This window comes from Temnothorax americanus, unplaced genomic scaffold (genome assembly GCF_048541705.1).
Source record: "Temnothorax americanus isolate GAGA-0224 unplaced genomic scaffold, ASM4854170v1 Scaffold126, whole genome shotgun sequence".
NCBI classification, from domain to species: Eukaryota; Metazoa; Arthropoda; class Insecta; order Hymenoptera; family Formicidae; genus Temnothorax; species Temnothorax americanus.
Window position 1 is genome coordinate 96,244 of NW_027509260.1, and position 72,089 is coordinate 168,332.

General features: G+C 36.5%; 6 protein-coding genes across 27 annotated transcripts in view; 2 read left to right on the forward strand and 4 right to left on the reverse strand.

Annotated features, from left to right (window-relative positions):
• Positions 1–2,787: 2,787 nt before the first annotated feature.
• Positions 2,788–43,584, reverse strand: Nfi (Nuclear factor I). Of its 12 annotated transcripts, none has more exons than XM_077399376.1 (13): positions 41,577–41,594; positions 39,293–39,777; positions 37,789–37,944; positions 30,048–30,239; positions 29,681–29,864; positions 27,660–27,713; positions 27,352–27,450; positions 26,238–26,378; positions 23,563–23,706; positions 8,673–8,860; positions 7,893–8,255; positions 7,473–7,707; positions 2,788–7,378 (listed from the first exon to the last, which is right to left on the reverse strand). In XM_077399376.1, the coding sequence occupies exons 2-13, from the start codon at positions 39,293–39,295 to the stop codon at positions 7,143–7,145; spliced, it is 1,995 nt and encodes a 664-aa protein (XP_077255502.1). In that variant the 5' UTR covers positions 39,296–39,777; positions 41,577–41,594; the 3' UTR covers positions 2,788–7,142. The 12 variants fall into 12 exon arrangements, with proteins under 12 accessions (XP_077255502.1, XP_077255501.1, XP_077255500.1 ...); XM_077399375.1 differs by lacking the exon at positions 41,577–41,594 and adding an exon at positions 40,741–40,807; XM_077399374.1 differs by lacking the exon at positions 41,577–41,594 and adding an exon at positions 39,962–40,600 and having other exon boundaries at positions 39,293–39,885.
• Positions 43,585–48,000: 4,416 nt separating this feature from the next.
• Arpc4 (Actin-related protein 2/3 complex, subunit 4) lies at positions 48,001–50,114 on the reverse strand. The gene is made up of 4 exons (XM_077399385.1): positions 49,656–50,114; positions 48,784–49,110; positions 48,531–48,701; positions 48,001–48,449 (listed from the first exon to the last, which is right to left on the reverse strand). The coding sequence occupies exons 1-4, from the start codon at positions 49,656–49,658 to the stop codon at positions 48,444–48,446; spliced, it is 507 nt and encodes a 168-aa protein (XP_077255511.1). The 5' UTR covers positions 49,659–50,114; the 3' UTR covers positions 48,001–48,443.
• Positions 50,115–52,969: 2,855 nt separating this feature from the next.
• LOC143893723 (dnaJ homolog subfamily B member 6) lies at positions 52,970–61,868 on the forward strand. Of its 7 annotated transcripts, none has more exons than XM_077399421.1 (8): positions 52,970–53,182; positions 56,878–56,984; positions 57,157–57,266; positions 58,847–58,957; positions 59,745–59,921; positions 60,025–60,289; positions 60,404–60,493; positions 60,852–61,868. In XM_077399421.1, the coding sequence occupies exons 2-8, from the start codon at positions 56,920–56,922 to the stop codon at positions 61,018–61,020; spliced, it is 987 nt and encodes a 328-aa protein (XP_077255547.1). In that variant the 5' UTR covers positions 52,970–53,182; positions 56,878–56,919; the 3' UTR covers positions 61,021–61,868. The 7 variants fall into 7 exon arrangements, with proteins under 7 accessions (XP_077255547.1, XP_077255554.1, XP_077255553.1 ...); XM_077399427.1 differs by lacking the exon at positions 52,970–53,182 and adding an exon at positions 53,388–53,524; XM_077399425.1 differs by lacking the exon at positions 52,970–53,182 and adding an exon at positions 55,160–55,288.
• Positions 61,869–61,970: 102 nt separating this feature from the next.
• On the reverse strand, positions 61,971–65,247 carry Acbp1 (Acyl-CoA binding protein 1). The gene is made up of 3 exons (XM_077399442.1): positions 65,088–65,247; positions 62,442–62,556; positions 61,971–62,347 (listed from the first exon to the last, which is right to left on the reverse strand). Exons 1-3 carry the CDS (start codon positions 65,100–65,102, stop codon positions 62,208–62,210), a joined length of 270 nt encoding a protein of 89 aa, XP_077255568.1. The 5' UTR covers positions 65,103–65,247; the 3' UTR covers positions 61,971–62,207.
• A 1,575-nt stretch (positions 65,248–66,822) lies between these two features.
• Positions 66,823–67,980, forward strand: LOC143893729 (uncharacterized). The gene is made up of 3 exons (XM_077399440.1): positions 66,823–66,969; positions 67,196–67,282; positions 67,432–67,980. Exons 2-3 carry the CDS (start codon positions 67,217–67,219, stop codon positions 67,684–67,686), a joined length of 321 nt encoding a protein of 106 aa, XP_077255566.1. The 5' UTR covers positions 66,823–66,969; positions 67,196–67,216; the 3' UTR covers positions 67,687–67,980.
• Positions 67,931–72,089, reverse strand: part of LOC143893716 (uncharacterized) — a 4,834-nt gene continuing 675 nt past the window's right edge. For 4 of the 5 annotated variants that reach the window (XM_077399412.1, XM_077399413.1, XM_077399414.1 and 1 more), the window contains 5 exons: positions 72,020–72,089; positions 71,680–71,934; positions 71,229–71,486; positions 70,985–71,143; positions 67,931–70,899 (listed from right to left, as the gene is read on the reverse strand). The exon at positions 72,020–72,089 is cut by the window's right edge. In XM_077399412.1, coding sequence (XP_077255538.1) covers positions 68,590–70,899; positions 70,985–71,143; positions 71,229–71,486; positions 71,680–71,934; positions 72,020–72,089 — 3,052 coding nt within the window. In that variant the 3' untranslated portion in view covers positions 67,931–68,589. The remainder of the gene's footprint in view (positions 70,900–70,984; positions 71,144–71,228; positions 71,487–71,679; positions 71,935–72,019) is intronic. The other variant, XM_077399415.1, reaches the window with a different exon arrangement.

Sequence of the window (72,089 nt, forward strand, 5' to 3'; positions counted from 1 at the left end):
AGCGACGTACTAATATCGTGATAATTGTATCATACGTATCACAACAACTTTTAACAAATTGTTAAATGATGTTACAATATAAAAAGTATCTAAGAAAATCAAAAGCGCTTTTGAAAATTATAACGCGATAAACTATTGCGAGAAATACAAGAGAAGAAAGAATTGACATTAGAATTAAATTGCATTTAGTTCTGATAAATCGACTGTTGAACCATTACAAATTTTTATCATAAATTGATTATAAAGGATAACATTGTATCCACTTATATAAATAATCCCAAGTTATTGTTTATATTGTTATTTTTTAATCAATTACACATATGCATTATCAATCACTTGATGTAAGGAACATTATTCAACATGAACGTACTCCTTTTTTTCTTTCTGCTTTCTCATGCATATCGGAAAAAACAAATGTTTTGCGATGCACATATCCCGAACCACTCTGTTTTTTTTAATTTATGTATATATTTTTTTAAGACATGTATATGACATCTTCAAGTTTTTAAACTTATTTATTATTAATTAATTTTGTATTAGCATGGTTAAAAATGGACAGCAATTTATCAACGCTGTTATCTTCTCACTTACACATGCATACTTTGTATCGTCACGTACACATTTGTAATTTACTTTAGCTTAAAAAACTTTTAATAATATATTTTTTCCGCAATTAATATATTATCCAAATATCTTAACAAATAATAATTAATACTGACACTGCGACTTTGATGATAATTGCACGAAAAGCAGTAGTTACGCAATTGATAAAGAAATAATAATTAATATAAATTATAGCAACAATGTAATATCAATAACAACAATATTAAAGACTCGGTGGTAATAGTGATGATTCATACAATAATAATTGTAGTAATCACTCTGTTATTAGTAATACTAGATGTAGTAGAAATAATATTATAATTAATAGCTATAGTAATTGTAACAATGGTATTAATAGCGGTGGTAATAGTGTGAGATGGTGATAGGAGTACGTAATAATAGTAGTAATAGTAATAGCTGTAACAACAGTACTAATAATAGAAATATGAAGATAATAATAGCATAAATATTACTATAATAATAGTAAAATAAAATAATTAATAATAAAACCATTAATAGCAGTGGTAATAATAACTGCATAAGGCAGTAGTAGTAACAGTAGAGTCATAGTCGTATCAATGACAATTGTTATCGTAACAGTAGCAGCAGCGATAGTAATAATAAAATTCTTGTAGTACTTGTAGTAATAGAAATATAGTGGCAGTAAGAATAATAACAGGAACATTATTAATAATAATAATGGTAATAATAGTGATAATAATAATAGTAGTAGCAACATTAGCAATAGTAATGGTAGTGGTGGTGATAGTAATAGTAGTAGTGACAGTAGTAGTAGTAGTAGTAGTAGTAGTAGTAGTAGTAGTAGTAGTAGTAGTAGTAGAAGTAGTAGAAGTAGTAGTACAAATAGCAGTAGTAATAGTACTAGTACTGATAATAGTATTAATAGTAGTAATAGTAACAGTAGTAGTAATAGTACTAGTACTAATAATAGTATTAATAGTAGTAATAGTAACAGTAATAGTAGTAGTAGTAGTAGTAGTAGTAGTAGTAGTAGTAGTAGTAGTAGTAGCAGTAGCAGTAGTAGTAGTAGTAGTAATAGTAGTAGTAGTAGTAGTAGTAGTAGTAGTAGTAGTAGTAGTAGTAGTAGTAGTAGTAGTAGCAGTAGTAGTAGTAGTAGTAGTTAGTAGTTAGTAGTTAGTAGTAGCAGTAGTAGTAGTAATAGTAGTAGTAGTAATAGTAATGTGATAAATATTAGTAATGAAGGTGATATTACGATGGTAATAGTAGCAGCAGCAGTAGTCGGTGTTGTAGTGGTAATGTTAGTAGCAATAATATTAGTAGTAGCAATAGCAGTAGTAGTAATAATATTAGTAGTAATGTTAGTAGTAGTAACAATAGTAATAATATTAGTAACAATAATAGTAGTGGTAGTAGCAGTAGTAATAGTAGTAGTCAAGAATAGTAGTATATATAGTAGTAATAATAGTAATAGTATCAGGAGTAGTAGTAGTGGAGATAGTAGTGGTAGTGTTGATGGTGTGAGAAGTAAAGGTACTTGTGATGATAATAGAAGCAGCATTGAGCGTTGTAATAGTGATATCATTAAAAGTAGTAATAGTAATAATAGTAGTAGTAGAGTAGTAGTAGTAGTAGTAGTAGTAGTATCAAGAATAATAATAGCAGTAGCAGCAGTAGCAGTAATAATAGTAGTAGTATCAAGAGTAGTAGTAGTAGTAGAAGTAGTAGTAGTAGTAGTAGTAGTAGTAATAGTAGTAGTATCAGGAGTAACAGAAATAGTAGTAGTATCAGGAGGAACAGGAATAGTAGTAGTGGTAACAGAAGCAGCATCAGAAACAGTGTTAGTGGTGATGGTGCTGGTGGTGGTATTGAGTGGTAGTACTAATGGTAGTCCTGATGTTGATGGTACTAATAGTAGCAATGGTAGTATTAGTAGTAGTATAGTAGTAGTCGTAGTATTAGTATAGTAGTAGTCGTAGTATTAATAGTAGTAGTCGTAGTATTAGAAGTAGTAGTATCAGAAGTAGTAGTAGTAGTAATAGTAGTAGCAGTAGCAATAACAATAGTGATAATAGTAGTAGTAATTATAGTGTTAATATTATAATAAAAATGGTAGAAATGTCAATATTAATAATGATGGCAGCAGCAGTAAACATTGTATAAACATAGCAGTAACAGTGTACTAGTACAAGACAAGAGTAATAATAGAATTAGTAAAATAATTTATTTAATAGCAAAATATTAATAACAATAAATTAGTAATAGTGCACTACTCGTAGCACTAGTAATAACAGTTGTTGTTGCAGCAGTTTAATAATAAGCCTAGTTGTGATGTTAATAATAATATCGAACAATTTTATCATGATTATAATCTTCAATATAATTAGTAATTGTAAAAATAATATTATTTCATATATTGCATATAACTGCACCAAAAACATTCAATAATTTAATTTTATTACGAACTTATTAGTCCATTTTTATTATTGTTACCTAATCAGGTAATAGTATTTTTGTTTTTATCAATAAAACTTGAACTGCTTTTCTTCTTTTTTTGTAAATTTACTTATTATTTCGTTATACATGTAGCATTCTGTGTAGAGTTATATATATATGTACCTTTCAAAATGTTAAACACTTTTTTATCTTGAAAAATGGTATAATTCATTACAGAGAGTAAGTTTCTGTTTTTAAGAAAATCCTGTTCTTCTTTTTAATAAACATATATTCATATGCAGGATATTTATTATTAATATAGGAGATACGCGTTGAAATTTGAACAATATTGTACGTTTTGAGAATGCTTGTAAAATGTTTATAAAATACTATTGATTAATTTAAGCAGAATTTTTACAAGGAACAAAGAATCGATGATTAGTGACTTTTAGATCAAATTAATGATAATTTTCAAATCCTACATTAAGAAAATGTATCATAGAAAAGTCACAAGACTCATCATTGATGAGACCATATATGGTAGAATTCATACACACCACAATCAATATATCTTTATAAAATCAGCAAGCTAAGTTAACCCTTGACATAGTGCTTGAGTAGAATTCCCGTATTTCTTAAATTTCTTTTATAGCTTTTGTTCGTACTGTAAATCAATAAATTGTTAGATTATTAATTTCGACGCAATTGTTTTTGTTCTTACTTTCTGTATTCTTAGGTATCTTATGTGATAATAAAGATAATGCAAATATAATTTCAAACGTAATGAGCAAGTAACCAACGTAACATCTAAATATTATCAATAAAAATGTAAAATAGAGGTAAAAGGATTTTATAATGGATTCCTCATCATCAATTTCATTATTTTTCCAACACTTTTAGTCACTACAAAAATTGTAATGATAACATGTTTTAATTAAGGATCAACATTAGTTTTAATTTAGTAAAAGAGGGAAAAACCAAGGAAATAAAACATTTTGCCGATCTGTGATCTTATTTTCATGATTCAAATAATAAAATATTTTACTTCTTCTAATACAGTGCTCCCCTCCTCCTTTTTTTTCACATCTTCTCATCTTCTATCGCTGGGTTTATTTCGATTTTTCCACTTTAAACATGCGTCCACACACTCGCACTTTTTTCGCGCATTTTTTCTCGCGAGGAAACTTTATAACATATGTTATTTATGACTGTAAATTTAAAGTTGATACTTCATATCTCAACTCTCATCAAATAAAATTGACTTATTTGGAATAGACAAGTAGAATTATCTCTCCATTTTTAGCAACCGAGATTGAATATTCAATCAAATAATCCATGTTTTCTAATGATGGATAAATAATTATAAAGATAAAGATAAACAATTATATGTGCCGCTAGCACATGGAAAGTTATTTGTTCAACTACATTCGCAAACGTTTGGCTTATAATCTTGCCTTATGATCTATCCACCATATTTACGTTTTTTTTTTTTTTTTTTTTTTTTTAAAAAACCGTGCTATAAATATAAAATGTATTAATTAAAATATATTACAAAATAAGTTTCAAGAGATATTATGATTATGGTGAGATTTAATGCGATTTATATCGTGTTAAACTTTAGAAAAGAGAATATTTGTACTATTGGATTAAATATTCACTCGATTGAAAATAATTTTTAAAATATGGTTCTTCTCTTCCTACCGTGAATCTCCTCAATAAATCTTCATCGAATTTTTAAACGTTAATAAAACTAAAAAAAGGAACACATTAAAGAAAAAACGCAAAAACGTACGGTTGTTTGTTTCAACAAATAATCTAAATAATATAATATTAATATATAACTGATTTTTTTTGTTATATGGATATAATGCACATAAAATTGATAACATCTCGCTCACGTAAATAAAATGCTTTCATTATTTCATTTACATTCGTTTGTTTACGGATGATAACGAAAACGAGTTTGAATATTCTTTGTCACTTGTATGTAAAAAAGAAGAAAATTATTTTATAAATTAAGAATATTAATTCTGAAATATTTGATCAATTTACGAATATATACCAAAAACGTTTTGCTTGTCATAATTATAAAATAAATAACAAACATTTTTTAGTTATTATTGAATTAATCAAGTATCATCTTTTATATACAATATAGTAAACCTGTAGCAGTAATTTCATATTTTATGCATTTCTTTTTTCGATGTATTTTGTTGCCACAAAATTCATTATTGCCGAAAACAAAATTTATACAAAATTCGAATTTTATTCGCAATAACTGTTATATTGAATGCGATACTGCTATGTTTCCTTCTTTCGATATATGTATATCGATATCGCCGATAACATATTTAAATAATTAAGCGTCTAAAATCCGCTACTAAACGATACATATCCATCTTGTCTCTAATTAGCAGCCTTGATGACTAGTTATCATTAGCTCTCTTCTTCCTTAATATTAGTACTAGCCTGAGCATTATGCGACGATGCTATATTTACTATCGAATATCACGCGTTCGTAAATCAGCAAATCTGCACGGATTTAACGGATCTCTAAAGTAGAACCGTTTATCTCCACCAACATTTTTCTCGCGTTAATCCGTTATTAATTTAATAATATTGTTATTCAAAGAGAGAATAGTGCGCACGCGTGCTGTATCATTGGCACGGAAAACTTTTATACATGGTTCGATTATTCGACGGATGAACCATGTGTGTTACCAATTCGTTTCTCATGAATTATTCATACATACCTTGATACGCGATACACGAGATAACCAATTTTATTTGTTCAAGCTACATCCGTATTTACTCCGATACTTTTAATACGCAATACACAATAAACTCTATAAAAGAGAAATACACGGAAATTCGTGTATGTATTTGTGCTCCAAAATTGTGGCGCAAGTTCTGAAATAAACGTAAAAGAATAATTTTTCGAAAGAGAGATAAAACTTTGGCACAGACATACAAAGAGTAAGCATATTGCTTTTTATTGCACTGTTAAACGAATATCAAAATATGCAGATGGGAATATTTCGAAAAGTTTTCGACAAAGAGGAGTATTCTGCGCTTGCGGGAGCCGAATAAACGCTTTTACCGTTTTTGTATATGATAAAAAAATTTCCCGACTTCCACACCTCCATTCAGTATCATTATCGAAAACAAAGTAGTATTATAATTTTATACTTATTAGAAAGAACGTGTTTGCGGGTATATCACAATAATTTTACTATAAAAATAACGATTTTTTTTATTATAATACAGCACTAGAAGATTACCGTATTGCAATGCGATACAATTGCGATCGCGATCTTCTAAAAAAGGACTGCTTAAATAGCGTGAATAAGGGAACTCAGTTACTCTCATTTGTATATCTCGAACCATAAAAAAACTATAGAAAAGAGAAAGAGAAAAAGAGAGAGGGTGAGGAGACAAAGAAATGAAAAGAAATGAAAACGATTTAGACCATTATTTGTAACTCATGGACCGTGTATCGATTGATACAAGTGCAGTTTATGTAGTTGACTACAGATCAAAACAATACTCCACACTATCATGTAGTATCGTGTCCAACCGTTTGTGTGTACCAACTTTTGAAACTTTAAATTTGTCATTTTATCTAAATACGTTACATTATAGCTTGAACAATATTTCTTTGTAAGACACTGTACGTAGACAAGTTTCTGTTCTCGAGCAGGATAAGGCATGCACGGCGACGTTAACTTATGGCTATTCTAAGCGTCGCGAATTCTACCGCATGATAAACTATACTATAAAATACTTGGTTAGGTTGTCACAATATGAAACTTTGTATAGTACTAATCCATTCTGATAAATATGAATCAACGAACCTCTTCTTTTCTCAATTGCATTCCTCGAAAAGAGCATTCTTATTCTCTCACTTTGTAATATATAGATTAAGATCGAACTCTTAAGCATTCTATTCTCCGCAAGTTTAAATCACGTAATTGAATACGAGGCATAGCTTCCTGACAATTACTCTCGAACTCGGCTTCAGCTGTGACTTCGGCATAATTATTATATGCAACGCTAAGTACCGATCCTGACAAACACGACGGGTTTGTGAGTCTTTCGAGACTTTCCGTTCTCAGACTCCACTGTCACGGAGGAGACTTGGGTCCGTTGGATTTATCTGCCATTACTTGCTGCTGCTGCTGTTGCGAAGATGATTGCTGTTGCTGTACTTGTTGTTGTTGTTGCTGCTGCTGATGCTGTTGCTGCTGTTGGTGATGATGCGACGCAGGATCTGTATTTACTCCGAGTTCGTTGCCTATTAAATTACCACTGCCATTTTTATCCACTACGCCACTCGTATGCACAGGATGAAAATACCGTTCTAAAACAATATATTTTTGTTTTAAGCAAGAAAAGAAATATACCTTACTAATATCGTTATTCAATGTTGGTAAAGACATTGAATTTAGCTTCACCTTCGTCCATGGCGGCAGGTGGCTCGCTGTTCGTCCCAGCGATGATCGGAGCGATCATGTTGTAATCGTCTTCCAAATTGATAAATGGCGCGGTATTCCAACGCGGTGGGACATTAGAGACTGACCTTTGAGTGGCTACCGGTCTCGTTACCGACACAGGAGACGAGAATAGAGACAAGTTAGTCGGTGAAATTACTCCAGACATCGAGCTAATGGTCGGATACGTGAAGATTTGCTACAAAAAGTAGAAGATTTGCTACAAAAACGAAAGTAGATCACAACAATGATACATATACTTTCAAACAATACTTAGACTAGAATCAAAGAATGAAATGCGAGCGACTGTAATACAATAAAGATGAAATTGAATTCTCGACAAGACGAGAAAGGAATCGTATAAGAAGGCTCATTTTCACTAACCTGTCCGGGTTGTGAGTGAAAATGAGCAAATGTATATTCCCTGCTGGTGGTATGCGGCGTAACGAGAATTCTGGCGGGACTCTTTCGTCCAGCGGATTCGACAGAATTCTGGCAAGCGGAACCGACGAGACCGACCGCTGCCGCGGCGGTCATCTGTTCCTGGTTAGGCCCTAGCTCGGCTGGATCCGTGGGTGACGTGGACGATGTTGGTGGCGAGTTAGCGGTCGTCGCTGCTAGCTCACCCGTCGATCTTATTATCGCCACTGGTCTGGCCATAGGAGCAGGTGGCGGCGGCGGTAACATCGAACTCGGATAATACTGCGGGAACTTTTGTATACCGGTGCGTGATCCGGTTAGCTGCGCCTGAAAGTAATCAGTTACGCATAGCATCCTATTCTCTGTGTATTACTCTAAACTCTTTAACAATACGTTCCTCAAGTTAGAGACGAATTAAACCATCTCCTTTGTTAATTATTACTGGCGAAGAAAAAGATTTTACTACAGGTTTAAAGTTTAATATTGTACAAGAGATTCATTTGTACAAGAGATTTGTACGATATGCTAAAGATTAGAAAGCTGCGATATATATTGATATTCCTCGATACTTTTGCTACGAAAAATGTCGAATCAAGGACTCTGCTGTTAAAAAATAAAACGCGAAAAGTAGAAGACGCTGTGGAATTTTTGTCATTGCAGAAACGATAGAGATATTTCATATAATCCATAAAACGTTTGCGAAACATCGCGTATAATTCTAAATGTTCGCTATATTAAGGGTACCTGGGAAAGTTGCTGGGTATTTTCGGCTTCTTGACAGACAAATGTCACAAAGTCTGAAAGAGTGTCATGTCCGTTCTCAGGATACTTTACTACCCCTGTAGATCCAGGATGTTCCGGCTGATAGTAAGCGAGTCCAGGCATACTTTGACCGGAGCCACCGGTTAGTCCTTCGTGAGGCGAATGCAATCCTGAAACACATTTCCCAATGGTCATCTGGTCTGATTAACGACATCGATGTCATGATAAACCACCCCCTTAACTTAACGCTTGTTCTTTCCTTACCTTCGCGAGCAAAAAAGATTATTTTACTTAACCTTTGTCTTTCTCTCTTTTTTGTCTCTCTTTTTGATCGAAATTGGATGATACATTATATCGCGACCTATTTACAAAAATCCTATCTTAAAATCACATACAAAAAATGTTTCGATCTCTTTTGCGATACGCAAAAACGGCATTTTTCTTCCGAATTACAAGTCGTTAACGAGTCTTCACCTATTGCCGAAAGACAAAATTATTTTGTCCAATTTATTTGACGGCTCCGTGCAAATTTATTTTATCTAAGATTATTGCGTTTATTGTTTTTTTACATCATTTTAATTATCATCAATAGTAACGTGTAATTGAACAATTGCATGGTAATAATGTTTGTTGTACAAATTAGTTGTGTTTACAACACCTAGCTTCGCTTAATATAGGAATATTAATTTTTTTTATTATGATAATAAATCGCATTCAATTACGCTCACATATATGTACGCGTGTTTATACCAAATCACGAAATTGAGATAAGTTAAAATTGAGATAAGTTACACACATGGAGATAGAGAGAATCGTATATAAAGGTAAAACGTATTAAGCTAATGAAAGTAAAATATTCGATTAAATCTCTCCCCGTATATACCGTTTCTTCTTTCGACGGCATTGTAGCTTAGCCCAGTTTCGTAACTAACACACGCATAAATATACAGATAGATAAATACATGGATAGTTAGATAAGGGCAGAAAAGTCGTTGTTACCATGAGCTTGTTAGGGGGTGGTTTTAGTGACGCATACAGAGCCGATCAAATTCTGATCGGCTTATATCGTCAGTACAGATTATATTCCAAAACTATCGCAGCTTCTTTCAATCACAAATTCTTCAATAAATTTCGAATACTACTTTTAGTTCTAAATATTTCTGGTCATTTGGCCATTAAAATAGAAAAAATACAATTTCTCTTAAATTCCTACAATTCTCATTGGTCGGTTTAACAATCGAATATACCATCAAATTGTCAATGGAGCTTAGAAACATCGATCTCGGTGATTTAGTCGAAGAATTTATAGATGAAGAAAGTACGATAATCCTGGAACACTGTACATAAATATATATATATATACATATATGACGTACATACATACACATATACGTATGCATTGGATGATGCATTCCAAGCGTGAGACCGAATGGATGAAATGTACATTTATAAAATACTGCATTTTTAATATAATATGAGTTAAAATATATAGCGTGTTACAATAGTCACAGTTAATTAGTTATGGCTTTGTAATCCATCGCGTTGCTTTGTATCGAAATGTAATAATATTTTGTTAAAATAATATATATATATATATATATATATATATATATATATATACACACACAAGTAAATCTTGCTGAAAGAAACTAAAATTAGGTTGTAGATCATCAATTAGATCTCTCAATCGCGTTACAACAATCATGTGCTATTAATACTATCAATGCTATTAATTTAGTTTATACGATAACAGATAAGGTGTATTTTTTAATATGTGATATTTAAATAATTTATATATATATAAATATCTGTGTGATTAGATATAGTATGAATATGGTATAAACTTTTTAATGGCGCTTTAAGTAATTTATTTAGTGCACGGCATAGATAATACGTGTATGCATAATACGTGATAAGAGATATATACATATACGTATGTAAGTGTGTGTACGTGGACACACCAAGTGCAACAATATAGTGCAAACATCAAACAAACAGCAAGATAACAACGACTAAACAACACATCAAAAACATCAAATTAACAACAACATCAACATCAATACAATGATTAGAGTATATATATATATATATATATATATATATATATATATATATTAAACAACAACACCAACATCGAAACGATAATAGTGTAGGTAGTACCGTACGGAAAGGGCATAAACGTTTAATCAATATATTCCACGCGAATCGAATGTTGATCAATTAAGTAAGTCAATTAATCCATCCAGCATACGACATACTCAGAACATTGGCCGTGTGACAGTGAGTAATATGGAAACAATATCGAGTGTGTGAGATGAAACTAAATCATATAGTGCACGCTTAGACGGCAGCCTTGATCGTGGCTCGACCGATCGATCGTTACATCTATTTTCGGCTGAGAGACGTAATTAATAACCATCAAATAGGTCGCTCCTTGAATGTCATTCATCAAAGGCGATTGAATGAAATTTGTATCTAAATGGCAGTCTTCGCTATTAAAAGTATTAACGCAAAAATATGTCTCTTTCAGAGAACTTTTGAATTTTGCTTTTTATCTTTCGTTTGTTCATTTGTATAAAAATGAATATATTGAAGATATTAATTCCGACGCACATTCTGTTTTTTTTTTTGTATTCTTTAGATACAACCAATGTAAAACACCATTTTAAAAAAATATATGAAGGAAGCAAGAGATCCCGATCATTAACTTTTCATCGCCAACCATGTTATTTGCTTCCACATTATCAATTAAAGTTTACGATATATTATATATGTCATTTTAGTAGCCTAGAATGAAATCTATTCTGATTAATTAATGAATATTAATTCCGATATTAAATAATGTTAATTCTGAAAATTATAAAGATTTGCTTTGGATCGCTGAGCCGCGTCGAGACTGTATCGTCGGTTATTACGTGGAGGTTGTTAAATAAAGACAAAAAGAACAGATTAACAAAACAGATCGCCAAACATACAGACAGACAGACAGATAGATAGATATTTAGATAGATAGATAGACAGACAGACAGACAGACAGCAACAACTAGCTTGCTAGGTAGACCGTACTACGCATTTTAGCAAGAAAAGCCGTCCGTCTGTTTATCCACCCGGTTCTAACCACTATATCTGCCTTTACTATGTAATACGGACGATGCTTCCAAATGTGATAGAAAAAAGTTTTAGGAAATAATTACTTTTAATTTTGTTAAGTAGCATATTTATTAAGTTGAATAAGGCAGCCGTTAACAGGCAGATGAATCAGACGGACAGGCAAAGAACTTTATAAAAAAAATATACATATAATATATATGACGTTACATATACATAGATAATAAAAATATACTAAATATAGAGAACGTAAAATCTATCATTATTTTTTAACTGTTATTTTTCTTTTTTAAGATTGCAATATCTTTTTTGTAAAAAAAAAGGTCAGAAAACTAGTATTTTATAGTATATTTATTTTATTCTGTAATCCATTTGTTTACCTCATATAAATATTACTACCATTTTAATTGCAATTACGTTAATTATATTAAAAAGAGAGAAGAAATAAGTCGACTGTATAATAAAAGTTAAAGTAAAAAAAAAAAGATTACACGATTCTCAACTCGATATTTAATGCAAGCGTTGTTCCGACTAGTCGGGCTAATCTCGATCATACTACTGAATCGTTCCAGTTCAGCAAGTAAAACATTCGTCGCACAAATCGTGCGTGATAACGACAAGCAACACCTAATCTGATAATCGCCAGTCCATAATCTGATAGTGATAATTATTATATCCAAAAGACGTATCGTAAATTCGGGATGATTTATTATTGTAGTTCGGGCATTTAATTTATATCAATAAGAGTCACAATACGTGTGAGTATATGTGAGAAGAATGAGGCTCTGTGTGTGTGTGTGTGTGTGTGTGTGTGTGTGTGTGTGTGTGTGTGTGTGTGTGTGTGTGTGTGTGTGTGGGTGTGGGTGTGGGTGTGGGTGTGGGTGTGGGTGTGGGTGTGGGTGTGGGTGTGGGTGTGGGTGTGGGTGTGGGTGTGGGTGTGGGTGTGGGTGTGGGTGTGGGTGTGGGTGTGGGTGTGGGTGTGGGTGTGGGGGTGGGTGTGGGTGTGGGTGTGGGTGTGGGTGTGGGTGTGGGTGTGGGTGTGGGTGTGGGTGTGGGTGTGGGTGTGGGGGTGGGGGTGGGGGTGGGGGTGTGGGTGTGGGTGTGGGTGTGGGTGTGGGTGTGGGTGGGGGTGTGGGTGTGGGTGTGGGTGTGGGTGTGGGTGTGGGTGTGGGTGTGGGTGTGTGGGTGTGTGGGTGGGGGTGTGGGTGTGGGTGTGGGTGTGGGTGTGGGTGTGGGTGTGGGTGTGGGTGTGGGTGTGGGTGTGGGTGGGGGTGTGGGTGTGGGTGTGGGTGTGGGTGTGGGTGTGGGTGTGGGTGTGGGTGTGTGTGTGGGTGTGGGTGTGGGTGTGGGTGTGGGTGTGGGTGTGGGTGTGGGTGTGGGTGTGGGTGTGGGTGTGGGTGTGGGTGTGGGTGTGGGTGTGGGTGTGGGTGTGGGTGTGGGTGTGGGTGTGGGTGTGGGTGTGGGTGTGTGTGTGTGTGTGTGTGTGTGTGTGTGTGTGTGTGTGTGTGTGTGTGTGTGTGTGTGTGTGTGTGTGTGTGTGTAAAACACATACACATGTATCTTAATATTGATAAATTGATTTTCTTTAATATATTTATGTTTATGTATATGTACATTTGGTATGTATATGCGATGAAATAAGCTGAATAAAAAAACACTCACAATGAATGGATTATTACTCAACTTATGACACGTGTGCAATAGAATCGAATGGAAAATATCGTTTCGTTTTGTTACCAGCAACACTATCAAAAGAAAGTAAGTAGATGATAGGACGATCAGTTTTCGGCTCGACAGTCAATGATATTACAGTACCGCATTAACGATGTTCGTGCACATAGCTGCAGGCGGATATATATGTATGTGTATAGATAAGAAACACAATATGCAACATCGATCTAACACATATATATATTGTCGTTAGTGCTAAAACATAACATTCTTGCGACCAGGAGCGCAAGCGTTTTACCATGTCGCAATCAGATGTCAGGCGGATTTCTCGCTCTAAGGAGGATTTGCCTGATAAACAGAGGATCTTAAATTAATCGATTTTTTTCGGTTTAAATTATTCGATTCCCGTTTAACAGGAATCAATAACAGGATGTTTTTTTTTAGTGCTGCTTAAATACTAAAGATATTTGAAGAACAAAGTCGTGAAGTAAAAATTTATTTATTTCATATTATATGTGATGGCTTTTCAAGCCATGCTTTTTTTCACATTCTTTATTTTATTCTTACTAATATTATATTGGCATATATGTATATACCGTATATATACATATATGTATATTACATACAATATTACATACAAAAAGCATGGCATGAAAAGCCATCACATATAATATGAAATAAATAAATTTTTACTTCACGACTTTGTTCTTCAAATATCTTTAGTATTTAAGCAGCACTAAAAAAACGATATATATATATATATATATATATATATATATATATATATATATAAAAACTGTATATATGTATATTAATAACGGGATTTGTTTTTCATATATGTATACATATACAAGGTGTTCTAAGTAAGTACAAAAAATTAAAGGGGATATTTCGTGACTTATTTTAGAAAGAAAAGGTCCTATAAACACATGCCCTAAACTGCTTCGTTTTCAAAATACAGGGTGTCAAAGACGCTCCTAATAGATCAGGGAATGTTTCATCGGTGCTGGAAAATGGTTCTTAATATCACATGTACGCATACTAAATTTGATTAAAATATCTTTAAACGTTTTCTGTAAACCTGTATTTTGAAAACGAAACAGTTTAGAACATATGTTTATAGGACCTTTTCTAAAACAAGCCACAGAATATCCCCTTCAATTTTTTGTACTTACTTAGGAAACATCCTGTAGTATATCATCAGAAGTGCGTTTCTCATATATCTTGTTCTTACATACGGTCTCGGATTTCAATCTGGACATGTCTCGATGACACAAGTTGGGAGAATTACGGGCTGACATTATTGTAAATAAAAGATGATCAAGATCATGTTTCCGCGCTTACTTTATTTACGTAATAATCTGACGTCCGCGACGATACAACAGAAAATACTGCTACTACTATGGCGGACGTACGGATGCTTATACATAAAGAAATATAAAGCGCGCTTATCAAAAATATTTCAGTAAGTTAATTCTATAATCAAACATAAGATTTTTATATAATATATTTAAATAATATATTCACTGATAATATATATTCACTGATTTAAATAATATATTCCATCTCTATTGCATCTCGCATCATTTTCAACTTTAAAAAAAATTTTGGTCTTACATTTTAGATAGAAATATATTTTAAACTCGTCACGTCTATAAATTATTTCAATTATCTCATCAAAAATCTAAGTAATTAGTCGTGCGACAGAAAAAAAAGATAGAACAAAGCAAAATAACGGAAATTAACATGAGTGAAATAAAAACATAATTGTATTTATTAGAAAACGAAAAATGTGAAGTGATGTGCCGAATATGTGGAATTTGATGATATCGAGTGGGATTAAGTTCCATAGAAAAACCTTTGGAATTAGTAGGCACTAGGCCAGCCTCCAATATTACTTTTTGGATATTACGTCGGAACAAACATTTAAATAAAGCAATTTCACATACTTTGTACATTGAATTCCGTGTAGTCGTTTCAATAATTTGACTATTGACGAAATGCGTCAATAATCAGACATTCCAATTACGCGAAACTCAAAGAGAGTCCAATTGTATAAAATTAATTTTTTTATTTATTTTCAAGTTCAGCGCGATAACGCTTTACAAGAAGTGGACGAGAAATGGAAAGATTATAGGATATAGATATATGTATAGCTAAATGAATGGATGTAGAATATATGTGTAGATGAATAAAGATTAAATAGAGAAAAGAATATGTAAATAAAAATATAATTAAAAACAAAAAAGAGAAAGAAAAAAAAATAAAATATAAATTTATGGTGGTAATTTACTACGCTCTTTAATGTACCTTCCCTAAACACTTAATTAAAAATATACAACAATTATCGTGAACAATAATAACATAAAATAGTTGCATAGTAATTCTAGAAAGAGAGAAGAAGAGGATGGAAAAAGAAGATGGAAGGGGAGGGATAAAGAAAAAAGAAGAAAGAGGAGAGGAATAAAAAAGGCAAACAGGCATACAGGGATAAAAAAGAGAAATACGAAAATTGCTAAACGTTATGACACAAAGGTACTCAAGTTCGTAAGATGTGATAAGCTTTCCTATTCGCGCCAATATTCCAGATACACATGTACATGAAGGCAGATAAACTGTCCTGACGACATCGATAGCAGAGCAGGAGAAAAAAATGTCATTCGTGTTAGATGATGACATCGCGCGCGAAAGTAAGAGCACGTACGCAGGAAAAACCTCGACGCGTTTCGATTCCGCCTTTCTAAAAAGTCTCACCGACACCCCATCTCTCTCTTCCGCATCTCGATAAGGACTACAAAATAGTATCATAAAGCGTATGACTCTCGTAATACGAGCGTACCAGAACATTTATTCACGAGTCCATGCGCATACAAAGTTATGAGTTTTTACCGAACTAAACCACGACATCCAGGAAGTATTTGCAAAAATCAGCCAAATTGTACATACAGCAAAATTGTACGGAGTTTGCCCCTTCATGAAAATATTGGAGAATACGACGGAGAGAGGTTCGGCACATATATAACAATTCGTGAAGTAGCGAATTCCGCGTGACGCAAATATTTGGATACACTTTGAATGCACGGAATGACATTTACAATTTTTACGACTATACGATACAGACACCTACCAATCCAGAACAAATTTTCAATTTGGTTACGAATACTTCGTAAAAAATAAATACTAGTTTTAAAATACTCTATTTTCATCGAGAGTTGACACGTCCCATATGAACGAATTCAATATAGCTTTTCCAGATACACAAGTATTTCGTTGACATATCTCGATCTATATACATGTACATTCACGTGATGGAAAGCATATTTGTTATTAAAGTAATAAATAAAATGGTAATTGAAAATGATTAATAAGTTTGACATTGATTATGTAAGATACTTTAATAATCATATCAGTTTTATATCTATTGCAAAATGTAAACGATATGGTGCTAGATACGCAAGCGTAGAATCTAAGAATATGCAGAGACTTACAAATCTCCCATTGTCTTGCAATTAACACATAATTATCCCGTATGTGTATGCGCGTACAATAAAACAGTCACGTGCGTAAAAATGTTTGTGTGTATGTGTGTGTATACATACATATACATGTAGAAAGAAAGAGAGAGAGAAAGAGAGAGAGAGAAATAGAGAGAGGAAAAGACAACAGTCAATAACCAGTCACAAAGTACCTTTTAGTCGAGTTAGCGAGCTTCTCTCTACGCTCAGGGTCAGACTGAAACAGACATCATGACGCGTCATTTTTAACGCGTTTCATTAAGATAGTCGTTGATTGGTAGACAAGTCAGATAACTTGATAGGTTAATAGATGGAAAACGTTTTTCAAGACACAGACAAGACATATAAATTGGCAACTCGATAAATCTGCTTCGTCAATGTGACGAAAGATCAACGCGAAAATTATTTGTGATCGATTACACGTATAGGATTTACTCTACGATCGTTACATGTTAACCGTCGTGACGGAGCGAACTCGTTCTCTACTTTCTATATAGTATATAATTATGCAAGATATACAAAATGTCCCACAATTTGCGATCGTAATTTTAATGACATATTTCTGAGCAAAAAATGAGACAAAAATGTCGAGGCTGTAATAGGTACTTTTCAAATAGGAAGCATTTACAAAAGATAAACCAGATAATCTAAAATTCATACGTTTGGGGACGTGCACAGTGATAAAGATGTTCTTGCACTCTTATCGACTCTTTATGAGAGTAAAGTTATTACATATACAACAATGTTGAAGTCATTAATTGAGTCATATTTAAACATAGAAAATAAGTACATTGTACATGCTGGTAATCGTAATCACGTAAAAATATTTTTTATAGGATATTAAAAATAATATATATAACAAATTATCAATATTCATAAAATGTCACAGACAACTTCAAGAGCAAAAGCATCTTTCATCACTACGATGTACCGTCCATGAGTGCCTAAAATTTAGACTACTTGATTCGTCTACTGTATAAATGTTTCCCATTTAAAAAGTATTACAGTCTTGATATTATTGCCTTACGATTTTTGTCTTATTTTTTGCTCAGAAATATGTTTTATTCATTAAAATTACGAGTAGCGAGTTGTGAGACACTCAGTATATGATGCGTAATATATCAAAATATATATGAATATAATTGTGTGGGAGAGAATGTGCGAAAATTATTTATTTAATAATACTGTAACAGCATTTCTTTTCTTCTATAATCCCAAGACATATCTTATTGTTAGCAAGAACGTTACAGTCATTATAGTAATATAATTTTTTTAAATTTTCTTGACATAAGTGCTGCTCAATGGTATAACAAAAAAGATCTTGTTAATTATTTGTACTTTTAAAGATTAATCGAATAAATTTTCTTAATATTTTCATTATTTATATTTAAAAAACCAACAAATAATTGTTAATAATGGAATAATGAGAGAACAAATATAATTTCTTTTTATATCTAAGAAGATTTAATATATGTGTAATAGATTAGCTATCTATGTGTAAGTATACAGATACAGGATGTTTGATAATAGGTGTAACACCGCTCGTGGGTAGATAGAGCAGGTTAAACTGAATAGAAAAGTCTTTTTTTCGTTTTGCGAGTTTCTCAATAATTAATAAGAAATTGATTAATAAAGAATCGCAACTGAATGTGCATCCGCGCAATTCAGCGACGAGTTCAATAGTGCTGATTTTCGCAGATCTTTATTAATTAATTTCTCACTAATTTCATTAATTATTAAGAAACTCACAAAATAATAGAGGATTTTTCTATTTAGTTTATCACGTTCTACCTACCCACAAAACAGTGTTACGCCTATATCAGACACCCTATCCAGATAACACAGGTAATCGTTATGAACTCAAAAAGGATTTACTTTTCCAAATTTTTTACAAATTTGCGTAATTTGTTCGAAATAAACTTAAAAAGAATTCCTTGCTCTCGTCTTGATGCACTTGGCAGATAACACATATCATTTATATTTATATATAAAAACAACATTGCTGCAATAATTAAAATCTTCTTCCCTATAATTCAATTAATCATTTGCGAAAATGTAATACACACACGCATCACATCTTTGTTTTGATATTTCTCTGAAATCTATTAGATATTCAATTATAGATAATAATTTTTAATTCACATTCCCTATACCAGGACCGATTTTCAGTAACTTTTCATTCAGGTCACGTTGATGACATCTCAAGTTGCCGAGACTAATAATTTTGCTTATAACATATATTACATATATGATGTATATAATATTTATAAAACTATAAATTCATTATTATTAAGAAAAAGGTGTAATGTTTCGACGATAATAACTGTATTATACATATTTTAAGCATCGATATGTAATTTTATGAATTTATTTTATGGCAGTGTTATATTATATATGTATAGTAGCAAAAGTATCAAACGAAACGGAAAGAATTAACAAGCCTGAATTAAAAGTTCAGAACGTAGGACGCATATGCCCTATGCGGCAGGGGACGGGCATATTAAGATCGCAGATTTTGCTGCGTAAGGAATTGATCAAAACCGATCGACTACTCTAAGGAACGAATGATTCTTCTCAAAGAGACGAAACATTATAATATAATATGATAATAAGGGAAGTTTCGATCTTCTTCAACTATCAATTACTTCGTATTTTTTATATTCAATCATCTCTAAACATTTACTCTATTTTGAACAAGCGTCTAATTAACGACGCACATTTGATTAGGTAACAGAAATAAATATATCGAATGTTGTGTCGGAAATAATCACAAATAAAGATTTGCACGAAGATTCTCATAGGTTTTAGTTCTTTTATATTTGACTTTTTAATTTTCAGTATATATTTCCCAGCGATCTCTGATGTATATCAACGACATTGCTTGTATAGATTCTGTCTTACGACACATTTAAACAAGCGGTCACATTCTTTTGAATGTCATTGACGTTCTCAAAACGCCTTCCTTTGACGATTTTCAATTTGAGGAACAACATAAAGTCCGCAGGAACCAAATCCGGAGAGTAGGGAGAACGTTCCAACACTGATACCTCGCCAAAAATGTCTTCACAATGATACTCGATTGCGCGGGTGTGTGTCGTGCGGAAGATACCAACTGCCGCGTTCAGCAAAATTCGACTGCACACATCGAATTCTGAGCAGTAGCCCTTGCGGACTTCATATTGTTTTCTAAATTGAAAACCACCCTGAAAGAAGACGTTTCTAGGATGTCAGTGACATTTAAAGGAACGTGACCATCAAACTCAACAGCCTCTCTTGTCACACATTTAAACAAGCATTCCAAGATCTATACAAGATGTCATCGATGTATAGAGATCGCTGAGGAATATATTTAAAACTAAAAAGCGTTTATTTTATTCTACGTTACGTATTGTGATTTTTATTTCATCAGTCCCGGAACTTTTTGGTTAGACCTTGTATCATTGAGAAATTTACATTGTCAGAATTGTGTGTATTTGAGTAATTGTTATACGCGAAGACAATACCGCGTGTCACATCATAATCAGTCTGAGAAATTTCGAATATTACCGCATACACACACATAATTTTTTATATTTAATAATTCATATTTACTATATATATATTATTAAACAATATTTCTTTTTTAAAGTTTAAGCAATTTTCTTAAAATTAATTAGCTCTATACGACCTAAACCGCTTCATATTTACCAGAGATATAATTGTTTTAAACATACATGACTCACTCGATATGAGTCAAAGAGTAACGTAAACTTTAATCAATAATTTTAAATTGGCAATAAAAACAAAAGCGATCAAATACTATCTCCAAGATTCTTCATCAAATATCTATATATGTCGATTTGATATATCAGTAAATTTAATTTAGACTTATCGCATAATAAATGCTAAAAATGTGTGAAACAATTTCAATCAAAATTTGAAGAAGGGTATGTAAGTATAATATAAAAATATACGCTGCATATTAATGGCAGATTATTTAAAATATATGGCTCGTTGATTATTAAATAAAGATTAAATATAGATTGTTACAGAGAAGAAAGAAAAAAGAAAGATAAACTGATCTTTCTAATTTAGCATATTTCCAACTTATCACGCAAGATTAAAAAAAAAAAATTATTCAGATTAATTATGTAAGTAAAATTTAAATTCTTTTTATTATCGTTATTAACTTGCATAAATAGGTAGACTATGCTTTCCATTCAAATTTACATTTTAATATATTTAGAAAAGGATTAATGACACAAACTTTAACAGATTAAATCAACTTAACAATAAGTTCACCAAAAAAGTACAAACGGAAGAAAATATTTATCAAACCGTAAGCCATTCCGTAAGCCAAATATATAGGATGTATCATAAATGTGGACCGTCACTTCAGGAGCATATTCTACTCATCAAAAAAAAAAAAAAAATGAGCAAAATAGTTTATATAAATATATGTACAAAAATGTGTTTGTGAAAGGGTGAGTAGACGCTAAGAAGACGGGCGGAGCAGTGTATTTTGGCTGGGAGCGGTTACATTTGTGCTTTAAGATTTGTTTTTATTTCACTTTTATTTCTACTGTTTTGTATTGTCGGAAATAAAATAATACGCTTTGTAATTATTAAGTTTTAACTCAAACATGACTGTAACGTGAAGACTCCCTATATATATATATATATATATATATATATATATATATATATATATATAAATATAAAGAGAGAGAGAGAGAGAGAGAGAGAGAGATAAAAATATAATATATTATTAATCGCTATATATAACTTTCAGTTTGATTTCACTAACCTATATAATTTATAGTATTCTTTTGTGAATTTCGATATGTATAATATGTACATGTACACATAGAATTATTAATGCCAATTAATTTCCAATAATGCCTCAATAAACACTTAAATTAACGTGTTAAGGCATTAATGGTACGGTGCGTACATACATTATTATAGTCTTTTATAAAACAAGATCATGAATGTCGTTAAAAAAATAATTTTTGCGAGTTCCAAACAGTGAGATTTAACTATTTGAATAGGTATAATTTTTCATTCGAATATCAGAAGTGACAAATTCGAGGAAAACAATACATATAACTGCTAACAAATAACAAATTGGCACACAACCCACCGCTTATCGCTTCTCAACAATATCGTTTCTCTATGATCGAGATGCATGCGATAATTAATGATCGACAAGATACATTAATTTGATTCTCTGCACTCAATGTGAAGCGCACTGATCGCTCTGAAAGCATGATCGGTGATAAGTTCTGTTAGATACGTATTAGTTAAATAGTTAAAAAGTTATTGATCACCAAACATGCGCACGCGAAAGAGAGAGAAGGAAGAAAAAACAGAGAGACAAGGTCGAGGAAAAGGAGGAGGCAGGAATAACGAGAGGACTCTAAAGTCGTGTCGTGTCGTGTCTTACAGAATAATAGCGTACCTCGATAAAAGACATCGCGATTCGATGGTGCGAAGATCGTCAATGTTTCACTTCGATGATCACTCGTTTCAAATCGTAGTTGAAATTCTACAAATCTCCCAGTGTTTATCGAGAAACACTTCCACGGAAATATTTACTAATGCGACGTACACGTTTTTCGTTATGTATTACGTATTCTAATTTCGATTCTGCTATCGATAAGAAATCAGTAACTCCTTTTCCCTTGTTAATACAATCTTCATTTATGTAAATCGAAGATTCCTAGATTCTAGCAGTTTCCATAAACTGTGGCTGCTTAAAAACAATGCAAGAATCTCATTCGTCATCAACCGCAATATTTAAGTTAGCTATCTTATAAATTATCACGTGCGGAGAATACACGGAAAAGTAACTAAATCTACATAAATCTCTAACTTCTTCTCGCGTCAATGAAACCTTAGCTTGTAAGCTCGATAAAGCAGGCTTACAAATATATCGTAAATTCTTCAAACAACATTCCAGAATATTTTCAAAGTTCTCGTTTGTTTTAAGTACCGCTGGGTGTTATATAAAATCTATTTATATAACATATATAGCCCATTTTTCGTAACTTGACAAGCTTGATTCAACAAATTGAAACGGTTTTATTAAATACGAATTGCAATATTTTCTCATTTCTAACGAGCGTAAGATTTCGAGATGCTGATATATCGCCGATATTTAAAATTTACATTAAAAAATCGTAAAAAAAACCCCTGATTTTTTTATAAAGAATTTGCATCGTTGGAAAAAGCATATCGCCCAACATTCTGCAGCAATTTTAGTAAATTATTCAATCCTCATATTAGAATATACATTTGCAGATGTCTCGTCCATCCTTCCCTCTTCATGCGAATCATTAGATGACAGCTAGATTCGAATAATTCGCAACGTTGCCGAGAGCGAGAGATAAAGAGAAAGAGAGAGAGAGAGAGAGAGAGAGAGAGAGAGAGAGAGAGAGAGAGAGAGAGAGAGAGAGAGAGAGAGAGAGAGAGAGAGAGAGAGAGAGAGAGAGAGAGAGAGAGAGAGAGAGAGAGAGAGAGAGAGAGAGAGAGAGAGAGAGAGAGAGAGAGAATTCGTAGGTTCGATAACCGGCGAAAACTGAAAAACGAGTACATACCCGTTTGCGAATGCGGGGATTCTATTCCTCGATGTCCATCTTCCGGCCTGAGAACCGACGAAAATGTCGGTGCACTCGAAACCGTTACTGTAGGCGGCTTCTCAGTCTTATCGTTCCTTATTAATTGATGAACCGGTGGTGGACCTACGCACGAAAGAATACATGGATCAACATAGATCGACATTTTCAAACGACAAAGTGAAGATCTGAGATATTCTGCGAAATAATCGTAAGGCAAAACACGATGTGATAGAGGAAGTGGAATAATTTGAAACACCTGGGCAAGTTGAGCTATCACAATGTCTAGATTATTAAGTGTTACAACCTAGCGGCCAGTAGTAGAATTATTAGTTGCTGGTCCCCCAATCTAACGCGTACAAAGCGGCAGCGTGGAACAACGTGTCATAAAGTTAAAAATTAAAACTGAAGATTTGATGCATATATCGCTTACGGCGTAAAGTTAGTACATGAACTTTTATTTTGCAGTCAATCTACTTCACAGATTCTTAGTCGCTTTTTGTTGCATAAAACTAAGATAGAATTTTAATGTAGTCTATATTTATTTAGCAAGTGTCATATGATACACATTTCTATTGTGTACGATAAAAAGGTAAAAATAGCGATACCGGATAGTTTTGAGATAGTTTGCACAAAATCAAAGTTTTTAATATAAAAATTAGATTATAATAAATATATAATATAATAATTATTACAGACTATTTTTTTTCATTATTAATATGCATTAAAATACGATAAAAATTTCCTTTTGCAAAATTAATTAATAGTGGAGGCAAATTAGACCAAAAAAGTGCGTTATCTCGGAACCGGTTACAACTACTCGGATTTGAACGTTTTTTTTTAAATGTAGGTAATTAAAAACACTACAATGTTTATGGGTTAAAAATTGACGCTTTAATTTATTAAGTAATTATTAAATAAAAATTTATTAAATAAACAATTAGCGTCAATTTTTAACCCATAAACATTGTAGTGTTTTTAATTACCTACATTAAAAAAAAAAACGTTCAAATCCAAGTAGTTTTAACCGGTTCCGAGATAAAAACCTAATTTGCCTCCACTATAAATGTTTCAACTTGCCCAATATGATCCAAAATACCCTACAAAATATTTCAAAAAATTCTATAAATAAACGAAATTTGTTAGGAACGCGTTGTAACGAACATTTGGCATTACAAATCAGCGAAAAGAAAGTTCAGTTATCTTTAATAGTTTTCAAATTATCTTGAAAAGGCTTAAGCCCCTTGCACAATAGGCGATAGCGATAGCGATAGCGACAGCGACAAGATTGCCGACAAAGCTATACCTTTGTTGGCAATTTTGTCGCTGTCGCTATCGCTATATCGCCTATTGTGCAAGGGGCTTTAGAGTGGTCCAAATTACCCCAACTTCCTCCATATAAAGTTAACTGTGTTGTTCTTTCCAAACGCGACCGCACGGTACATCGCACGTGCCTTTTTTAGATACGTTTTTCATCGTTATCAAGTTATGAATAATATACGGTCGATCGCATGCTCCACGCGCTATTATAATATAAAGGGGAACGTATGTACGTACAATAAAAAGAAAATAAAGAAATATATCATGGAGATGCAGTTGGCAACAATTCACGTATGCTTATCGCTAAAATTTTTCTGTGCGTATAATAAACATGCTCGATAAAGTGGTTTTATTTTTTTTCGACTATAAATTTCGTCTATCTGTTTGGCAATTGGCACCGTCTCCTATTTTGCTAGGTAGGATTAACGCTTCTTACAACGAGGCTCATCCCTGAGTATCATCTCGTGTATTATCCTTTAATTATATTATCCCTCTTTATGTCATCCCCTCTAAATCCTTACTTGTCCATTCTCGTTCTCGCTTCCCTTTATCCCTAACATCTCCTTCATCGTTTCATATTAGCCGAAAAAAGCAAATCTGTTCAATTACGCAAGTAAAATAGCTCGCTAGTTCAAAATATACGCTTGAGATATACTTTCGCTGGCGCGTTCTTCATCTCGTTGTACGTTTCATCTTAATGAGTACAAAACTGAAAAAAATAACGTCCGCGAAAGACTAAGAAATATATCGACAAACGACGTACAATCGATTATGACGCAAAACAGTTTAAGACACGCAGGTAATTTCATATTTTCTCTTCTTTCGCTTTCGATTTCGCCTACAATCTGACATTTATATCAGGAATGCATTATACATCTGTATATGCTGAAGAAGAATATGGAGATAAAATAAAAGGTATCTTTAAGAGGAGACACATCAAAACAATTCAAAGACACAAAAATTAACAGCCATCGCGATAATAATAGTATTAGCGCAACATATAGCTTTTACGATTCACAGACATTTGCGATTAAAAAAAAAGAAAAAAAACAAGTAAGACCAGGTAAAGCGAGATTTCCCATCATTTCGACGACAGAATCAACACAAAAAAGCAACATTTACGTGCGAGCGAATAATTTCCGCCCTCCTCTCCCCCCTCGCCCTCCCCCCCCCCGGACTCCTCCGGATCCCGGTTCCGAGTTCTTTCCGCTTATACGACGTGAACTAGTTTAGCGAGCCTAACGGACACGGACGAAAGCGTGTTACGCCGCGGCTATACCGCTCGACCCCGACTCTGTCTACTAAAAATAAGGGCAAAGGCAGATTTTGAAACTCACTGAAGCTAGCCGCCGGCTGAACGTGATCCGCGGTCGTGGCTGCGGATGGTGGGGTGTAGCTGCTGCAGTAGTACGGCGGGTGCTCTATTTTGATCGCGTTTATTTGAGGCTGCATGTCGCTGAGGTCATGCAGTATGGACGCTGAAACCAGACGCACATTAGCAGCTACGGTTCTTAGCACGCTCGTACGTGTGTCATTCGTTTTCCTTGCACTCCGCGAGCACGATCGCGAAAGCGGTGCTGCCGCGCAAAAAACAAATGAAAAAACGAAATAGAGAGAGAGGGGAAGGGGGAGGGAGAGAAGCCAAGGGGAGAAAAGAGGAAGAGAGGGAGGAAAAAAATCAAATTATTTCTAATACTTTTAATAAGCGTAAAAAGAATTATTCGCTAAAGCGGTTGTATTTCTCTCTCATTGTCCGTTATCGAGCTACGCACACAACGTACACGTAATATACGTAATAAATGCACGAGGCACTAAAAATTCCGGTACATGAAAATAAAGACGTGGCAATCACATACAATATATGTACATAATTGAGAAATAATATTCTTTATCTAACACGCTCGCTTCTGAAAGAAGATATTGGACGTAAAATTCGAAGCTCGACAGTTTTTATTCGAATCATCTCCGATTTTCAACGAATGGCGTATTGCCATTCAGAACCGTTTGTTATTATTGAGATTGCCAATGATGAATCCACGCCGAGAACTCGCGTATAACCTTTCCAAAGGGGTAACGACCCGTCGCAGCGTTCAAAGCTTTTCATTGCAGACTTACCTCGAGATACTATATCGTATCCCTCTTACAGAAATATGACAAGATGCATTTTTTTTTTTAGCGGAAAAGTATCAACGTTTGTTTAACTATCAGGATGCTTTCAAAAGGTCTTTCGCATTGAGCTGTTCGTCACCTTTCGAAAGCATCCACAGAGGAATCATCGCGCATATGAAATATCTTGAGACAAATGTTAATCTGGTAGTGCAAAATCGATCCGAATGCGAAATTTATTGAACGTACAAACGCGGGTAAGCCGTGGTGAGGCTGCCAAAGTCAAGTTGCGTGCGATTAACAGGAGAAGTCAAGTTCGAATCTATGAGAAATGTAGCGTCGTACCTTTTGAAAGCATCCAGAGCTCTTTGGAGCTGAAGACACCTGTCGCAAGGATCGTATCATTGCAGACGACACCATTATATAGTTCATGGTATCCTGTACCTGGGAACAAAACCCAGCGAACAATATTTAATATCCGTTCAGATTCGCTAAGGCCCGATATATGTGAGTTTGGAAATGTGTCGGATGTACGTGTAAAAAATTTTATAGGAAACGATCAACCAAAAGCGCGTACGTGAATGCTTCTCTCGAAACGAGTGAATATAACGGATATAATTGCACAAATGTGAACTGCGAAATTGTGCGGGTACCTTTTTGACGCCTGTCCTCCTCCTTGCTAGCGTTGCAGATCCCGTTAAGTACCTCTATAACAGAAAAAAATGACAAACGCGCTCGATTAATGAAAAGTAATTAATTTACTTGCGACGATAAGTAATAGCGCGCTTCTTTCTTTTCCGCATCATTTTTCAGATATCGAATAGTTATCGTGGAATTTTCGACGACTTTACAACATCGAAATATTCAAATAAAGAAAATTACGTAAAACTTCTGTTTTGGCGAAAAGCGCATAACGTTTTCCACCGCACGACGTTTAGGACCATCGCGTTTTACGCAAATCTCATTACGCAACATATCACCGAAATACTCGAGGGTCCGGAATGTACAGCGATTTCTCGAGTGGATCGAGAGGGGTAAAGAGGGATGCGCCGATAGAAACTCGAGTCTTATTGTAAATCCTACGAGCGTAAGAAGAAACTACACAATTAATTATAATTGCATATTGTCGTACATTTGAAAAGTATTTTTCTCACTCTATATATAACACACAAGTCGTATATTACAAAAGTCATATCCTAAAAAATCATTTTAAAAATCCAATCAAGTTGGAAGCATTTATGAAAATATACGATAAATGATGCAAGACAATTTTTTCAAATCTCGTTAAAGTTGTCTGTCGTAAAAAAGCGAAGCTTCGTATCTCATAGATGGCAAACTGTTGAAAATCATGGATCATCGATTATTTTATTTCTTAAATAAATAGAGATTACGATATCTATTCGTATAAAATCCAACCTTTACTTGAAATTCATATCATTTCATCGTACTTCTTTTGAAACGCTACGTGGGGGTATCGCTTCGACATTTGAGAATCAATTGGAATGGCACACGACGAATCCTCACACAAGTGCAAAAATATTCAGGTATTTTCAGTGGTATGAGAGAAAATCAACGTATAAGCGAAGCTGTGTGAGCTCTCGCTAAAGATGTCCGTTGCCTATTTATTTATAGAGCGAGCATACACAGCGGCAAGCATGGTCACGCGCTTGCGTGCACATTTTCTCTATATACATGTTCATTCGGCACACTGCTCGCGTCGATGCGCAGACATATATACGGAGACGCGAAAGACACGCATACAAACACGCAATAATATATATGGGAACATGCATAGACCCTGGTTCGTACACGGATATTATACGACGTTGATACAAATATTTGGTGTGTCCGATAGAGACCAGGAGAAAGGTCCTTTTTCGCGACTTTCGCGAGGGAAATCGCACTATTTCTTTTCCACATTTTACGTACTTTACGTACCTTCTTGCTCGTAACATTTGTTCACTCAGTAAATTATATTCGGATAATAATTATGTCAGCCATAAATGTTAAAAAGAAAAAATTATGAAAAAGATATTGGCGACGAGATTACTTTTACATTAGCAATATTACCGATATTATGTATACTTTCTTTTTTATATTTTGCATTGGAAGTTGACGAAAATTCAGTCGAATCTATAACTAGGTATTGTATTTTGAGTTAATTACACAGTAGACTGAAAATGTATTATCATTTTCTGTGAGTGCTAGAGGGAGAAGAAAGGAAAGAGAGAAAGAGAAAGCAACGTCAATGTATGTTTGTCGCTTCCGCGTTCGCCATTCGATTCGTTTCGCTTCAGTCTTATTGGAACTGTTTGAAAAATTCAAGTGAGAAAGATCACGTCACGTCGTCACCTTGATAATTTGATTGCGCGACTTGTCTCCGCATTGTCCAAAGTATGGATTCTCGCTAGCTGCGCTACGCTATGCTTAGCTTCGCTCTGCTTTAACAGCACGTTACGAGTCAAAGAGGTCACGCTTACACGTAATTACTGAGAAATATGATATGTAAAACATATGCACGACAAATAAATGTTTACATAAATATAATTAATGTAAATGTTAGTGCTATGTTTGCTTTCTCAAATTAGATCCGATGAAAATTCTCGAGCAAATCGATCCCTTCTTTGGATCGACGATTCGATCGCGACGATTATCGATCGTAATTCTTTCTTACCGTGACTCGTGATAAAGTTGGCGAGATAGAGATCCAGTTCCCGGACGGAAACGTTGATGTGATAAGGATTGACGCAAAGTCCTGGCTGCGCACATTCCGCAGTCTTCTCGAGCCGTTCGCCGTCTGTCGATTCCAATGGAATTGCCTTGAAAAGGATCACCATAACTAGATCCAGCCTCCATACCTATCACAGAGATGTCGAACGGAGATCGTTACGATCAGAGTGCGCGTAAAAACTTGTGTGAACTCTCGCTGTGTTAAATATCTATCGGTGTTTCTTCACTAGCTCTTTAATAAAAATTCGTTTTAAATACAAAAAATAAGGGTGCGTGCGGAAGCGTACATAAATTCGATTCACCGGACTTACCTTGTCCGCTTGACGAAGACAATCGATTCGACGCATTTTGCCCTTTTGATCAGGATTGCTCAAAACGCACATCGCTGGTCTCTTTCCCGTGATACTCAACACAAAGTCCTCTCGGTATTCTTGCGTTATATCCTTCCGCAACTTTCCAAGAAGCCGTGAGGCCCATTTCTGTTTTACTTCCAGCTTCTCGTTCTAAGGAAAAGAAAGGCATCGTAAATCACAAATACCAGAGTACCAGAGTATCATTGACAATCGTTGACAATCCATCTATTGCCATCGTGATCTAACACGTGATTGCGCACACGTAATTGTCACTTATTTCCTGATAAAAAAAAAAAGTACTTGCATGAGTTCAACGGTAATGTAACTATATAGAGAGCAATTTTGTTAGGGATTTAAATAAATATCAAAATTTTTATACGGCGGCGGAACGACCCGAAACCATCTCAATCAGTGACGTTCGATCTGGATATTTCGTCGAGTTTATAAAGTTCGTATGCCCCGAGCCGAGCGAGAATAGCGAGCAGCGACAATCGCTCGAGGAGACGAGGGACATCTTTCGGCCGTCCGCGATATGCAGCGCACGCGTGCGACCCCTGTCACCCTCGGAATAGCAAATACACGCATGCATAAGAACCCTGAGAAATGCATTGAAAGTGCGTGGAATGCATCCAAGCGTACTGCGCGCCGCGCGCGATCTATCTCGCCTAGCCCGTTTTGCTATGCACGTACACACGCCCGTACACTTTGTACGACAGGAGGCGGAAGATCTCTAGCCCACGTGTTCTAGCTTAGCGATGGAGGACGTTCAAGTTCTTCTCTTTAAAGTTTTCCAACAATTTCATCGTCTATAAAGATTCGAATTGCCTATTTGAAACCGGAGTCTCCTCAAGGTCTCGAATCCCTGAAAAATCTTTCCTCGGAAATCTTCTCCTCGAACACAATTGAAACATCTCGAATTTTCAAAGATGAAGTTGTTTTCTATGTCTACCTGTAAGACGGATGAGGAGAAACTGAAATTATTGTAGACTCTGAAATGTTACAAAAACAAAAGATTTAATTTAAAAGAAGAGAATAAAATTTAATTTTCAAAACACATCCATGACTTTTGAAATATTCAAGCTCTTGATATTGATAATATTTGATACGATTCAAGATTATCGTTTTATGTATTTGAAACGAATGTCCGTTAGGTTAGATTAGATTGTTGAGCCCATCGTTTATTCTAACTCATCGCGATCAATCTTACAGTTAACTTTGATTAAACGGTTTTACGAGATAAAATTAAAAAATAACAAAATAAAATACAATATATCAGCAACTTGCAAGTAAATTCTAAAGAAATCTTTGGCAGGAAAACATATGACATTAAAATTTAGCAGTCAACTTAACGACTTAACGAGGGTATATACAATTAACGGTATTAACTTGACGATCGTCCGCGTGTACCGTGATTGCGATCAGACGAAGGGCGGTCGAGGAATAGAATAGTCGAAACGACGCGACGGACGCTATCCGCGCAGCTATCACGCATCGACGCGCGACGTCCCGACATTTCCGTGCACGGGCACGGGCGCGAGCGCGGGCCGCGAGCGCGAGCGGATAAAATGTCAGGCACGTTCTTACACGCTTACATGCTTGTATGTACGCGCCCGCGCGCGCATTCGCGAATAAAGCAGATAAGAGGTAAGAGGTGCATTTTGCCGCTGAGGTCCGCTCCTCGCTGGAGAAAGCGTTGCGCATTTACGGTGCATCCTGCGTATACTCGATATCAGGTATGCCGAATGCGAAGGAAAGCCGTGTTCACGGGAATTGTACCGAGAACGCATAATATCGTGACATGCGTACATGCGTTTGATGCGCTATATATGTGCCCGAAGGCGCGGCAATCTCGCCCGCGTCACTAATTTCACACGATTGCGCTTATATCCTTCGGCGTCTTCCCATCAGATAACACAATGTCCAAAATCGGGACACAAGATTCTAAAACGTCTTAAAGACGTCTTAATGACATCTTAATGAAAGAAGAAAGAAAGTTAAGAAATGTGCAATAACCAAACGTTTACAACTATACTATCATTCATCAGCGGTGAATTAAATACTTAAAAACAAACATTGAATGTTGTTAAATAATGTATCTCGGATTGATATCAAATTTTAAGTACAATAATCAAAGCTTACTTGATATGATAATATGTATATAACAATATATGTAAAAGAGCATCAAACGTCTTACGTCTCGATTTTGGACATTGTGTTATTTGGATTTCCCTTTATTGTCATTCGACAAAGTGTGACACGCGAAGCAATACCTCAAAACAATCCAGTTAAATAATCAAAACGTTTAATGTAAATTTTATTTACATGCCTCAGTGGCCGAATTGGTTTAATTAAACACCCGCACGGAATGCAGCTGTGGCTAGGTCCAGATTCGAATCCTGGCTGGGATGTTATTTTTCGCAACATATCCTATATGTCCCGTACTTTCCATATAGTATATATCTCTCTCTCTCTCTCTCTATATATATATATATATATATATATATATAATATTCTAAAACAATTTTTTAAGTATATATATTAGTGTCATTAAATTGATTATTAATTTAATTATGTAATGTTCCTTAGTGTTGAGATCACTGCGTTTCAAGTCCGTATAATAACGACGGATGGTTTGCTAGGCCGATGAGTTGTATACGTAAAAAATTCACGCAAGTAATATTATTAAGCTACTGAAACCCCGTCCTGACCGTAAATGGCATTTTCTCTAAATTATATAATTGTGAACTTTATTTTATATATAGATTAGACATTTTATTTTAGACTGAGAGGGAGATGAATCGATCGTTGCCGCTACGAATCTTATCGGGCGAATCTTACCCGACGACACCTGCCACGGCAGCTGCTCCCGATTTATTTTAGATCAAATATAAGAGTTCGCGCCCTCTGTAATTGACCCTTTTTTTCTCTCCTTTTCTCTCCCTTTTTCTCGAGCGCATCGCGATTCTACCGATATACCTATATCGATACCATTCCGTCGTATCCCGATAGATATCGCTTTGCCCGTGAAAAAAACTCTTCGTAGCTTCGCCGATGCGACATTATCAGAAGAGAACAATACTTTTAATTTGTCATACAGTATACCGCAACAATTTATTTCCTCGACGTAGTACACATTTTCTTCGTTAATTTTATCATTGCTCCAACTCTCGATTTGACTTTGTCTTCCGCGATCTTGAATCTCGAGGCTAAAACGCGTCACCACGAACGTCCATACTCACGAGCTATTTATAAACATGGAAAATAAAGTGCGTATTGGTACGAACATTGGTAATGCATTTTGCATTATTGATATACAATTTTTCTCAAAGGCGACAACCGCTGTTATTTAGCGAGACAGAAAAATGAGAGAGAACGTAAAGGAGGAGAGAGAGAGAGAGAGAGAGAGAGAGAGAGAGAGAAAGAGAGAGAGAGGTAGAACAAAAAAGCGAAACAAAAACATCAAAATATTTTCATAATGTTATAAAAGTAAATCACATCGGGGGGCTAAAAGACGAGTGATTTAGACGAGAAGTGAATTAAAGTGTTAAATACTAATTCATTCAATAAGAAGGAAGAAAGTTAAGAAATGTGCAACAACCAAACGTTTCGACTATATGTATAACTAAGTCTTCATCAGCGGTGAATTACTTAAATATTGAAAAACAGACATTGAATTTTGTTAAATGATGTATATTGATATCAAAACTTAGAATACAATAATCAAAGCATACTTGATGATAATATGACAACAATATGTAATAGAGCATCAAACGTAATGGCAATGTCGGACTCATTGTCAAGAATATAAAACAGAGTGAACAAAAACATTTCCCTCTCCCTCCCCCCGCATATTACAAGTCAACGAATAAAAATGTACGAATTTCAGCGGTTGAAAACGCGAAACCGTAAATCCCCAAAAAATCATGCCTCCAGTCTAAAAAGTAATTCAAAAGATTTTAAAAGTATTTTAAGTACTTTCGTAATGTATGAAGAAAACGTCATTGATCGAAGTAAAGACTAAACGTATGTAACGAGAATAAAATCTGTCATCGTACAAGTATCAACCGAGGTATCAACGCGAAATGCAACATCGCATTTGGGGTCGTGGATAATGTCAGTTCGGGCTGAATTGTCGTTCGACGGTAAGGATAAGTTGTAATACGTGGAAAGGAATGAAGAAAATTCTAAGTGTGTGTGTGGGATAGAGAGAGAAAGAGAGAGCCTGGGAATATATTTATTAATTTGGCAAACTTCCCAGCCATGTATATCTGCCCGACCCTTTACGTTACTACGTTATGACGCGAACAAAGCGACTCCGCGATTTCTTTATAGGCAATATTCCGAGGTCTACGTAAAACGCTGTAGATATTATATATACTGTCTCTCGAAGCGGAGGGCATCGGCTGTCTTTCCCATTCCAAGTATACGAACCACGAAAAGCATTAAAGTTGAAATTGTCGACACCCCTATGAGCTCGCTGTACTTTCCCCCTTCGTTTGAGGAGCAACACTTTCGTTTTACTTTTCCGCCCCGTGCTTCACACAATCGAGTACAAATAACTCGTAGTTTCGAATTTTCGTTTAACGGTCGTGAAACGACGCGCGGATATCGAACATCCGCCGTCTCGAGATTCGCTGAAAATTTCTCACGGTGTTTTTACTCGCGATTCGCGAATCGTATTTGTTTTGGCGACGTCGCGTAACACGGCGACTCGCGTAACCTTTTAGATCCTCGTAAATTACGGATCTTACGCAAGAAAAGAGTCGTCTCGCTTACGTTTAAACATTTATATGCGAGTTGAAATAAATCTCAGCAATGCGCAAAAGGGAACTTTATGACACTGTACCACCAACCCAGACAGCATTTTACACCAGACAAATATTTAAGACATCTTAAAGATGACTTTATCTCGATTTTGGACATGGTGCAGTCTGGGAAGTTATTTTATTGAAACTAAAACATATTGTACCTGCTAATTATCGGCCAAACGACAAAACGTCTCAAAGTGTCTATTAATACGGATAATCGGACGATAAGGGACAAATGTGTCGAGATTCGTTTCAGCGCGGTATCGAGGACACCGGGTGTCGTAAAAACAAGATTTATTTCACTCATCTTATAAAATCATGATTAATTTAACGTAGAATGTAGATGCAGGCAATCGGTTGTTATTCCTTTTGGATGAATGACGATTATAAAGCGTAACATATCTATCAAAGCGAATCCACAGTTACGTGGTAGTTCGCGGCTAACGAGCCGGAAAAGGTGACAATGCGAGCGACGAGCGGTACGGTAGAATGGGTAGCGCGCTGCTAGTTTGCATAAATTTAGGAAATACAGGGTAGAAAATCGATATCTGCATAGAGATTATAGATGGTGGTTGGTAGGCGCCGCGTAGCCGCAGCCTCCGTCGCGACGGCGTATGCGCTACATGTCTACGTCCTCCAACACCATTTTCGACCGCCCCAAACCGACCGGCCATCCCACCCTCTCCCAACCCCAACTCATCCCCCATTGCCGAAAAGTTGGTGCGCAACGCTCGCATAGCGGATACTTCTCGTGGGTGTTGGTGCCCTGCCCCTCCCCCTCTCCTTCTCACTCTCTCTCGCACTCTAGACATCCTCCCGACCGTTCCTCCGCTTCTCTCGCACGAACTCTCTCGATCCACCGCGACCCTTTTCAACCCTCCGCCGAGCCGCACATACTCCTCTCGCATACGTACGCTCTTCCTTCCTCTTGCGAGTGACGCGACGCGACGCGCCGCGCCGCGCCGGGAAGCGCCCGGTCGCACCGCACCGTACCGCGCGCACCCCCTTTCCCACTCTAGTTTATCCCCGTCTATCCGTCCATTGCTCACATTCTCTTTCTTTTGCTCTGACTTCCTACCTCTTTTCCTCCATGCTACTCGCTCGTCTCGGTTCATCACAGCGCCCTACACCCGAATTGAAGTAGTCGATATCGTACTGCGGTCTGTCTCGAAATTAAGAGAAAACGACAGACTCGCGTCGCGCGTAGTCTGGCTCGTATCTCTCGTTGTTTTCCATCCACGTCCCTTTATTCCCGGATTTTCTTTTTCCCAACGTATAAATGCGCCGCGTCTCTACGCTTACAAAATGTACCGCACGTTACGACGATTGACAAGTCTCAATGGAGCTAAATAATGATGAAACGTGTACACGAAGATATCTTGCTTTTATTAAAAACAATCAAGTTGAAGTCAACAGCTACGTGAGATTATCGTGTCTTTCGATCAGTCACTTTTCTTATTTCGCTATGACAATTGGACTTTAAACGAGACTATTTCACAACGTTTATAATCCTATCGTCGCTCGATCAAATCACGATTCAAAAGATCTTTGTTTTCCTCGTTCCAGCTTCCAGCTAAGTATTCTAATTAAATCGACCCGCTCTTTTAACCTACAAAGTAAGCTACTTTGGAATAATGCCTATCACATCATTGGTTAATAGCCTTCAAAAATAGTTTGTAAAAGAAAAAAGAAAACAAAACTATATTTTGATTTCATAAAACGTAGTCATGTTACCGCATACAAACACCGCATCGTGCCAGTAGTTGTATGTACACAGAGAATATACTTTAGCATTGTGTTTTGTGTGTTAGCCAATGACCTTCCACTTCCATTTATTTTATTTATACGTTTACTGGACCGCGGCAAACTATCATACGCAAACGATTGCAAATTTAAACGTAATTTTTTAGATTAAATTTTACCTGATGGGCTAGTCCACGAGACATTCCCACGCCTTATGCGAAAATTATCGAATTTGTCGAATGTACAAAGATTCTTTACAATTAGCAATGTTAATTTGCATGAGACTCATTCTTCAGATGCATTCAGAAATGGGACAAAAACGCTGAAAATAGAGGAAGAAGAAACGCCTATGCGCCACTAGTTAATGCCGGCCGCTCTTCCGCTAAATACCGCAACATCGCGAAATTAAAATATTGATCGAACGCTGTCGCGAGGGAGGATGGGAATCACGGTGGAGAGAAGCAACGGGCCGATAGCATTAGCAATCGTGGTATCGTCAAACGGGCACGACGGGCCGCTAGAGAAAAAAAGTTAATCGAAAGATTCACTATTTATTATTAACAATAATAATAAGTGAAACACGACCATTATAATATGCAATCAATTAGAGAGAAAAACACCATTTACGGTCTGGACTGGATTTCATGCTAGTGAGCATCCCTATTAAATGACTCCCTTGGGGTAATACTTTTCGCAATAAATTCTTTACGGTAATTTAATAAGGATGCTTATTAGCATCAAAATTTAAATCGATTATCGATTTAGGTATGTGGGATTTACTGTTCCAACTAGGAGCTGTGTTTTAAAGACTGACAAAAAATCGACGCGTAATTGACTAACAATGAGTTTGGAAAAAGTATACAAAACACAAGATTATTATTAGGTTATCAAGATCCAGTCTAGGTCATAAATGGCGTTTTTCTCTTTAATCGAATTTATTATTAAGTTTTGTAATCGTTCAATTTATACCGCGCACGTAGACGCGCACACATCAAACACACACACACACACACACGCACAATTCTTACCTCGAATTAATTGTTCGAAAAGCCAATTTATCCGTAGTTTGGTTCATGTATACCGATAAAAAGGTGTTAAAAAAAGTCAAAGAGAAACGTCCATTAGATTAATTTCAAATAATCCCTTACCTGGAGTTCCTCTTTACACTGACGTTCCTCTTCTAAACTCATCCGTTTTTCGTGTTTCTTATAGTATCGCCTCTTGGCAGCTTGTAGGTTGAACCATGTATACGAGAAAGACTTCACGAATGGTAGAAGAGCCTCGATAAATGGATGGAACTCATCCTGCAATCGTACAATGTTTATTCCTTTCATATAGGATTGTCCATATCCATATAAAATTGTCATCATATTAACAATTTTACTGCCAAGTGGAATAAAAAAATTACGCCCTGAGGCCAAGGCGGTTTTTTTACCAGTTGCTGTATTTTATTGCCGACAATGCCATTCTTTCATGACAGTATTTAAGCTTTTCCATTTCCTTTTTTTTTGTAGCTTTTGATCTGATTACTCAGTGTATTATTTACGATACACCTGGCCTGCAAAATTAGGTTTTAGATGTATCGTAAACACGTGGCAGTGAGTGTTAAGCACTTTGGGTCTCGCAATTTGAAAGTTTGTTTTCAAGTACACATGCAATTCTCGATTTTCATAAAAACACAAGTTTTATAAATCACGGATATCGGTGGAAAAATTCACGCAAAAGTAAAAAGAGTAAACGACACAAACAATATCCCAAACTACTAATTCAACTAGCTTTCACAGCTTGAAATATCTTTGTTAATAAAATAGACAAATACATCAAACATATGTTATTTACCCTATTATTTATGTGTGTACACAAAACTGCAAACATTGAAGTAAACAAAATGTATGAGATTTATCATTTCTCTTGATGAACGTCTATCGACGTAAGTCTTTACATAGATAAAACTATTGAAAGAAACCGCTTTCTTTAAATTAAAAAAAAGTTTATCTGATTTGCTGACTGTTTAGCCGATATGTTATTAAAGAATAATCTAGTATATATATATATATATATATATATATATATATATATATACATATATACTTAGCCTCGTTAAAAAAAAGTATAACCGTGTAGCAGAGAAAAAACGAAAGAAAATTGAAATAATGGATAACAATGATGAAGTTATACCTATGAAATAAATTAAATTATATAAATATTTAAAAAATTGAGGCTTGTGTGACACAGCTGTGTCGATCTTTTTATTAATTCCGCTATAAATTTAAGCTATAATTTTTGACTGAACAGTTTATGATAGTTTACACGTACTTTGTAATACAACGAGTGGTTTTTTATCTTAATTTTTGTTTAATTATTCTTTTATAAACTTTTATTTTTGTTTTATTAGCAGTACTTTATCTCTTCATCGCTCATACTTGATTTATATATAGTTTCTTTTGTCCACGTATATTAAATGAAATTTGAATTATATTTGCAATGCACTCAATATCAAACATATCGTATTTGATACGGACGATAGATAGCAGTAGACTTAATTTCATATCTTCTCCCCCCCCCCCGCCTCTATTTATAACGAAAATTAGAATCCTTTCGTCGTGCGTATCTTGAATGCTACGAATAAACTGCTAAAGAACACAAACGAACCATCGAGTATTCGCAAACACTGCAGCCGCTGTAGCACACTACCGTCTGTCCGTCCCTCCTGTCAGCGTCCAGCTGTCAGATACAGCGATCCTCGCAGTAACGATTGCGAAGATCCCGATACTCCTTCGCGCCACAGTTGTGGATCGCTCGCGGCCTCATCTGTACCGATCGGATCTGTTCTCGAGAAGAAGCGATTGGTTTTCCCCGCGACTTTAAATCTTCCACGCGAGTAGTCGAGCAGCGATCCAAGAATCAACAATCGTGAATCCTCCCGAGACTCCGAGACTCTGAGACTCGCTCGACTCCCGCGCTCGCGCACTTTTCTTCCTCCTCGCGTATTTTTCTAATTAATTCGACAAATCTATCTATCTGCACTCTTGACAAAATGTCTCACACCGTCGAGGAGCCGCCTGCCAACGCCGGCGATCTTGTTTGCGACACTGCGGTTTCCGTAAACGCTGTCGCGTCCATGTATTCCGCGCGTTCTGTATCAATCGTACGATAATAACGCATAATTTTTATCGATCGCCGTTACCGTGAAGTCATTTGGACATTCGTGTTAAGCGAGTGATCGTCCTCTCCAAGTGGGATCTCTAACGTTAAGAGCGAGATGACATTTCTTTCTTTAAGGAAAATCGTTCAAATTCGTCCCTATTGAATCTCACTTACGACTTATTTTCCTTTATAAAAGAATTACTATTGTAAACTCGCCGCGCAGTTTAAATTTTAAGAATCGAAAGCGCCAGCGATCTCGTCAGGTTCTCGAGACGTTTGCTCGCGAGACGAAGCGACGAAAAGAGAAAAAGGAATCGAAGGAGAAGTATATACTGATATGTGTTCGCGCTCTTTCCTTCAACGCCTCGTCAGACGTCGGACGTCAGATGCGCTCGGTTATCAAACGAAGGAACGAACGTACGTACGAACGGAGTAATGAGAAACGAATGCAACTGGGAGACGAGGCCGTCGCTCACGGACGTTTTACGGACGCGCCATTGCACGTTTACCCGCGCGTCCATCTGTCTACGTAACGTTGTTATTTTTGGGGAAACCAACGAAAATCAGAAACGTTAAACATTCTCTCGTCATCGCGGCAGGGATAAAGAACACATTTTGGAGAAGAACGCGCGACGAATTTTGGGATATACTTCCCAGATAATATAATGTTCAATATCGAGACATAAAAAAAGATGTCTTAATGACGTCTTACGTGCCGATTTTGGACATTGTGTTATCTGGGCTGAGGGAGGTATGTACAAGCGCGAGAAAGCCAAAGGAAACGCGTCTTCTCGTATTCTATTTCTTTTTTTATTTCTACTGCTCTTTCTTTTTCTCTACTGTAAGTTACTTCTCACGCGAGAAAATTCATGCCAAAAACCGACGAGCAGCCAAGCGGGAAGAAGCGCAAAGTAAATCACTCCCGGAAAACGATGGTCACACGGGAAACGTACCATTGTCAGGTACGAGCGATTCGCGAACTCAAATTAGAGTCCGTCACCTCCTCCTCCTCCTTCTTCTCTTCCGCCACCACCGTCTCCTTCTCCTCCTCCTCCTCCTCCTCCTCCTCCTCCTCCTCCTCCTCCTCCTCCTCCTCTACCACCACCTTCTCCTCCTCTTCTGTTCTTACTCGCGCAATATCGCGTGGCGCAAACTTGTTCGAAAAAACTCACGAGTCACAATTCCGATGAAACATCTCGATGTATATCGGGTCAACGTAATTTTTATCGCGGTCGTAGAGATTATGGAAACAAAGAAAAAAAAATAGAATTTCTCTACCTAACGGTAATAAATGAGCGGCGATATAAAGAGACGACGGGAGCCGCTGTAAGAAGAGGCCACCGGTAAATAGCTCTACGGTAAATAACGCATAAGAATGCACTAGATCGGCGTGAAAAAAAACGTAATGACAATCAATCGGCGGAACCAAATGTAAATTTAACACGTTGATTCGCCCACGCGAATAGCGAATCCGAATAGCGAGAATCCGTGTCGGCCGAGCATCTGGCTCTACACGAAGCGTATGGTAGAGTTTTCCCATATTCTTTCGAGAAGTACGCTGCACCGCGCCATTTCAGCGCGTAGAAGCGATCGGCGATCCCCGACGAGGCGCAGCCGGGATGGACGATTTTGAAGGAACGTCGTAACTTTTTGGCACGAGATAACGAAATAACTGCTGAGACTTCTTTTTTTTAGCGCGAACCCCGCTACCTCCGACAAGGCAAGTTGGGCGCGTAATTACGTGGGAGGGCGCTGTTTTCGGATTCCGCGGGCTTCGTACGCGACCTACGTTTCGCCGTCGAACGGAACGTTGCGGATGCGACGTCGGTCGTCGCGACGACACTGAGACGCCGGTCGTCGGGACGCGCGTATCGAGACGCGGACGGTACCGCGCGCGCGGCGCCCAGGTACGGCATCCTAAACAGTTATTAATAGCCTCTGTCCTAGCTTACTAGATTTGCCCTCGAACTGACGCGAAGCGACGCAACGCGACATCAACGCGATTCCTGCACCTCCTTTGTCAATCCCCCTTCTCTCTCTCTCTCTCTCTCTCTCTCTCTCTCTCTCTCTCTCTCTCTCTCTCTCTCTCTCTCTCTCTCTCTCTCTCTCCTCTCTCTCTCTCTCTCTCTCTCTCTCTCTCTCTCTCTCTCTCTCTCTCTCTCTCTCTCTCTCTCTCTCTCTCTCTCTCCGTTTTAACGCTTTTTTGTTCAAACGGTGGAATTTGTTGCTCGATTGTTCAAAATTCACGGTGCAACTCTGCGCACCGGTATACCCATGATACTCCGAATCAAATTTCAAGTTTGGAATTTGGAATAAGAAAAGCATCAAGGCACGTTGGATTGATGCGTAGTATATATATATACGTATGCACACGCGCGCGCTCACACAAACACACACACACACATGTATACACCCCCAAAATTTACATCACACGAATTAATCGCGACATGCGGACATTATAGTCGAAAATAAACCGACGAGATTTTACGTACGCAGCATAAAATATCTCGCGGGATAGAAGAGAGCGGTCAAGTAAACAAGGTGATCCCAGACAACACAAACGTCCAAAATCGGGACATAAGACGTCCTATATGTCCCGATTTTGGACATGGTGTTGTTTGGGATGGATCATCGAGAAGCGCGCGCATTTAAGGAGGTTCTACAGATAATAGATGTATCTAAAAATTGGAAAAAAAACTTCATGGACGTATAAAGTGAGATGCGAGAAAAGTGCTCAAAAAATTTTAGCATCGGTTATCGTGTAAAAATTTGCAAAAATTAATTTTGAAATCACAGTTTTAACATGAGTTCTTATAGCAAAAGGGTTCCCGGAGACAGGAAACGAGATATTAATTATATGAAGGCGGCCTACCAAAGATTAAAAAAACGGAGCTCTTATAGATCTTAATCTAAGCTTTTCAGAAATATCGAGAAAAACAAGGGTTATCGTGTAAAATTTTGTGATATTGGCTATTGAAACAGGCCATATCACAGTTCACGCAGCGTGCTTCGAACAACGTCGCAGCGACTGCACCTCACATAACCTTTTATCTGTCAATGATTTTTGGGCATTTTCCATTCGAAGAACAACTTTCTTTTTAGCGAATTTTTCTCTTTTGACACCACGCAAGACTCTATCCTTATTTCTCCATGAATTGGTCGGGCTTGGAGGAGTCATTGTAAATTTATAAAAGTAAACGCAGTCACTGACTAGAAAGGACCACGCTCATATGAGCAGAACAGCGAAACTCAAGTTCGTGACGTTACCACATTTTCTCGCATGTATAAGAAGCCGGAGTCAAAGGAGCCCTTACACGATATTTTTAATTATTCCTCGCTTCGACTAATATGGGTATGATATAAGCTCTAACATCATCAAAATTCATGAAAATATTTTATGAATACTTAGAATTGATGAATTTGAAGATTTTCTCTTCATCTCTCGACTGACTCTCTAGTACCTGTCCTTAAATCACGCGTGCTCGGATGACCACCGTCACAATATAAAAAAAAAACATTGATATTTAAAAACTATCGATTAGCAAAACAAAATTTGAGTGGCAGCGGAAGCGCACGTAAACGAATTAGCAAAATCGAGTAACTTTCGCGCGCGCGCGGCGAACGTAAGCGAGGCGTTTTAAAAATGTAATTGTATAATAAGCACCTGTCCGACGGAAGGAGCCTGCAGGTAAGTCGAGACATCCGGTTCCACCATGCAGCTTCTCAGAGTGTCCGGGATGAACATGAGTAGTCTGAACGTTGTCTGAGAGCCAGGTTGGAGCTGGTTCGACCTTGCCGCCAGGGTCTGACTCACCGCTCGACGCCGCGCTTTAACGCCCAAGTCCAACGGTGGTCGTTACCATGCGGAAGAAGAGCTTAATTCGGCCGACGAGCGCGGAGTCGAAATTACCCGTTGTCGAAGCTCCGTTATCGTCCAAACGACGGGGACCACGTCCTAGGCGCCCTTCTCGGCGTACAGTTGCTGGCGTACGATCGCTCCCGTGAGTTGCCGAGGGTGATGAGACACGTGGATCGAAGGTGCTCCGTTTCTTCGCGAGCTCGCGGGCGAGTTACGGACGACACGGTGGTGGTAGCGGCGGTGGTGATGATGCGGTCGTACGGAGTTGTCAAGTTCCACGGGGATCTCCCGTCTTTGCAGGCGATTCGGCCGCTACCTCTCGCGAACGATCCCGCGCTCCCGAGAGACGTTCTCGCAGGACTGTCGTTGTCGTTCCCGGCACCGACGAATCCGCCGTTGGCGATGGTATTACGGATGCTGTTGACGTTGACACTGCTAAACTGTCGTTTGTCGGGTGGTGACGAGACGCCGCACCCAAGCACACGCATCCTACCTAACCGCAGCAGCCACAATTGCGAACTTTTCGATTTCGGATCTCCTTTGTGTCTTTCTCTCTCTCTCTCTCCCTCTCTCTCTCTCTCTCTTTCTCTATCTCTCTCTCTCTCTCTTTCTCTCGTAACGCCACAATTCGCGGCTCTCCCCCACACACACTGTGTCGCCCCTTCCTCGTATCTCTCTCTTACGCTTCCTCCCTCCTTCCCTCCCTCCCTCCCTCCCTTCTGCTTTTATCTTACCGACTTTCACCCCTTCCTGTTTTCGATATCGCTTTTTTTCTTTCTGGAAATGCCTGTAGGGGGATGTCTCCTATGTTTCTATCTCTCTTTAGACCTTTATTTTTTATGTATTCCTTGCGCTCTCCCCCCTCTCTCTCTCTCTTTCTTTCTCTCTCCCTCTCTTTCTCACCCCTTTTTTGATTTTATAGCCTTGATTTTTGGTTGCTTTTTCTCTCTCTCTTTCTCTCTCTCTCTCTCTCTCTCACTCACTCACTCTCACTGTCTCCCTTTAGCTTTATCAATAATTCGCACTTTTCCCTTTTTCTTTCTCCTTTTTTTGCCACGTAATTTTTATATTGTCTCTGTTACTCTCTTATTACATTGATGAGTACGATGACGACAACACAACGGCAGTAATGATGAAGGGCTCTTTTGCTTCGGTTCCTTCTAGCTCCCCTGTGTCCGAAGACGGCGAGCCTCGGACTACATCGACTCCAAATCGCAAACGCTGCGTCGACATCGGCGTCGACATCGGCGTCGGCGTCGGCGTCGGCGTCGGCGTCGGCGTCGGCGTTGGCGTCGGCGTTGGCGTCGGCGTAAAAAGCCAACAGCGTCGCGCAAGCCCGAGTGCAGTCCGCTACGAGATATAGAAAAATAATCCAAAAGAACGAGAAGTAAAAACGTACGAATCGGAACGAATAGATAACGGGTTCAGATGATCCGCGTGTTACGTGGAAACGGATATAATAAAAGAATGAGAATAAAAATTAATTTTAAAGCCTACATTTGAAGTAGAAATATCAATATACGTGTATAAGCTGAAAGATTTATATAACAACAATTAAAGTAATTTAAATCGACCGTAACTGGCAATATATAACGTCTTTACCGATATGAACATTGAAAAAACTGTGAGCCAATTTGGTTTGTCGGATTCACACAGCACATTTTCAGATCATCATCGAGACATTATTAATTTCGACCATAGGTTTTGGTCAGTTGATGTAATTTCTAAATTCAATATTTTAAATTTTTTATTGCGAAAAAATATTACCCCAGCCAGGCACGACACCCGCACGGTATACGGGAGGTTCCAGGTTCAAACCCTGGCTGGGGTAATATTTTTTCGCAATAAAAAATTTAAACTATTGAATTTAGAAATTACATCAACTGACCAAAACCTATGGTCGAAATTAATAATGTCTCGATGATGATCTGAAAATGTGCTGTGTGAATCCGACAAACCAAGTTGGCTCACAGTTTTTTCAATGTTCATATCGGTAAAGACGTTATATATTGCCAGTTACGGTCGATTTAAATTACTTTAATTGTTATTCTATTCACTGGCAAAATAAATTTATCATTCTGTTTGTGATTTATATAACTTCGATGCATATATACGAAGAAATATTCTCGAAAGAAATGAGAAGGAATCTGGAGGAGTAATAATTCTGGCAAAAAGGAAAAAACAAAGCGAGAGACGTTAACAAAAACAGAAAATAACGATAAAAATAACGATGACAAAGTTATCTCTCGATTGTTTTTTGCATTACTTTGATTATTGCATGTATTGTTGGCGTAAAGACAAAACGCAAGATTGTGCAACGCTATAGGCGGTGCAGCAACAGTCTTTCGTATTTACTACAACCTGTAGTAAAACTCTCGAAAAAATCTTGCGTTTAAATTAACTTCGATGAAACTCTCGATTAGCTTAATCGGCGATTAACTTAATATTCGTACTATTTTGTTAACATGGATATAGAATTGTTAATTTTTTTTTGTTCCTTGTCGCATTAGCAAACAAGAAAAGCAGAAAATTAACAATTGAAAATTTTGCAGTTACAAATTTTACTGTACAATTTTTTGTCGGTTAAGAATTAATTGCCGATTAAGTTAATTGGAATTTGATCAAAATCGTTCTTATAATGAGAACTTATGATCGTTTTGAACGAAAGAATTAAAGAAATAACTTTATGTCAATTGATTCACTTCAGTTTTATCAACGACAAATGCACTTGTTACTTATTATTATAAATAAAGTTATAAATTTATCAATAAAAGGATAAATTAGATTTCAAAAACTCAAATACGCTACCGTTCTGTACCACAAATGAATAAATTTGTAGCGAAACAATCTTTCTGATATGCTAAAAATATATTCTATTTAATTCTAAAATAATGCAATAAGTTTCACACGAGAAGTTAACTGGGAGATTGACTATGAGTTTTATTTACAAATAGCAAAGAAAGATAGAATAGAGCTTAATAGAGATCGGTAGATTAAGAAGAAAAAATTCGCATGATCTTGGAAAACTCGGAACACACCGAATTAACGACTGACGATCGATCGATCATAGGAAAAATTCACCGGAAAGCTCTTCTATTTACTATATTTACAGAATTATCATGAATTTTACGCAACAGTTTACGGAACTATACTTATAACCCCTATTCATAGTCCAAACTCATATTCAAGATCGTTTTAAGTACGAGGATGTTTCAAGTTCTCGAGACGCTGTGCAGTCATTTCATTGATAGTCTGAAAACCGCCTACGATCAGGCTTAAAACGATCTTGTAAATATAAGATCGGATTATGTGAATACCGCTCTACAACTTTGCTCACAGGTTGCAGATACGAAGGCGCGCATCCGTTGCGGAATTTTCGAAACAGAATCAGAACGGATATTATCCACTACGTCTGACTACGTGAAATTCTCGTAATTAACGTGATAAGTTCTAAGTACATGAAAATGATAAATTATCAACAACAATTTTGATCTACCCCTTTACAGCATATACGGTACATATAACTCGATATTATTTTATTTCAACATAAAACTTTATAGGTTTCTCTTGCAAGTATAACACGCGTTTTAATTATACGTAGTGTAAAATTGTCGAAGGATATTATTTTTCATTCTTTCGTTAAACCCTGAAAACACATTACATCAATATATCCGCACGTTTTTCTCGTTAAAATTATGTTTAAAAAAATTAAATGTAATAAACGATTTCATCATGCAGTAACACCATACTTAAACGCAAAAATATTCTTCAAGATGTATGCTTCTTATCGATTTCGCTTTCTCCCTCCCCCTCTCTCCTTCTCACCCCCGAAATAATAAAACATTTTAGAAAAGTAAATGATATATTTATTAAACAATCTATTGTTATTATATGTAAAGATTTTTCAAACAAATTTTGAAATAACAAATCGTCCTAAATCTTATTTGGTATTGCAATTTGCCTACGATATTTAAATCTATGTTATCTATGTCAATTAGAGATGTACTATTATAAGAAAATTGTATAAAAGTTCTCGTATGTAAAGTATACAAATTTGAAAAATTAAATTTTGCAAAACACACCCATAGTTACTTAAGGTTACTTATTAAATCTTACGATAAATTGAGAAAATAATTTCTATAACGATGTAACTTTGGCTAAGTATCGCTAATAATTATGAATGTGATACATAATCATGTAATACTTTTGTTCTGAAATTATATAGTTAGTTACATAGGGATAAAGATACATGCATGCATACATACATACATATACATAATTTTTTTAAGAATCTCTTTTAGCAAACATTAGTAAAATGACTTATTCCATGTCAATTGATTTACTTTGAAAAAAAATTTGTATACTCGAGCTTGTAGATTTGCTTAAAACTAACTATGCTTATGATATATTATCAAAGTATCTTTCTTGTTTACAATTCATTGAATGCGAATTGGTTTCAGACTTACACAACTACTTCACTAAACAAATACTTAAAAAACATTCTTCACAAAAGTTTAAACAGCGATACTCACTTTTAATATCGCTTCGTATTATTTTCGTATAACAAGATTTGAAGCAAATAACTTTAATGATTTATACATCCATTCAACATGGTGATCCATTCAACATGGAACACTAAGTGGCATGTGGATAAGAACACGTCACTAGATACTTTATAAAAGTGTCTCTTAATATTGTCCCAAGTTGTTAAAAGTTGTACAACGATCCACTGGACAATACAATCGCAACGTATCCCATGATTCTTCAAACAGTTGGTAATGATCAATAATAAATGAATTAAAACTGAAAAGAAAATGCAATATTGAGTAAATAAGATGACAAAAAGTGGGAGTAGATATAGAATAGAATAAGTTGGATACTCACCCTTTTTAGGAATTCCTCCGCACATATGCGTGCTCTAGCATTAACCGATAATTTCATTTCACTGATTTCTCTATCAATTTCTTCCATAAAGTGAATAACAAAATCTACTATCTTGTGTTTGTACATTTGTTCTACGTGAATATTGGTAATTAGAAAGCTAATGTCATAGCCCTAAAAAATAAATTACATTAATATTATTATTATTACAAATCATGGAAGCTTCAAAGCTTGCAATAAACTTGTGGCTATTCACCTCTACCGGTTTTCTTCTGAGAATCATAAAATGTTCGGCCCTCATTGTCATGAATCTTGTAAAATTATGACAAAGAATTTTTTCTAGATCATCAGCTTGTTTCACAGCAATACTTATTCTCATACTATTTATACTTGATTCAATCAAGACTTTCTCCTTATCGTTTCTACTTATCAAGATGGGCGTTAAAAGCAATTCTTTGCTCGCCCTTACTTCTACCTCGGGCTTGTTATGTTTTTCCACAATTTGAGAGGAGAAGTTCTCCAGGCACATAGCGGCGGTAAGCGTACGCCTGACTGCTGTCAAATACGGCTTTAATGTTCCCGACTGTAAAATAAACAAGATAAATGGCACAAAACATATTAGATACATTAACATGATTAACAATTTGAAACTGACCGCTGCGTCAGTATGCAAACATGGGTGACTTTAGCTAGAAAGACATTTAGCTTGAGATTAGAAATCCAAAGAAATGGCTATTAGAACCCACGAATTCTAGCACACTTTCCGCAATTGGTACGACTAAGACCCGGTCTACAATAGGTGTAGGAAGCCTTTAATCTTTCGCTTTCAGCTTCGAGTTGAACGTGACGTTAACTTGTTCTAACAAGCTCTAAACTTTACGATCTAAAGCTCTAAAACTACGATCTGGACAGTTCGCTTAAAGCTTAGGAATTAAGGCAGCGCCGGAAAAGCGCTTTTTGCCAGAAAAAAACGTCAAGTTTAATACTTGGAGCAAAAGACTAGGAAGCTGAAAGCTCCCTACATTTATCGTAGATCGAGTCTATAAAGAGAACGTCATACTTCTTATAAGAGTTACAAGTCAATCAATCTTGAAATGCTTGAAACTACAGTTGAATAACGTGACTTACCATGTTTATGAGAGATAGATCACAAGTTTCGATATAACATTCGCATTCACGTTAGCTACTCGACTCTCAGAGGTCTACCAAGCTTTGCACTGCTCTATTCGGCTCGACGAAGCGTACGGAGACGACACATTATATTGACGCGAACACTTTGGCTCAATAATTCGACTATTTCGGCTTGCGAGCTGGCGAATTCAACAAGCCCGACCCACTCTGGTTGAATCAGTAATTCGATTCTCCTCGATAGCTACAGCTACAACCGGTATCTCTTTGACTTTACTCAACTTCCAACAGTTCCAGCACTTGGGGCGTCAACGAAATAACTCGAACTTGTTTCCAATCGTCGAAATTTGATTATAAGGAAAGAAACTTGCCACGCTGGTTTTAACCAATCACAATTCCGAAAGCATATGAAGCATAGGGCCGGTATCACAGTCTCCGATTAACGTGATTCTCCGATTAAACTCACTCTGCATCTCTTTCTAACCATCCCCCTAGAAAGAGACGAAGAGTGAGTTTAATCGGAGATCTAGGGAGAATCACGTTAATCGGAAACTGTGATACCGGCCCATATCAACGGATTGGCCGTCATGCATATATGCCTTTAGTCCCGGTCTCCAATAGGTGCCGAGCAGTGCCGAGTGCAACCCCTAAAATGCGTCCGTGGCTCTGGGGGGGTCGTTACGTCAATTACGGTTCTTAAAACGAGGTGAAAATTACAAAAGTGAACAGATTTACTAGATTTCGACTAATGAAATCATAGATACTCTAGTGAATTTCCTCACTTTTGTAATTTTCACCTTGTTTCAAGAACCGTAATAGGTCCCCTCTGTTTTTTTTAGCTGCACTAGCTGAACTGGTGCACACTGATGCAGTACTTAGGGTGCGTTCCTTTTGGGCGCTCACGCGCTGTAAGCATCGCTCTATCTTCGTTTGATATTCGATGTGCAACGAAGATAGAATGATGCTTACAGCAGCTTACAGCGCGTGAGCGCCCAAAAGGAACGCATACTACGTTTACGCGAGCTTTACTTCTGTAGTAACTTACGATAATTCCTTCGCGTAAACGGGATTTTCCTTCGCGTAAACGGGATTTTGTAGTAACTTGCGATAATTTACTCCGCGTAAACGAATGATATATCGTAAGTTACTACAGAAGTAACGCTCGCGTAAACGTAGTAGCAGCCTTTAATACTACGTTTACGCGAGCGTTACTTCTATAGTAACTTACGATAATTCCTTCGCGTAAACGGGATTTTTTAGTAACTTACGATAATTTACTCCGCGTAAACGGGTGAATTATCGTAAGTTACTATAGAAGTAACGCTCGCGTAAACGTAGTATAAGTTAGATTGAGACAAAATATATACTGCTTGTCTCACTCTAACTTATACTACGTTTACGCGAGCGTTACTTCTGTAGTAACTTACGATATATTACTCGTTTACGCGGAGTAAATTATCGTAGGTTACTACAAAATCCCGTTTACGCGAAGGAATTATCGTAAGTTACTACAGAAGTAACGCTCGCGTAAACGTAGTATTTGTAGTATAACTTACGATAATTTACTCCGCATAAACGGGTGAATTATCGTAAGTTACTACAGAAGTAACGCTCGCGTAAACGTAGTATTATATTATTGCACCAGTTTAGCCTAGTTCAGCCAGTGCATCTAAAAGAAACAGACCCGTTTCACACCGACGTACATTTAGCAAATAAATTAAAAATTATTGAAAATTAACTAACCCAATCGTTTGGAAATCATTTAGAGATAATTGAAAAAAACTTTTCAGAGTTTGGAAAACCATACAATAATTAGCAGCTGCTAATTATACGCTTAATTGATTTTAATTAATTGTGATTATTGACTGAAAAGTTTTTTCCAAATATCTCCAAATGATTTCCAAACGATTGGGTTAGTTAATTTTCAATAATTGTTAATTTATTTGCTAAATATACGTCGGTCCGTTTCACGCTCAATGTGCAGAATCATTTATCCTTATTGTTCACCAAATATTAAACAAGGATAAATAATATATCCAGACAAACTTGCATAGCGCATAAAGATAAGCATAAGGCTGATAGACTTTTATAGAAGCCGTAACCGTTGATTTAAGCCGTAATCTTTAAAAAATTGACCAATCACAGTCGATTGTTCTTCTCACATTCGACTGTGATTGGTCAATTTCTTAAAGATTACGGCTTAAATCAACGGTTACGGCCTCTATAAATCAGCCTTTAAGCGGGGAGCACACACTTTTGCACAACGCATAATGCGTAAGCATAAGAAAATTGATTGGTCCATACAATGTATGTAATTTATTAACACAGAATAGACGAACAGAGGAATAGCGCTAAGGAACAGTGATGAATCTTTATTCTATTTCTGTATGCCACATGCACAATGAATATGTTAATATTAAACTGTTCCCTATTCCTTTCATTGTGCGCAGCCCCTTGGTCTGTTTGTGTTGCTTACACTTTTTGCACTTATGGCCCTCGCACACTGAACGTGATGAGTAATGAGCGATTAGCAATAGCCAATGGGCGCGTTCAGCAGAGGGGGCTTATTACGGTTCTTGAAACGAGGTGAAAGTTACAAAAGTGAGGAAATTCACTAGGGTATCTATGATTTTATTGGTCGAAATCTAGTAAATCTGTTCACTTTTGTAATTTTCACTTCGTTTCAAGAACCGCTGAACAAACCGCTCAGTAGCAATTGAACGTGATTGGCTCTTACTTTTAGGCCCAACAAATCAACGTAGCGTAATGATAAGACGACACTCAACAGTTGTGCCTGCTGAACGCGTACTACGTTTACGCGAGCTTTACTTCTGTAGTAACTTACGATAATTCCTTCGCGTAAACGGGATTTTCCTTCGCGTAAACGGGATTTTGTAGTAACTTGCAATAATTTACTCCGCCGACTCCGCGTAAACGAGAGTGATATATCGTAAGTTACTACAGAAGTAACGCTCGCGTAAACGTAGTAGCGGCCAATCATTGGAAAAGTAGAGCTCTCATTGGATATTGCTCATCGCGTCTAGTTTGCGAGAGCCATTATTGTTAAAATCTTTGCTTTCTCTCTCTCCAACGTCCAAATATATATTTATTATATATTCCGAATATATATATTGATTTATTGATCAATACATAAATACGCTCCATGAGACAGCCGATATTTGTCCTGGCGTAACGGAAACAAGCATCCGGACAACGATTCGTCCCATACCTTGCAGGGTGGACATCTTTCAGACTTGCTTCATCACTAGTATAGGACGAATCGGTGTCCACGCGAATGTAATATAGTATCAGCTGCACCACGTCTAGAAAAATCGAACCGTCCACATTGTATATCGAAAGCTTTGTTGAGTCAACTTCATGGTATTGTTGCGTTTCTCTACTTCTGTTCGCGAATGTGTGCGTACTTTCTTTCCAATCGAGAGACAAAAACGGTTTACTTTGGACCATTAAAATCGATTGAAAGTGCCGATTGGCGATTAACGTGCAACGAACAGGAGCCATTTTCGGTAAGTACCGAAGGCAACTTGTAACCGAGTCATGTCACCGAGTGCCATGCAATCGAGAAATCAATTGTCGCATAGTTACGCGTTACATGCTTCTGTCCGCTTTTTGGCTGTAAACTTTTCGCGTTTCTACGCGCGTCCGAAGCTTCCAGGAACGAATGAACTTTCCAAGAAAAATGTCATTTTACATAAACGCATTGAGCCCTCGCGCCTCGCGCGTTCCGATCGACTGATTCCGAGTTCCGAGCTAATGTCTAATGTCTATACGTGCCACAGCCGCCACAGACACGTATTCGTACGTTCCGTATTGTTTGCTAAAGCGTCTTCGAATATCTCGGCGTAAAAGTACGAAGGAAACGAGGACACCACTTTCAGTAGTTTCAGTTGATGAAGCGCGCTCGTGGTAGGTCATGGTAGGTAAACCAGGTTAACGTTAACGCTACGTGGTGTGGCAAAATTTCACTCCGCTGTTATTATTCTCAAGTTTATCGCAAACTGAAACCTATCCGCATTATCTACCGTCGATCATTTCCGTTACTTTGCTTGTAATATCACTACGACGATAATGATATTTTATCTATACGAGTACACTGAGTGACTTTCTGTAATTTTTTTTCCACAATAGATTCTCAATAGAGCATCTATGCTCAAGGCACATTAAGAATGTATATATAATATAATTGTTTACGGATAAGATATTCGCAGTATATAGTATTATATTTATGGTACTACTTAGTTTTGATCGTAAATCAGGTCTACCTTGTCAAATGATGACGACTTTCTTGCTTGATATTAAGTACAGTTTTATGTCTCGCCGTCTAACCTAGACTCGAGGCAAAGGTTACGGCACACAATACACAATACAGGGTGAGATATCAAGAATCATAATATTGAATTGTATTAGGTGTCTGTTCAAGACATTGCATCATATTGAGTAATTGGAAGAAACGAGCATTCTTGTTAATGAATCGCTCATGACAATTATATATTGATAATGAAGCATCTAAAACATTAGATATTTCGGAACATTACACCGATTTATAATTAATATTAATTATGAAAATTTATGCAAACTATTAATTTTAATATATTAATTTGTACCTATATATCGAATTAAAACTTTTCCATCGTGAGTTACATTTAGAAAAAAATAAAAATAAGTCCATTGTTATTTTCTATTAACGTAATTTTTTTTTTTTTTTTTTTTAAAGATGGAATACGATATAACTGTGCTAGGTATCTAAAGCAAATCCTAACAAATTCAAAGTACTTTTCTTTGAATAAGAACAATTCATTCTTTAACTGTTAAGAGTTCAGAAAATAGCATATTGAAATGCTGAAACGTGGTTTCTTTCGATCCATGAGAGAAGATCAGTCTGCTCTTATCGGGACATAAATCAATGTTGAAACAACCGTTTCCTGCGAAACACAAGTCGCTTTCCACGCGAGCAATATATTAGAAAATTGTGAAAACGATGCGCATTTGCTTTGCGGAGAGGTAACAAGATAAGCGATAAGAGCGATCAACAGCGTAGCAATCGTCGCGATAATATTTGAATCGTGTCCGAGACAAGGATAACGCGCGGAAAAGAGATTCGCGCGAGCGAGGACACGCGCTTTCGCAACGTCGCGGTCGGCGTCGTCGGCGTCGTCGCGCGAAATCCTTCGCCTTCGATATGTCGTTCTCTGGCCAAATAAGTAAACCTGACGTCACGCTTCTCTGTAAGAGCCTAAGGACGCCCACTTAGAATCGCTCGAATCGCTTTCCTCTCGCACACGTCTCTCGCGAACGCGTATCCTCTTTCAAATTGACAGACAGAGACATGTAGGCATGCGATGTCTCGTCTCGCGAGGCTCGTTTCCTCGCGCGCGCGAAATCGGTCCTCTCAAGTTTGATCGATCGGAAGGCTCGCTCAGGCTGCGGTCCACTTGACGCTACAAATGCTTCGAAACATTCCTATTCTCTTTTCTTTCAATGAAGAAAGAAGGAGAAGAAGAACGCTCCAAAGCATTTGTAGCGTCAAGTGGACCGCAGCCTCAGTCGGTCGGAGGACTGAGGAGCTACAGGAGGATGTATCTCGCCGGAAACCGAGATATAAACTACCAAAGGTTTGGAAGAAATTTTGCGATTACGTTAACGCGTGAGAGATAAAAGAGTGGTCGGAAGTGGGGATTCGATTTAAGCGATCGAGCGATCGAAACGATTGTCGAGGTGAAACGAACAATTTCCAGTCGCGGCCCGTTCGCGGCCGCAGGGGGAAGTGATCCGCGCAGTTCTTTGGGCCTAACGAACCCACGGCATTAACCCGAGTTCCCGACACCGCGGACATACACACACAACTACACATACTCGCGTCAGTGCAATGTGAAAATAGACACGCCTCACGGCTTTACGACAAGAGGTTCGCCCTGGCCGTATTTGAGCTGTATAGCTCTCAGGCCATTCACAGAAGAAGAAGAAGAAGAAGCGGCCCGTTCGCGGCCCAGACAGCACGCGTGTCCAAAATCAGGACATTACTTATAAGACGTCTTGCGTCTCGATTTTGGACACGGGTCTGAGGGCCGGGTTACGCAGTCGCGTTGCGCGAAGCACCCACGTCGCGATGACGAGCACGCTGGCCGCGACTTCACCTGAGACAGGCGGACAAGGATAGAGATAGATAGATAGATAGAGAGAGATAGATAGAGAGAGAGAGAGAGAGAGAGAGAGAGAGAGAGAGAGAGAGAGAGAAACACACGTGTGCGTAGGTAGCGCGCATAGGTAGACCAAAATCGAATCCCAAAGTGGAGTGAGTCACTCTCGAGCAAGTAGCGTCGCACTATTCCTAGGTAAAAAGCACGTACGCCCGTCTACCCGCCTTATCTCGGCTGGTCCTCTCATCCTCCACGCGTCTCGCCGCCGAGAGATTTCCTCTTTCCGACAAGGAGTAGACGAACGCGATTCTACTTGGCGCCTGGCGGAGAGCCAGAGTTATCGCGAGAGCAAGCAAAAGTAGTATCGGTCGAAGTAGCGACGAACGTCACGATATGGCGAAAGATCGTGAAGAGACGTGCGCGCATCTCCGGTCCTCCTCTTTCTCTCGCTTTGTTTCCAACTACAATTCGATTTAATTAGATTTAAAGCGAGTTGCTTTAAAATTGAGCGTCGAATCGATGTATTGGTGGTGGCGGCGGCGGCGATCGATGCCGGTAGTTGCGCGACTCTCGCTATCGTAATGACCTCCACCTCCATATTTCCAACTATTTTCGATAGTCGGCTTAGCTAACTTTAGTCATTTCGTCTTCGGGCTTCCGCGCTTTCGGTCTGCCATCGAGATCTCGCCGTTGCGCCACGCTTACCATTAGTAACGCGCTCGCTCGCTCGCGCGTGCGTGTTCCTAATCTGTGCTCGATTTAAAATCGTTAACGATACCCGCGCGCAGTTCTACCGTCGACTTCGCGTCGGAACGTCGGCGTCGCGTCGGGACTCGGGACGTTAGAGATTGTCGCGTGGTGAAAATCGCGCCATCTCATCGCGCCTATCGCTATCGGAAGCTACCGCTCGAGGAAGCATAACGATGTTCGTGACATCGACATCTGGCTTTCGATTGTACGTTTCTGTTCTTTTTCTTTTTTTTTTTTTACAACCTGTCGCGGTATCGGAATTGGAATCTATCGTCGATTCCCGCATCTATTGATTCTCTCGCATTGTCCGACAGGTGGTTTCCTAGATCCTGATTCATCCCCGAACGTGTCGAACGATGGTGGATTACTACAGAGTGCTCGAAGTACAGCGGACCTCTACCAGCGCTGACATCAAAAAGGCGTAAGTTCGATCCGTCCGTTGACTTCCCTGCTCATCTACTTATCCCCCTTTCGTCCGTCTTGTTGTAAACGATCTGAATCAAATTACGAAATCTTGCGAAATGATCGTTGCCCAGTCGTGTTTTTGACAAGCTCCTCGCTAACGCAATATCCGGCATATTTTCGTTCCACAGGTATAGGAAGTTGGCATTGAAATGGCATCCGGACAAGAATCCAGAGAATTTGGAAGAGGCGAATAAGAGATTCAAGGAAATTTCAGAAGCGTATGAAGTCTTGAGCGACGGTAGGTATATGCAGTAGACACGACAGACACGTACCGAGACAATGATATTTATTCTGAACGAGGAGACTGCGGTAAGAAATGATGTTTCAGCCACAAAAACAAATTGATATTCTGTGAGACGCGTGTCGAGATCTGACGATATTTTAATTAGATTCTCATAAAAGCGTGGGGAGATTCCGATAACTTTAGTGATGTGAAATAAAAACGTTTTTCAAAATTATTACAATTCTTTAGCTAGCCTGGCTGCAATCAGAGCCACGCGAATGATTTTAATCGTCCTATGCTTGCTCGTCAATTAAGGGAGATTAAAATAAATCGTAAACTATCACTCTTCTGTCGCAATAGTGTATTTTTGGAAAACCCTAACAAGTAAATAACAGTTAATATATATTTAACGCGTATTCAACAATTGAATATATTTTTTATCGTCACCTAATATTAATTGCAAATTATAAACTGGCAACGACGTTACTTTTTTCTTTTTCTAACTGTAACGATAACGAATTTAACAGTTACTCTTATCGTTACTTTTTATATTTTGAATCTATTTATGATATAATTTTCGTATATTTAATCTAGTCTTCGAGCGATGTTCATATATAGTGTTATATATTAAAGATCGTCTTAAGAATAATGAAACCTAGATCATACATGTTTGAACCTTTTATGAATACTTTACTAGAAATTTTATGTGTAAAGTATAAAACATAATGTGTATGTAAATATATACAATATATACATGCATACAAATATCTCTATTACAATTTTAATGATAACTTATATATTACGATAACATAACATATTCGAATACTACTTGTGAAAAATTTGATTCTTTACGATAGAAACTACTTATATAAGTGCATTTCGAATTCTCCGAGCACTCATTCTAAAATTCGAAACAAACTAATAAGGATTTGATTACTTGGCAAATGCAATGTATGAATGAAATATTATTTGTTATGAATATTATTCGTATCCAAGAAAATAAAACTTGATTGTTGAATTTGACCCGGATTTTTAAGTATGTATTGAACTTGATCCCATCTATTTATGCTGGAAATCACGCGCTGGTTATTATCCGATCAATTTTACAATGCGGTCTTTTAAAGATGAGGATTGAACCTATAAGTGCAAACAATATACATATATTAATGTCAATATAGTTATGTGAGGTTGCATTAATTTATTTAATCTCGTTTAATCAATCTCTCTCAAATGTTTTTGGATGGCGCGTGGCTCTGCGTGAGAGATAGTTAAAAATACATGGTTATATATACATAGGAAACATAGTTGAAAATATTTATTGAATCATGTCGCCGAAGTTATCGGAATCGTTACTAGTCTCAGATCTGTAGGATTAATAACACTGACGAGTAGTCGCCGCTTTTTTTAGCCAAAACGTCAACGCGAAAAGTTAGAAAGCTCCTTCGCAGATTGTATAGAATGTGATAGATTGTGGATTATAGATTGTCGAACAAACGAGCTTGAACGAACGCACTCGAGCGCAAACGAGAGATGTATGCGTGTAGTTTGTGCGTGTGTAACGAAAAAGATCGGGGCGATATAGAAAATCTTTACAGATGTGAAGAGACGCACTTACGATCAGCGCTTGTATCAGAGGGCGGCGTCAAGGCCCGGCCGTGGATTCACCTTCCGGAGTTTCTTTGATTCTCCCTTCCAGCGATATTTCGGTACCACTTGAAAAAATACGATTTGCCGAGTGCTCAAAGCATTGTTTAGTTTCTTTTTTTTTTTACTTACCTTAATAACGTGCTACAATGTTTTTTTTTCGTCTCTTCTCCTCTTCTTTCGAAAGGATTCAGGTGCCGCCGAGAACGGGTGCGGAACGTTTTTGACGCGATGGCTAGAATATTCGACAACTTTGAGTTGCAAGTTGAATTACGGCGCGACACGGCTATTTATGAAGATCGTTCTAGTATTTGATTCATAATCCTATAAATATCTCTCTTTGATCGAAACGATTTCGCCGAATACGAATATCGAGATGCAACGCACATTCGATCGCTTATAATTTTTTGTCTCTCTTTGAAAATGGCAATGGAAGAAATATATATTTTTCGAGTTTGCTCTGATCTTTAGAATCCATATCGAATACGGAATAGCTATAACGCGTTGCAGTTAACCCTGCCTGCATTCTATTGTCAGAGTGTGCTAACAGCTAGCGAATTATAACTTGGTCGAGAGAGTTATACCCCTGATGAAAAATTCAGTGCGTCTTAGCTAAGCAAGCTAAGCTAAGCGATATATTTAATACGACATACGAAGCGATATACGATAAATTCTCTCCGAGATTCTCTTTTCGCATTATATTCCAAACTTACGCATCGATATTTTGGACTAACCTTTGGCAAGCCTTGCAGAAACCTCGCTTGTTGGGTTTTGGTTGAAAGGAGCAGAATTGAGATGGTGATTACGATCGAAAGCCAAATAATAAATGTTTTGCTTTAACATTTTTAGAGAAGAAGAAACGTGTTTACGATCAGTATGGCAAGGAAGGTCTTCAAATGCCTGGGGGCAAACGACGCCATGGAGATGACTTTGACGCGCACTTCGGCGGCACGTTCGTTTTCAGAGATCCTGAGGAAGTATTTAGAGAATTTTTCGATGGGATACCGTTCGAAGACTTGTTAGCCGGTAAAGCCTACTAATACTATAACTAATAATACAAATACATCCAGATAGGAAATATACTAAGGTTACCAAAGGTCACAAACGTTACAAACATTGAAATTTGCAGGCTTTCACGGCGGTGGTCCACGAAGAAATGCTGGAGGAAGACATGGTCACTCGGCTAATAACAGTCTGAGTACTTCTTTCTTCGGACCCTTTGGATTCGGCTTTCGTTTGCCGTTTAATGATTTAATGGAGAATGCCGGTACCGCAGGAAACTTCGCTTCCTTTGGTACTTTCACTAGTTTCGACGGAATGAGCGGTGGTACTGCTGTGAAACGTACCAGCACCTCTACTCGTTTCATCGATGGAAAGAAAATTACGACCAAAAAGTAAGTCTCATATATTTGATACAACACGTACACTGTATCTGGTAAGATCCGGCGGCGTTACATCTATATTCTAATTGTATTTCTAATCTTTTCTCCTTTTCGTGTCTTTTACAGAGTCTTTGAAAATGGGAAAGAAACGATAATGTCTTATGAAAATGATGTACTGAAATCGAAGACAGTGAATGGCGTACCACAGTCAATAACGTACAGTTAAAACACATCTCATTCGCTCGATCTCTCCTTGGCAATTGAGAAATTCCTGTCGTCACGATTAGAACATCTATAAACGAGTACTTGGTATCTCCGCGTTGGTATCTCTCGACACAGTTCCTCCCCTCGCAGAGTTGTTTATCATCGTTTCATCGAGAACGTAACATCACGTCGACACGCTCTTAACCGCGCGCTCTTACTCGCCGAAATTGACAATCGATGATAGTGAGATAGGCTCTCTAAGCCCGAGTGATCGGAGCGTTAATAATTGGAATTTATATAAAACAAGAGCGAATTGCCTCTTACATGAGCTTCAATTTTCCGTCATCTCGTTTATTTGTGTGTGTGTTAGGTTCGACGAAGCATCGACGAGTCGTCAAGTCTGTGAGAACGTCAACGATAACACGATGGGTAGCCACAGCTCGAGCGCGACCCACGGCGACTATCTAAAAGCTAGCAGAGTAAAGACGCGTCATCATCCGCACATGAGTAAGAAGCACGATAGAAGTAAGAGAAAATAAATTGCTTCGCTCTTGTCTCAAGTTCCTTGTGTGTATCAAAGTCGACGAGTGTGCGCTCCTGATATACTCGATACAGATTTGATCCCGGGAAAATTTTCGTCCTGTTGATATATTATATATATATGCTATTCTATCCATTATTATCTGATCTGATAAAAATTCATAAATTGATGAATAATAAAGAAAAAATTGCTAATCTGTGTACGAATTAAAGAGGGAAAGAATAACATCCTATAAATGACTGGCTTGACATATCCACGCGGTTCGTATAATAAAGTTTATTTAAAATAAAATCATGATTTGTCTACTTTTAATTTTGAGAGCAAAGCGGCCCGCTCTATCCGTCGTCGTCGTTGAGTCGTTTAGCCGTTTAGCTTTGTAAAAACGAGTTGTTTTTGAATTTAGTTAGGTACTTGCGATAGCATATCGCTTATACGCCGCGAATCGAGACTAATTTACAAGTAACATCTGCCTTGTCTCTACCTTGTTGTATAATGTAACGTAACCGATGCCGTTCGCTAACTTGAGCATCGATTATCGCTAGGTTACAGAACTGACGCAAAACTTATATATATATAATTTCTCAAAATGATAAAAGTATCTTATGCATCTCGTATCGATTAATAGTATAATTTATTTTTGTCGCTGCGTATTTTTATTGTCGTTGGCCCTAGCGTTATTTACCGATTTAAGTTTTAGCTAAATATATACGCTGAGACACATCGTTGAGAAACTGTGTTAGAAGAACCGTTTTCGATCGTATTTTCTTCGATTAGCTATTTACATATGTGTATATAATGATATAAGGGAAAAAAATGTTATAGAAATACATTATTAATATACACTAATTATCTTGAGTATAAAGACTATAAAGTCAGAGTATGGAACTATTGCAAACGGCAGAGATCAAATTACTGTTCGGAAAGGGGAAGTCAATTATGACAGACATATGCGACAAGTAGTTTTATGCTGATTCAATAAATCATTGGATACAAAATTCACACAAACGGGAAACCAAAAAAAGTGCATTTCTATCTATACAAATATACATTGCACAAATATAATTGCACATGCGAATTACATAATAATATTCCGAGTACTTCTCAGCGATGGTGAAAAAGTTTTAATAGAAATGCGTTCAAATAAGATCACGCGCAAATCTTTATGTACGCGTGACGATGAATCAACTACTTCTTTCCGATCGAAGCGATTAGTGCCTCCACTTTAGCAATGTATTCTTCTTTCGCCGTTTCTTGTTCCATGCTTTTTTTACCATTCCAAGCGTCCCATTTCGCTTTTCCTTTGAAATCCAACATACCCGGTCTCTCTATAAAAAAAAAAAAAAAAAAAGATTTACAAGGATCATTGCAATTGTACACAATAAGCATGAACTGGGCGCATAAAATTCCGTAAAAATGTACCTGTATTACAATCACCAACAGTGGATTGCTTGTACAATGCGTACAACTCGAGTAAATCTTCGTCTTCTGGCTGCGCAGCCAATTCCTTTACCGCTATAGCCGCATTATTAAATCTCTAAGAATAGAAACGTGTGTTTATGTGATCACTTGATAAAAAGAAAATACTTTTTAAAATGTTACTTGGTGAAATGTTATTAAATTTAATAGAAATAATAAGTAATTTGGATGATTTAATTTATCGGAACAAGAGTAGCGTATACACCAACGATATAATTTGACGCTAATTCCAAGTAAAATATAAAATTTTTATTTTTTTATCTGTATCAACTAGGATTATCATCATTTAATTAACGATTAACCGATCTGATCAAATCGATTAAACTGTAGGTGAAACTCACGCTTGAAGCGGTATCGCAGCATATTTATATTAACTACAAATATGATCTCGATCTACTATATTCGAATTCTTTTAATTCACTAAATTATTGTATTAGTCAAGTTTGGATATCCAAACTGTTCGGATGATTCTCGGATCTTAAATGTACGAAGAGTCGGACAATTATAAGAAACAGAACGGAAGATTAATCGCTAAGTTAGCTAGCTCTTTATTTATTTAGCTTTTCTTGCTTTTCCTACTGAATGTATAATTTTCTCATGCTATGTAGATCCTCAGTGTATGCACGCGCGCGCGCGTGCACCCTGTCTCAGATTTTTATGTACAAACTTGAATAGTATGTTCTATGAGCAGAAATACAAAAAAATGTTACATAGATCCCAAAATGCTTCGTTCGAAATTTATAAATTATAACAAAAGTACGAAATGTGAAAATTTGCGGCATTTTGAGATAAAGTTCTACAAGGTATTGCTCGTTACTAATATTCATACAAGCTTTTATAATCACCTTCAATCATTTCAAACAGTAAGCACGAAGAAGCGAATAAGATAAATGTATCGATCACTTATGGTATACGGCGTGCCACTTATCTATGGCAAGACCGTTATTATTTCTTCAATACAAATTCGTTTAGAATTCGACAAATTATTTAGATTTAGAAAATAACTTTAAACGGGTATAGTCTAAGCCAACTTTTGCTATAACTTTCTAATGAAGCATTTTGAGACCAATGTTTGTGTAACATTTTTTTCTTATTTCTGCTCATAGAACATACCATTAAAGTTTGTACGGAAAAACCTGGGGAACACCCTGTATACTCAGTAAGCAAACTGCCCGCGGTATGACAATAGATTTACGGCAGATTTGCTCAGTTATCGCATCAGATCCGGTATATTATCTATATCCGCATTACTTGTTGGTCGATATAATCTAATAGCAGATTATATCGGCAGAATCTATCCATTTCATTTAATAAACATTTAAATGCAATGGTTATGAAATGGCAGATTTTACTTAGTTTCTACAGTCAATCTGTCATTATATTCTCCCAGATAGCCATATACCTGCCAGACAGATTCTGAACAGAGCTCGTAGAATTTTGTATGTCAGAAAGATAAATTTCACATAAAAGCCGCTCTATCACACGATATTGTCAAACTATTGCCAGAGAAATGCGACAGAGTTTGCTGACAGGCAATGTGAAATGTGAGCAGAAACACACTATGTATGGTTTCTGCTGCCAATTTGCACACATTGCCTGTCAGAAGACACATTGCTCTGTCGACAGAACACGAGTTTAATGCGGACACAAAAGGCTATGATTTTGGTATGAGATTCTGATCAAGTTTGCTGTCAATCTATTGCGTGCTATTGGTTTCCTGCTCAATGTCAATTTGTTGTATTTTGGATCTAATAAATGCACAAATTCGGCTCTTCCGATATTATAATTCGAATTATTAGAATTATTAGGACAAACACATGGATTTAAATAATTAATTGGGTAATAATTATTTCGAATAATTCGGATATTACGTTAAAATATTTATAGTCCCGGACTATTACTACGTTTACGCGAGCGTTACTTCTGTATTAACTTACGATAATTTACCCGTTTACGCGGAGTAAATTATCGTAAGTTACTACAAAATCTCGTTTACGCGAAGGAATTATCGTAAGTTACTACAGAAGTAACGCTCGCGTAAACGTAGTATGTGTTAGCTTTAGCTGATCTAAGATCTAACCTAATCTTATCGTAACAGTCTAACGTAGATAAGACCTCTACACGTCTCCATGAAAATATCAGCGTTTAACCTACTAAATTTCTCCTTTTTATCGACTGATCGTTAGTTCTTAACCTCTTCAAAATTAATGAGCTTAGCTTTTCAATGAAGCTATCTAAAGGAACCGCGTATATAGTAAGTAGTATACACGTACTACACACCGCGTTGGTACATCGTCTATTTAAAATAATTTCGGAAATAACGATCAGTTCGATATATACGTGATCATCACGTGCTGATGTGAGTATTTAAAAGAACAAAACAAATCACAAACGTCACTAATTCATCGATCAAACTAATACCTACTAATTGCTAACTTCAGTAACTTCACTCGCTCTAAATTAATGTGAATTAGGTAACGTTCCGGAGAGAAGAGGAGAGCACTGAGATACGCTTCATTTTCGCGTGTCACACTATTCGAGTTATGGTAAAAACGTATTGTAAAAATAAAGCTTGTTCGTTGTCCTTACTTCGTCCAGCGACATAATGCAGAATATTAGTTTGGAACTTTAGACGCAAATTTATAACGACTGTGATGCCGAGAGAGAATCGTATGAGAGGTTACAAGACTCGTGTTAACGGATACCACGATAAGGAACGACTAGACGTTCACGGTTCACGTACGTGGCCGGTCAGGCACGTGGCGTATATACGCGATGACATACGTGGTCATAGTCCAGCTTAAAGCAACGATTAATTTTTAATCGCTGACATTACTGGACAACCTTTGACATGATTTACAATTAGACTACATCGATAAATGGTTCGATGTGCCCTTAATTCCTGTTTATTTGATTATGAGCTATATTACTCGATACTAGATAAAAATTACAGATATTTTAAGTATGTTCTAATATTATATATATATTATATATATTTAATCTGAGAGAGATAATGAATTATATTTGTAAAATGATAAATTGTGAGTTCTAAAATTAAATGACATATATATATAAGTATTAACATTTTTATTTTGTGCCAATACATTGCTTTGATATACTTTTGTTTTCACGTCAATGTCAACTTTTTATTTTGAAATTACAGTTATATTCAAAAGTATTACGTAATAAAAGTTAAAAATGACATTTCTAAATGCAACACCGAGAAATTCGTCTACAAAGACGCTACGCGTTGACTCTTTGTGAACAAGATTATATTTAAAAATTATTTATAATATTTTATATGTATATGACTATAATTCTGTTTCAAATAAGTGATAATAAATTAAAACTTTTCTACCCCTTATAACTTTTAAGATTAAAGAAATATCATCAATTGAAGATACATAAAAAAATTTCACTAATAATAACTCTTCAATAAAATGAAGGTTACAACCCTTATATCATATATTCTGTCCTACTTCGACTTATATACATCCTCCAACACATCGTGTCAATCGTGTGTAGAAAGTTGTATATACTTATGATTAGACATCGGATTTTTTATATGCAGATTGGTAGAAAAGGGCAATTAATAACTAAGATTATGTTATTTATAATGTCTAACGTCTAACATATTTATATCTAACATATGTTGCAGTATAAAGATGTTGGATATTATAAATAACATATAATCTTATTGTTATAGTTATTAATTGCTCCTTTCCACCAATCTGCATATCCGCATATCAAAAATCCGATGTCTACTTATGATATTTTGATATATTAAAAGTTCGCCTTTCGTATTAAAATGGTCACTCTTGAGATTTTAACATTATTTTCAAAATTAACAATCTCATAAAATTAACTTTTTGACTACACGGTCGAGTTAGATGCGAAACTGTATCTATCGCTGTACACACGGGACTTAAGGCCGGTTTACACACGCAATGATTAGTGGCGCCAACTGACTGGCATTCATTGGCGCCAGAACCACAGATTAATAGATCTGTGCCAGAACCAACTGGCAAACTCACAAGTGTTTACACAGTGATTGGCGTATAATATAGAAAATATTTAACATTTATTAAACACACAGTAAATGACAACAACCATATAACCTCAAATTTTGAGGTTATATGCTTTGGCCAATAACCGCCAGTAAACGCCACATTACTAGCGCCTAGGCTGGGTTCCACTTATCGCTCACAACGCTCGCGAGCATCATTTCGTCCTTGTTTAACATTTGACAAACAACAAGGATGAAATGATTCCACGAGCGTTGCAAAGCGATAAGTGGAACGCACCCCTAGAGGCCTAGATAATCAGAGAAGCGACAACTCTACCCCCACCTAGAGTCCTATACTCCCACCATGGTTCCCATCGGGCCCGCAGCTGATCGCTTGTGAAAAAACTAACCTCTGAAGCGTCGTCTACAATACACGGAGTAAGAATTAGGCGTAAGAAGTGAGAAGTAAGTGGAAAATAAAACTAAAATAAAGGCGTAAGCAAAATAAATTATTTTTATTTCTTAGTCCACTTCAGCTCTTACGCTTACAAGCGTACTGAAGTAAGAGTAAGAAATAAAAATGATTTATTTCGCTGACGCCTACTCTAGTACTTTTACTTATATCTTATTGAAATGATAAAGTAAGTAATGTTATTATCATAATGTGACATTTGTTTTGTTCAATGTCTAGGAACCAGTTCATTAAATAAAAATGGAAAAACAGTGTAACGAAACTGATACTCCTTCTGTTCAAGTATCAAATGAATATTCTGCAAAGGTCAGTATTAATATAAATCGACCCCAAGCTATCGATCAAGCCTACTTAGAACTTGATCCGTTGTTTCCTGAACGTACTCAATGTCATGTGCTTACAATTGTATAAAATGTTAATCAAAATTTTTATTTGTGTTATAACGTATGTTATAGATTCGTGCTATTGAAGAGAGACATTCAATCCCTTTTCTACTAGTTTCCAAAACAAAATGTTATACAATTGAGGAACTGAAATTGCAGTGTAGCAAAGCATCACAAGTTATTCAAGACTTGAGAGTTGAACGTGACTTAGGCTTGCAGCAATTATGTAAGATGTTCAGTGAGATTGCCAAAATGGAGAAGGCATTGCGCAAGTTACACTCTGCTGCTACTAAATGTAGTTCCAAGAAGTGTAAAACAAGGAAATAGACCTAAACACTTGTGTTTATTGTATCACATTATTTGTAATATTTTTCTGATTACGAGTTTTATAATCATGTTTACAAAATAGGCAATAATAATTATATATAAATCATGCGAATAAGACAAGAATCTAAAAATTCGATGACGTCCACATTTTGCAAAAAAATGCCAGTATCTTTGTTATATATCATGTGAATGTTATGCCACATGTGCAAAAACAAGCATTGTGCGAATAAATAACTCAGTTAAGTATTTTGTAAGATTCTTTATTGGAATAAATTTATATTTTGCACGACTAAAGCAACAGAGAGTTCTTTTTGACAAAAAACTGTTATATTTGTTATACCTCATACCATCTTTAAAATAAATGGCTATCATACATAATGTGTTTACTTTTTTATTCGAGCCTTGTCATAATACAAATACATAACATATATATTCGTACAAAATTATAGTAATACTGAACTTCGAACTTATAAGAAAAAATAAAATTGTACCATATAAATACAGTTACATATGACTAGTAAATGTAAAAAAAAAGTATTTTTCTCATCATGTGTGTGAGAAGTAGAGAGCCTAAACTAACTTATAATTATATCAGTCAAGCGCCTTATGAATATATTGCATTGAATATCTTCAACATTTAAATAAATTTTATGAAAACTATAAAGTGAAATTAACAAAAAATGTTAATACCTAAATCTAAAGATCTTAAAACTAAAGATCAAAACAATTGCACATATTAACATATTTGCAACATAAAACATTCTTTAGAAATCAATGCTGTTACTGTTCAATAAAAAGATTTCTAATGTTGCAAAAAAAATTACTTTCTCAACTTAAATTATGTTGATTGGAGATCGACTATGTTCTTGTAAATCTCACTATTGTGTCAGGGGCTTTCTTTCATTAAACTATAGCATGCATAGCCATAGTCCTGCTATTGTATATGCTTTTTTTTTCTTGGGAATGCTGCTCTTTTTGTTTCAAACAATACATTCTAAATCTCATTGTAAAAAATCTAGTCAAGATTTTGTGACCGATGTTATGGCAAGATGGAATATATGTTCCATCCCACACGTATTGCAGTTTCTCAACCATAAAATTTATGATGTTTATATAAGTTACTGTTTTTAGAGTGTCTCTAAGTTGTCGAAACGTTATTTCTGCTTTCATAATAGCTTTGAAACAATCGTCAGACACTTTATATAATTTACCATTCTTATAATCATGTAAATCAATAACAAATCCATATGGATGATTATTAGGACCTTGCCATAATACAGCATTAAAACATACATCACAAGTATTGCACACTTTCTTAATGCTACGTATCACAGCTCCAGCAATATCATATATAATTGGCCATTCCCACTTATCTAACAAGTTTAAATGAACATCTGTCAATTCTGGCACATGAATAGCTGAAGTTTCCATGAATGTTTCAACCTCCTTATCTTGACATTTTTCAGTTGCTAATTGTTTTGACACGTCTAAGAAATTTATATTAATACTTTCGAGCTCATCCACTGAAACGTCAGTGTCATAACTGGTTACTTTGGAGCAAGAGGAAATTTGTGTTATAGTAATGAGTTTCAAATTTTGCTTCACTTGCAAAGCATTTGGGGTAGGCAATTTAAAACGGAGCAGCGAAAATAAATTTTCTAAACAATCCTGTGTGAAACGGCCGGTCAAAACAAATTTGTAACCCCGTTTGTTAAGAAGAAAATCTTGTAATTGCAGAATGCTCTCAGTGGCCATAATGACACCAGTCTGCACTAGTTTCCATTGTCCTTTTACCCCAATACTCATGTTTTGAAAAATAGTACAAGTCTTTTTAAGATGATATATTGCTTCGTTATAATTTTCAATATTATGTTTACTAAGACCTAAAGATCTCTTTCTGTTTGTCATGAGAGCAAACCATTGGCTAACGAGATTAATAAAAAATGCTGTAGTTTCAATAGCAGAATCATTAGTTTTTTTGGCTAACATTTTTAATCCGGCTTCAGTTCTTTTATTAAAAACTGATCGTGCAGTTGAAACTTTCATTTTTTTAAACTGATCTTGACAGTGCAAGTAAGTTTCAATAAGTCTAAAAGCAATCTTTAATTCAAAATTGTTCTCAAGGTTTAGAAGTCTATCCAAATGTTGCAAGTGAACCTGTAGATAGCTAAGATTTTCAGATTGACAAATGTCATGGGGCAAAGTAATAACTTTATTGCTATTTAGCATACAAGCAATATTTTTAAAAACGTGAACAGGATCTGGAATAAAAAACAGTTTATCTTCTGCCCTAATTGGATGTTGAACAGAAACATTGACATGATGTCTTGAGCAACCGACTTCAAAAGCATTCCACATAGCTCTATTATCCGTACCCATATCATTGATTATTGCATGAACTTGTAAACCAATGCTTTCTGATTTTTCAATAATGTTTAAAACAATATTCTTCAATGCTGAACCAGTTGCATTTACTTTGCTTTCTTTATATTTTAAGTCAGTGGATTTAGTAAAGTAATAGGCCACGGTGTATTTCCAACGAGTTGTTAAGCCTGCCAGTAGAAATACTAAAACTTTATTGGCTATCCCGGAATGCGTAGGAAAAGTACAAGACCCAATAAACTGTTTACTACTTGGATCAAACACTTCCTCATCCTTGATGGCCATCTCATCCATTACTATTACACAGTCTTTTTCGTGAGGTTGTAATTTTGTCATTTCACATTGCAGCATATGAAATATCTCCTCTAGAATATTACTATCAAATTGTATATGCTGCAACTTTCTCTGCAAAGTTCGTGCAGTAGGATAAATTGGAACACGTTTCACAAAAGCCTCATAACCATGAATTCCCCATTTAAACTTAAATTCCAAAGCATCTGTTATAGTTGCAAGACTCCATTTCACACCATTAGTGGACTTTCTACTTAAAGCTCTAATCTGATCTGGTCGTAATGTTGCGGACACACCTGCATGGCTTTTAAAATGATACTCTTGTAGTCTCTTCAAACGTTTCTTTTCATCGAAGTAATTTTTTTTAGTCACTTTATACAGTTTTGTAATATTTTTCAAACTGAAATTCGTTGCAGCAATTTGTTTTTTTAGACTTTCTATTATATTATTCTTTTCTTCAAGTTCTTTTAATAATGCTTCTTTTGTTTGCAATGTTTCTTGGTTTTCGCTGTCCAGTATACCAGCAGTTGTTGCATCCAACTAAAAAAGAATGCATAAACAAATATATACAAAACATCGACCACAATGTCAAATAAACCTAGAAAAGAAAAGAAAAATCCTTTACCTGAATATTGCAATCATTGTCGGAATCTTTTTGTGCCACTGATACCGTCATGTCCTCTTGCAATAAAGATGATGCAGTTAATTCTTTTAACAATGCTTCTTCTGTTTGCAAAGTTTCTTGGTCCTCGCTGTTCAGTACATCAGCAGTGGTTGCATCCAACTAAAAAAGAATGCATAATCAAATATATACAAAAGATCGACCACAATGTCAAATAAACCTAGAAAAGAAAAGAAAAGTTCTTTACCTGAATATTGCAATCATTGTCGGAATTTTTTTGTGCCAGTGATACCGTCATGTCCTTTTGCAATAAAGCTGATGATGCAGTTAGTCCACTCGTCAACAATGGATGTTTGGCTGGTGGCGTTGAACAAGATGTATATTTATTATCGATGGTTTTCATTGCATGTGTGACATCACTATGATCATCTTTCAAACATCTTATATTCAGCTGTAATTCTTCCCTTTTATGAGTATTTCCTACTTCTAAAGAGTCCTGTACCTGCTGGAAGGATGTATTGATCAGAAAAAAATTTATTTTTACAAACACTATGCCTGCCTTCCAATGTTCTCACTGCCAGTACTGAAAATCTATAGTATACCTAACGAAAACTATAGATTTTCAGTACTGGCAGTGAATATTGGAACGCATATATGATATTTTGGCACAAAAATAATAAAATCAAGAGAATACTTACTTCATCACAAGTTAATACTTTTAAGCAGTATGCATGCTCATTCTCTTTTTTTTTATCACTTATAATAGGGATATTTGTTACATCTTTCAAGCATTGTGCGGTTTGTCGAAATCTTCGTATAGTTTTCGTATTACAATGATTTTCACTATCTTCAATTTCCTCTACTTGCAATGAGGGAATAGCAGATGTTTTCAGCCTTCGAAGAATTCCATTTCCTCTTGTGTCCTCCACATAGTCCTCAGGAACAAAGTGCAACTGCAACGAAATAGACAGTACATGATAAACATACATACATACATCTGAGGGCATGTTTCAATATTTTATGAATCCTATAAAATACCTCACAAACTCTGCTATTACATTTCAGACTCCACCCGGGACGATTACGAGTAATCCAAGCTACCCACGCA

Excerpts from the sequence above, each read along its gene's own strand:
- Acbp1 (XM_077399442.1), bottom strand. Across the intron at positions 62,348-62,441 it reads TGTTGGTGATTGTAATACAG|AGAGACCGGGTATGTTGGAT; the intron begins GTACATTTTTAC and ends TTTTTTTTATAG.
- Arpc4 (XM_077399385.1), bottom strand. Across the intron at positions 48,702-48,783 it reads TCAGAAGAAAACCGGTAGAG|GGCTATGACATTAGCTTTCT; the intron begins GTGAATAGCCAC and ends TTTATTTTTTAG.
- LOC143893729 (XM_077399440.1), top strand. The coding sequence starts at position 67,217 with ATGGAAAAACAGTGTAACGAAACTGATACTCCTTCTGTTCAAGTATCA. Across the intron at positions 67,283-67,431 it reads CAAATGAATATTCTGCAAAG|ATTCGTGCTATTGAAGAGAG; the intron begins GTCAGTATTAAT and ends CGTATGTTATAG.
- LOC143893723 (XM_077399421.1), top strand. The coding sequence starts at position 56,920 with ATGGTGGATTACTACAGAGTGCTCGAAGTACAGCGGACCTCTACCAGC. Across the intron at positions 59,922-60,024 it reads GTTCGAAGACTTGTTAGCCG|GCTTTCACGGCGGTGGTCCA; the intron begins GTAAAGCCTACT and ends TGAAATTTGCAG. Across the intron at positions 60,494-60,851 it reads GGCGTACCACAGTCAATAAC|GTTCGACGAAGCATCGACGA; the intron begins GTACAGTTAAAA and ends TGTGTGTGTTAG.
- Nfi (XM_077399372.1), bottom strand. The coding sequence starts at position 43,532 with ATGTTCATCCCGGACACTCTGAGAAGCTGCATGGTGGAACCGGATGTC. Across the intron at positions 26,379-27,351 it reads GCTCTGGATGCTTTCAAAAG|CGTCCATACTGCATGACCTC; the intron begins GTACGACGCTAC and ends GTCTGGTTTCAG. Across the intron at positions 8,256-8,672 it reads ATACCCAGCAACTTTCCCAG|GCGCAGCTAACCGGATCACG; the intron begins GTACCCTTAATA and ends GATTACTTTCAG.